A 72,089-nucleotide genomic window follows, 5' to 3' on the forward strand; every position below is an offset into this window, starting at 1 on the left:
TTTAACGATCGTATTTATCTATATTTTTTACAGTTATGCATCCTGTACAAATACTGATCCTTCATTCCTTTGTTTACTAAAGAGACATATTTATCAGTTATGATTATCCTATTTATTATAAATTATGAGATGACTAAAATAAGAAAAAGGCCAGTGGAAATTTTGTACCTAGGATGCATGATGATTGTCAGTTTGGAGTAAGTGCTTCGTCTGAAAATTCAGCTTTTGCAGAAGCAGTGGTTTTTGTTGGGGTTGTTTTTTTTGGTTTGTTTTTTTTTTTTCCCTTTTTTACTTTGCACTAGCATGGCCTCAGATGTGCCCATGACATTGTTGCTGATGACATTGCTTCTGCTAAATTAAATAGAAACTTCAGGAAAGTGAAAAGAAAAAAGAACAAAAACACAACGGTGAGCTACTGCTATTCTGAGCATCAGAATTTCATCTGATCTTGGAGTCTCTAGACTGAATCAGCAAAGTTTGGAATTTGCTTGCGAATGTATAGATTTGGTATTCTATTACTGTTTGGCATTCATGACTCCTCTTAAAGGTATGGCACACCTAACTATTTAATCTCCTTTCCTACTCCCAATCTTAGAAAACTGATTCCACCCCATGCCGGTGCAGTTGATTTTGATGGCTGCATTCATTTTATCACCAGCATATTGTGTTCTGAGAGATTCCACTGTCTGTCTGTTGGATGCTTGCTTGATTTTTTGGCTTCTTATTTCTCAGTAGATAGATAGCAATAAAAATAAAAAAGAAAAAGGAAAAAAAAAAAAAGAGAAAAGAAAAGAACTTTTTCAGAGGTTCTGTGTTACAACTGTAACGTTCTTTAATCTGCATAATTCTCGTTGTTGCTCTGTAGGTTAAAAATGCAGGTATTTTAACTTTGTGTGAATGCCAAACTAAAAGTTTACAGTTTTCCTTTCTGGATTTTGAGTATCTTCTGTTGTAAAGAAAAATATTAAAAGCAATAAATTATTTTTAAGAAATCAATATTTAGTAGATTATATTATGTGTTCAAGGACCAGATGCATTACCTATTTTGCCTTTAAATTTATGTGATTACATTTTAAATACATTCTCTTTTGCCCTATATTGCTGACATGAATAAATTGGTGTGGATTTTTTTTTTCTTGGGAGGGAGGGGGGAGGGATTATTTGTTTGTTCTTTTGCCAAGAAGGCAGAATGTCAGAGGTCAATTTTATTTTTTTTTTCACTGGCCTGGCAAGCATTCCTATGTTGAAGATGGCTTTCCTCTGTGGATTTACAGGTTACATACAGAAAATAGCATAGAGCTAGGATTGCTGAATAAAGCGATTTGTATCCTTTGTAGGCACTGTAGTAGACAACCCATCCAAATATAAACTCCATTTTTTTTTCCTTCGTTTTTTTTTCCCTTCCCAAGAACATTTCAAATTATCACATGTGCCACATTGTCACTGGCAGCAAATTGCAGCACAGCTCTGTATGTCTTTGAGATGAAGATTGTGCCATTTCTTTCATGCTGTGGTAAGTACCACATCTGCAGTACAGGTAACGGAATTGCTACTTAGAAACTATGATCTCTTCTGGAGCTATAACAAAGTAATTCCTACATAAGGTAAAATGATCCAAATCCAAACAGAGGGAGCCTAAAAATGTGGAAAAAATATTCATACTGATCTGCTCTGAAAATCAGTTGGGCTGCCATCACCAGGAGCAGCACTGAGAAGAACGTTTGTGCCTCTGGGGTGTAATACTTGGGTCAGCTGAAAAAAAAACAACAACAAAACACCAACAAAATACATACTTTCTTAACCCTTTAGATATAAGCTTACAGTAGGTAATGATTATGTGTCCTTTTTGATGGCTGTAATGAGAACTTCAATCACTGTAGTATAAGATCTGATCTATAAATGATCTAGAATAGCCATGTAATATAATGTGATGATACTAAATTTGTACCTATGTGACAGACATTTTCAATCATGTGAACCACTGACCTGATGGAGGTGGTTTGTACAGTACATTTGTACTGTAGGTGAACATGTAACTACATTTGTACAGTAGGTGAACATGTAAAGCTGTTGGTTGGACTATGCTGAACAGGGAAAGCAAGCTATTAGTTAAGCCCACACTGGGCTGTTTTTCACCTGCCAATTCTACATGTACTTTTGTGGTTTAATTCATTGTATGAAAACTCCTGTGATTTTTTTTTCATTATTTTTTATTTTTTAATGTGCAGTACACATCAGCCTCACTGAGCAAATAAAGGGAAACGAATGTTTCAAATCCACTTCTGTTTCTCTTTTTTATCAAAAGTGACAGATTTCTCTCCCAGCTGGTCATTGACTGGGTTTTCTATCGCTTTTCTTAATACTCACAGCTGATTTCAAATAGCCCAGATTACACCTGCACTTTGGGCAGGGGGTACAACCACTGGTTTTAGTAATTGAGTAGCAGAAAGGTGATACTGCTTTTTCCCCATAAATGCTTGAGGCTGTAGAAGGGCTAACAAACCTTCTGGGAAGACTTTTGAAAAATGTTCAGTGGAGAGTTAAGAGTTACTGGCTCAGTTTACGAGAGGGTGGGCAATGAAAGGCCATGCCTGGATCCAGGTTGTGCAGGAAGGAGGGACCAACAAATCCAAAATGGTTGGTGTCTTCCATTCTGAGATGACAAATACCTTTGCTAGGAAATAGCATCCTGACATTCATTTGACATCACCTTTCTCACATACAGGCTAGGAGGATCAGACAAGTAGATGGGATGACAATCAAAGCTTTGCAGAATCCTTCCTGAACAACACAGAGTGCAGCATGGTGGCCTTCCATACCAGCATTGTCACTGGGATGGCAACAACTCTGTGGAGAAGTGCAGTTAGTACATATATCCCTTTCAGCTAAGCGTGGATGAAAAGGAGAGGCGTTTGGTTTGGTTTAGTGTGGTTTGGTTTCGGCAGGTTCGTTTGCAGGTAGCCAACATACCACTGGAGGCCTGTTCCAGAGGCTGTCAGACAAAAACAGTACATCAACAATACAATAGTATGACAAAGCTGACCATGCCATGCTTTGTCTATGAGTACCCTCACCTTTGACAGCACATCCCAGAAGGTACCTGTGCGCTGATCTGAGACACAGTCTAGCACAGCTGGCACAGCTGGTGGTCTTTAGCTGAAAGGTTTGCTTGTACTCTACAGCAAAGCATACAATTGATTGCCAAGTGCGATCTTGATGCAAGCAGCCCCTCGTGTTTGGACAGAAGACTGGGACAATGTTTCTGTAGGGAGAGCAAGCCTTCCCTGCCGTGCTTTGCTGCTGACCCTCAGCTCTCTTCTGCTGTGTCTTCCCTTCCCGTCTGTTGCATTGTTTCCCCCATGCTTCACTACCTCTTCCTTTAAGTCTACAGGAGGAGTAAACCTCTCTTCCACCTCCTCGAGGTTCACTGATACCCACTGTAGAGACTGTAGAGTGGGAACTGTGATGCTTACTGCTGGCATTTTCACCATTTCCAGATTTGAAATATTGTGCTTGGTGCTCACAGTGCTATCACAGTGATGTTCTTTGCTGCATGTGATTTGCATTGTTGCCTTGCTGTTTCTGATAAAATTAATGCTCAAAATATAGCAGGACAAAATCTGTTGCTGATGTACTTCATCAGTGCTGCTGCAATTGCGCAAGGAATGAATTCAGCCCGCTATTTCTTGGATTTTTAATTGGATTTGTTTATTCATTTCCTGTTTTTGCAAAGCACTTTGACGCTTACAAAAACCACTCAGTCAGATTTCCAGAAAAGTAATCCTTTTTGCCTCATCCCTCATTTTATATTACTTTTTTTTTCTCTTTTCTCCCCCATAAAATCAAGATCTCATTTATTAAGAAATCATGCCTTCCATCGCCTGTTCTCCTGGGTTAACATTTTCTCCTACAGTGAACGCTCTGAGCTGAGCACCTGAAATCAACCTCAGGCACCTCAGTGAGTGGCCTGATTTTCAAAAATGCTGAGCATCTCACAGCTCCCATTGACTTCAATTAGACCTGCCGGCTCTCAGCACTTTTAAAATCAAGCCACATATTTAGAGCCCCAATTCAGCACGGCATTTACATTTGTGCTTAAGTCCATCCTGATTCAGCAAAGCACTTAAGCACGAGTGTTTTTAGATCCATTGAAGTCAAGTGCTCTGCTGCTTTGAATAAAAATAGACTCCTGGACTGGGGCCTAAGAATCCAAAAACAGACACCAAAGCCTAATTTTAGGCTCTATTTGGAAAACTTCGGCCTTCTGTACCACCTTTAACCTTTAATGTGTACAGAAAACACAAGAACACCCAACAGGTCATAATCGGGGTGAAGGGAAGGAAAACAGAATCTATGGAGAGTTCGTTCATGGAGAGAAGCTTTTGCGAAGTGTAAATACAATGCCAGCATTCCCCCTCCAGAATCTCATTCAGGATTAACATCCAGTTATTCCATTGTCCTTCACCATTAATTAATAATCTGTTATATTAAACTTTAACCAATACAACTTCCTTCTCTTTTTTATAAATCCTACTGTCACCATTGATATTCCATGTTCACAAGCAAACTAAACTATAAATCAATTTTCTCTACTTTATCAAACAGCAGAAAGTAATAAAGAAGGTCACAAATAGTACAGTAGTTCCTTGGAGGTTTGTAACATCATAATTTAAAGCTCAGGAAGATTGAATCAAAAGTTGAATTAATCCCTAAGGGAAAAGATTCTATATAGATTCTATTGATAGACACAGGGCAGCTTGTCTACGCTGGGAATTGGTATATTTGTTCATATTGTGGGACAAAGGAAACCAGGCTTCTCAGGAAAGAAAATGAAATCCTCAGAAAGAGGAAGTGGGTATATCCTCTGCACTTCCTGTCGCTTTGCTCTCCTCGTACAGTTCTGCTGAGAAACCAAACAAATCTTTTTATGCATGATGTGCTCTTCTGAGTGGCTGCTGTCTGCATAATGCAATTATGGAAACTGCATCTGAATGGAATACATATATAAATTGTAAATGTTGCATTTCATCAATGTTTATTCCTAGACCGATGCCTTTTCAGATGAGCAACTTCAACCCAAAATCAGCACAGTCTGTGAGCCCAAAGCAAAATGAAAGGGGTTTTTTTTTTTAGTGACAAATTTTGGTGAAGTTGCAAATATTTCTTTTGAAGCTGGGAATGTATTTCTCGGTGCATGTTTAGCCTTTGAGTGTCCTTTGAATGATTGCAGCTTCCCTTCAACATGTTTCTGAAATCATACTTTTACAAAGGGATTTCTGAGTCTGTGCTTAAAATACGTTAAGAACCTTCATGACATGACTGGACCTGATGCATTGAGCTCTCCTCCCAAATTTAAGTTGTGTTTCTGGGGAAATCAGACTCCCATAGAAAGAAAAGCTATTAAAAAGAAATTTCACTCGTCTCTTTGGTTGGAATAATTGTACCTATAGCTTGTGTAGATTGAAAGACCTGACTTGAAATGTATCTTTTTGGAAGGCATAGATGGTAAGGTACTGAATCTACTTGAAGGGAGGTTGCAATGGGCTGGGGGTCAGCCTCTTCTCTTGTGTAACTAGTGATAGGACTAGAGGGAATGGCCTCAAGTTGTGCCAGGGGAGATTCAGGCTGGACGTTAGGAAATACTACTTTTCCAAAAGGGTGGTCAGACAGTGGAATGGGCTGCCCGGGGAGATGGTGGAGTCAATATAATGTTCATAGAACATTTAGATCATTTAGTTGTTGTGTTGAGGGACACAGTTTAGTGAGAACTACTGGTGATAGGTGGACAGTTGGACTGGATGATCTTGGAGGTCTTTTCCAACCTTGGTGATCCTGTGATATTATGAGTCTATGATAGAGGTATTTACTTATATCAACTTTTTTGTTACTGTACTTGCAGGTAGAGAGGAACTGCAAAGCACCATGATAAAGGCAGGTAAGCAGAAAGCTAGGGTACAATTCCAGCCTCTGCAAAATCAGATTGAACTCCAACCCTTGTCAGCTTCTTGCTTTAACCCCACTTTGTGTAAATAGTGGACAGTGATCAAATGCAAATAATCATGTGTGTGTAATTTGCGTCATGATAGATGTGGTGTAAATGAAAGCCTAGAGTGAGCACAAGGAAATCCATGTCCTAACAAGCACAATACGCAAATTACTATTAGGACTGTTAATCGAATAAAATATTTGCTACAATTTATTTTTGACAATGTGCATTTCATTCTCTATTAAATTAGTGCTTGATAAAGTAATAAAATTATTATGGCCATAAAGTCACTGTGCTATACCTTCAAGGGAAGGCATTTGAGAGATCCTCTCTTGTCCTCAGATTATTGATTTAGGCATTATGAAAAACGCAGATTGGTGCCTTACGCTAATTCTTTCCTACAGCGTTTGGAGCTCAGGCCATTGCTTATTCGTGCAATGTGTTGGCAGTAACTTAAAAAACCCAACGCATATCTAACACCAGGACCATGCTTGAAAACTAACAGTGTTTTTTGTTTTCTTTTAACCATTTATTGTAGCAACACCACAAACAACTGTAGTTTTCTGTTGCATGAATAATGTATTGTAGCATCTAGGCATGCCCTCAGTAATACACTCCTGCCAGCAAGAAGTGGAGTGCTGAGCGCTACTGCTGAATAATGATTAATTACTCGCCCTTCTGAAGGAGCCTGGTTTTGTAAACTGGTCACACAGCATGTTACATGGATTGTGTCTGCTACACAAAAGGTTACTTGCAATCACATAATGAGACATAATGATGCACATCACAACAATTCTTTGGTACAAATCTGCACACAATAGAATTTAGATAGAAACTCATTTATTTATGTATCAAGTTTGCCAGAGGGTACGAAACGTCACTGCATTGCTGCAGTGCTGCCACTGCTCCTTCTGCAATGCTGACATTTTGAATGAATGGCTGTGCAGCAATGCCCATTGCAGACTGCTGGCAGGCTCCAGGAGGGACTCGACTCCCACTGTGTGATGGCTGTGTGAGTGGCATACTTGGCTGAAATGTGCCCAGACTCTTTTTGGGAAGCTGGGAGGCATCTCTTTGCTGTGAGGTGAGTTCACCTGCAGGACACCCTGAGCATACCAGCATGTATATACCTGGCTGACCTGGGAGGGTGAGCAGGGAATCCAGCTCCCAGCTCCCAGGGCATGTTGTACTTCATGGTGTGATCAAAGGAAGAAGGGCATTTAGCAGTACTGTTCTAAAACGTTTCTGGATGTCAGGGAAAAGATCTAGTTATTCTTTGCTCCTGCATAGCTTGGTCAAGATCGTCTCAATGCTGGTGGGACCACTGCTGGCAGCACTGATGGCAGAACAGCAATGCCTAGCCCTACACAGGCAGGATCTGTGTGCTACTGTACACTTGTGTGCCACTGAGCCCCTGATAACTGAGCTCTTGGACCTCTGAGCTGCTGAAATTAAAACTGCTGGAGATGCGTCCTGGGGCTGGGGAGGTGATGGGCCTTCTCTTGCTATGCAGAGGGCAGGAAAGGGCAGGACGTGTATGGCTTGAGAACCTCATTTTGGACTATAGTATACTGTCACATCTCAGTATCTGGAAACTTCTTGGTCTCTTATATTCAACTATTTATTTAGTTCATTTTTGCCTTAAGTACAAAACATTTTGGTCAGATGTGCCCTCTAGCACATGGCAGTTATGCAAGCCACAACAGAGTGCTATGTACATTTTCAGTGAGCACATGGCAACCATGGGATGCTCTGTGCCTTGCCAGGGGCCTGGTGCAGCGGGGAGCACCACAATGGGAGGGCAGACATAGAGAAAGAGGCACAGCCACTGCCAGGGGATGCCACCAGCCTAATGGCTGAGTCAACAGCTGGCATAATTCTGCAGCTAACAAATATAATTTTTCTTCCACAAATAGCTTCTTGAACAGTAGATCATACCCAAGCTGATTTACTGCCGCACTCTCCCATGTGGCTCCTCTGATTTGTAATAATCTCATTGAGGCGGCTCTGCAGCCTTCCTCTCCACAGCAGCAGTAACAGAGAGTGTCTCTGCCTCTGTCCCTTCCCTGTTCTCATAAAAAGATAAAAAGAGGTGTGTTAGGCTGCAGTGTGCTGACAGCTTCTGCCCCTCTTTCATGTTTAGCTGAAGTGGGCCAATGTGGTCAGAAGTTACCAGGGAAGGAGAGCAGGAGGAAAGCTGACCTGATTGAGACAACGTGGGGAGGAGACCCTCTGGAAATGAGGCAGAAAACCAGCAGCAGTGGAATCCTCCATTTTGACAGCTGAGTATTTTTTGTACTATCATCTTCCAGCCATCCAGAAGTTGTCCATCTAACTAATGAGGTGTCAGTAGGCTGAGATTTGGACCTTCACATATTTTCAGCAAGGCAGCAGTAGCGAGATTTTTCTGGAAGCCCTAATGGAAATGGACAGGGAATGGTCATGAAGCACTGAGCACGAAGCCTCATAGCTCTGAAGCTGCACAGGGAGGCTTATCTGGCATATATCACAATCCCATCAGCTCTTGCTTGCACTATTACTAAATCGTTGACACTGTATGAAAGCTGGTAAGTAACTAAAGAACCTATGTGTTAATTCAACAATGGGAAAGGCATAGCAGTAACAGGACAATTCCACAGTGAGCCTCTAGAATGCCTGTTCCTAGCAGAAGAAGCACTGCAGGTAGCTATTTATGCTTCTGCTCTGAGTCTCATGGCACTGGTCTTGTTCTACAGTGTTGGGTTTGATGAGATCGGATGAGGTTAAGCTGCCACGAATAGCTGCTGACTGGCAGTTTATTCCCTTGCTTGCTCAACAATGCCAGACTCAGTACATGTCTGAGAGGCAAAGAATACAGTTAGGCTAGACAAATGGAATAGGAACCAACAACAAAGTGAATCCTGTGCTGTCATACATTTTTTATTCACATTGCACATAAATCTCATCCAAGCTCATGGGAGAACTTTAGCATCCCCTTAAACTCCCATTTATTCTCTATCCTTCTCATTCTTTGCACTATTAAGAAACAGATTTATTTTCTGAAAACTACTCTTAATCATTGTGCAAATAGCAATGGAACATTTATACTCAAAGTAATAAATAGACGATTCGCATCTTAATACGAGACTGGAGATTATTCTGATGTATTTGTGTTTATTGCATAGATGCCATTCTCAGTCTCTGATAGAAATGTTAATTATGAGATTGCGTTATTCTTATTTAGATTTAAGGTTTGGGGTTTTTTTTTTGGTGCCACATCGCTCTGCATGATGTGAAATGAAGACATTCAATGCTCCAAAATGCTACAGGCAGAAAAAACAACCCACTAGGTTTAACTAGAAAAGGCAATAATATAAAGATATGTGCAACATATAAAACAATAGAGAATGTGGAAATTTGTCTGTTTTTGTGCTGGTTAGTGGTCAGAAGGATCAGTCACAGCTTTTGATGATAATGAGAACACAGTGAAAAGAACGTATGGTCAGTTCCAGAGTTAAGTCCTTCGCTTCAGAACTATTGTCAATTCCAGTACCTCTGAATGTGGGAAAGTGGATTGTCACGTCTTGTTAGAGTGGCTCTACTTGGATGAATAGGAAATGTTTTTTCTTTCTCCTGGTTCTGTCTGCCTTTATTGCTTTATACTGCCAACGGCAGTATCTGGCCCTTGGAACTATTTATTTCTTACATGCAGAGGGAAACACGGTGCAATCTTTTCATTGCTTGGTTTTAGTGACACAGGTTCAAGCAGAACCAAGGAAACCATTCCTCCAGTCCAAGAGACAGTCGTATGGATCCTTGGTTCCCCTCACAGTGCTTGTTCAACATTAAACTTTTTGAGGTATGCTTAATCTTAATAACCTGCTGGCACGCCCGTCCTTCAGCCAGGAAAAGCACACACCTGCACATATACCAGATAAGCATGTTCATATGTGTGCTTATTGGGAGATATCAATAACCCTTATAGACAAATAAACAGATACGTACATATGTGCATGCAGATTTCTCATCTGGGGTTTGTCATTCAGAAAATGATAAAATAAAACATACACTAAAATTATAGTTTCCATTAAAAGAACGTTGTAGACTGTATCCACCTGCTTACATACCAGAAGAATTACTTCCTACAGCCCAGCAAGAAACCCTGGTTCTACTTGCACCCTTGCTGACATTACTGGGATGAGCCATCCTGCCTGGTTCTCCATCACAAATGGAGTCAAAAGAATGCCTTTTTGCAATTGTCGTGGGCATTCATGGCAGCAGGAGATACCCAGTACCTGCTTAACTCATGGCAACTGCATCATTCTAATCATTTTCAGAAGCCTGCTTTCTTTACTTTCCCAGTCGTGGTAGCTGAATTCAGGGCTGCTTAAAATAGAAATAATTATTTCTCAAGCTGTTAATTATAAAAGTGTAATATAATTATTATTTATGTCATTTGTGTGCTCTACGAGCTGTTGGTCATGAGCAAACTCAAATGCTCTGAAATCAGCCCAATAAGCTCATGAACAGAGTAAAACCATGACACATATAAAGCAGTATTATTGTTTTTTGGTCATTCTGAAGCAGTATGAAGCATACTGAACGTTGTAGACTGTATCCACCTCCTTACACACCGTATGAAGCATACTGAAGTTGCTCTGCAGGTGCCCTGTGTACCTGGTGTCTCAAGACTACAGGCACCAAAGTGCTTCCAGTCCACCTTGGGTCCTCCCCGAAACACAGTGTGGGAACAGCCGCAGTGTTCTAGAGTCCCCCAGGCCTGGCAGTTTGCTGGTGCAGTCAGGGAGCACTTGGACTGGAAGGAAACTGTCACTTTGTTAAATCTGGGAGATATATTGACTACTCCATTATAGGAGAAATGGCAATAGATATTTTTAGCTAATTAATTGCTGTTAACTCCTTCCTTCATTTTTTCAGGACCATATCTGGCAACTGAATGGAGATTACCTGAGCAGAGGCTTGTTATTTTTCTTCCTGTTTTCATATGTTTGTTCTGTGATTAAATTTGTGCTTGGCTGCAGTATTTTGTATGTCATTTCCAGTCTGTGGTCATAAACCAAGAAACAGTCTCTTTCAACACATTCCAGTCACAGTGATGGCACTGTAAGGATTTGTTCCAGCTCCTATATTTAATTTTTGTTATTTATTATGATCTGTTTATTTGTTGCAGCACTTTTTGTTGGTAGTTACCAGGAGAATCTCTAAACCAAAACTGTTTGTCAGGCACACCAGCAGCAGGTGGTTTCTCAGTGCAGCTTTCCCAGATCATCTCAAATCACCACAGCTTTGTAGGAAATGGTGGAGCACTTCAGCTTCTGCAGTAGTGCCCAGGATGCCTGTACAGTGGCCATAAAGTCTGTGCTCTGTAGTACATCTCATACAGGCCTGGCATTAGATAGTTTACCTTTATTTTTGAGTGCTACTTCTGTGGCTGTTGAGGAGAAAGTAGGAAACATCATTTCTTTTGATCATATCTGGCTTTATACGTGGCACGATCCTATTTATTTAATAAGATCTATCTTCCTCTCCCATTTAACAAATCTTTCTATTCAGATCTGTAAAGGGAAATAATTGTCCACTGCTACTGAATGCCTGTTATTGAGGAAAAAAGTATTTAAAGATTGAGAGATACCCCTACTGCACCCTTCAATGGCTTTACAATCTCTTCCTTGTGTTTTTATCACTTCAGTATTGCACTAGCTATCCTTTAGCTTTTGATGAAATCACCTCCTTGATGAAATCACTGGAAAAACAGGCTCTGGGAAAGTGCTTTATCTGAGATCCCAAAGAAGAGTTTGTTCCAAAGACATTCATGCTTCACAGTCTATGTATTTTAGACCTTTCTGGTGATGCTACAAAGTCTTTGCAAATGCTCGTATTCTTTCTCCAGGATTCTGGTTACTTTGCAAGAGTGATATTCTTTTGTGTGTTAAGTGCTCTTTGAGGATGAAGTGTTCATCAAAAGTCTTCAGTGTTACATTCTCATTTTCATCATATTTCTTTGAAATACGAAAAGACGTATTTGTTTTCCCTGTTTTCCCAGGGCATATGTAACAGAGCTCTTTTCCTGTTTCCTCAGTGAACTTTATAGCAATCGTAATGGGGCAGAGCAGAGTCTCCAGCCATTCCATTCAGCTGGATATCTGAAATTAAAACCCTCCAGTAGATTAATTTCTTGCACTTCATTGGATTAATTTTTTGCATCCTTTCATGGTCACCTATTGCTTTCCTTTCCCTGTCTTTGTACTTCTCCTTGTTACACTCTGATTGCTTCCAAAAGTATGCAGATAAGATGTGGATATACGAATGAAGGCAATTAACAAAGTAATCAAAAATAAAACTACTGTTGTCTGATGGAATAGACCAGTGGGATATATATAAGCATGTGTTTATACAAGCATTCACATGTATGTCTATGTGTGTTTATATATCTGTGGACTGAAAATGTTTTAAGAACATACTCTGGAAGGAGCTGCCCAACAGCTTTCCCAGGAACAGCCCCAGCTGACCCTTAAGGATGGGCTGGTTGATATGAATTGCTACTGGCATTCTGCAATTGGAAAATAGGGTGACTTTGCCAAAAAATGCAGCCATTTAGTCATAAACGCTGCAGCTAAGTTGATTCAGGGTTTATCTAAAAAAGCCCAGCCGGTTTGGTGTAAAATGAGAGGCAGAAAGCTAATTTGGATGACAATTGTTTTTCAGTAATGCTAATTTGCACTAAACATCCTCATTTACATAAACAAAAAAGGGCCAAATATTAGGCTGAGGAACATAATCAAAACTAGGGTTGGGTTAAGGGGAAAGGAAGCTTTTGGAAGCGCAGTTGACTACAGACAGCTTTGTCAGTTTTTGTAAACTCTAAGTCCCCATGTCCCTTCCCTCAAGTGGAGGTGTGGACACCTCTGTCATTGAAGTTAAAACAGTACAAGTCCACTTATTCTTTTTAAGTGTCCTTCACAGATCCTTTGAAAGAAATCTGAGGGGTTTCCAAACCATGGGTTGAAAATGTCTGCAGTGTTCCCTCCGCTTGTTTCTCCCTGACTTTCTCCTTGGTTTTCCTATTTCTGTGAAACTCATCTGCTTCTCCGGTGCCCTAAGATATCATGCACAGTTCACTTTATTCTTCTCTTTTTACCCATCTCATAAAGCAGTCTCTTGATTGAGCAGGCGTGGTTCTTTCTTCTGAAAAATGTGCAGAAGATTTTACAATCTCATCAAACTTAGAGCATTGCTTCTGCCTCAGACTCCTGGATTCATTTTGTGCCTTAAAATGGGAACTGAACCAATGTTCTGATGGATAAAAATTTGCACTGAGCTTGTGCGTTTTGGGTATATCTGTGCTGTCAGTTCTGTGAAGGTCTGTCCATGAGAAGCCTGGCTTCTCTAACTCGCCTGGTCAAAACAGATGGATAAAGGCTGTCCATCAACTGATTTCTCAAGTCTGTCTTTTGGTTAAAAAATGGACATTTTTTTTTCATTTAAAAAAAATTCACAACAATTTTTTAGCTGCTTTTGGTAAAAAGAAAAATAAAAAATGGAAATATTGAAGCGGGAAATTGAAAATCAACCTTGATCTCAGTGAAATGTTTTTCTTCATAGAATCATACAACCATTTGAGTTGGAAGGGACCCTTAAATGTCATCTTGCCCGGCTCCCCTGCAATGAACTGGGACACTTACATCAGGGTACTCAGAGCCCCATCCAGCCTGACCTTGAGTGCCTCCAAGGACAGAGACTCCACCAATCCATCTTTAATCGGTGTTTTTAAAGCAATGGCTAATACTTATTCAAAATGAAGTTTCTTCATTCAGTTTCTAGAATTAAGAAACTGTAATTCCCATGTATCAAATTTATTAGCATCAATAGGGAATTAAGGATATGTTTGATATACTCCTGTATTTTCACACCAATTTTATAGAAATCTGAGTTTACCCTTTATCTTTCTTTTATTATTAGAAATCAAATCTTTCTACCTTTATGTAATTGCCAACTGTTAAAATACTATCTGAAAGCCTGGGGTGTACAAAACTTTTGATTATAATGACATTATTGTTTCCTTATTTATCCAAGTGTATTTGAAGGAGTTTGAAGGAAACAACAGGTATACACCTCCAGGGATGTGGCTTCATTTTATCCATCCTTACCTGCCCAGTCTGAGCACCCTGACTTCCCCCTGGTCTGTGGAGTTCTTGCACTGCTTCCCATCCTCCTTGCCCCATGCAGCTTTTGCAGTCATCAGGAGGGAGTGGTTGCCACTTGAGGGGCCAATTTCACTTCATTAACTATGTAGGAAACAGGGAACCTAATGTAAAGACCTAAAATGTGAATGGATTAGGGTAGGTGCAATGAGAACTGCTCTTTGGGTGCAACACTTCAGTCTCTAACAGTAGGGATGTTTGTCATTACCCTAGGTGAACTCTTGCCTCATTTATTTCATAAATATTTGTACAAGTTTTCTATGTGCTGAATAAATTATGCTTAATAGTTTGTTCCTTCCTAAGGAAGCAGAGGAAGTTTAGTTTCAATAAGCAGAGAACCAGTGAAAGTAAGTGTTAATCTCCTCAAATTTCCTTCCCTGTGTTTCTAGCTCCTTCCTCCTACCTTCAGCATTCAGCAGTGTTTAGACTGAGCTGCAGCTGTAGTATTGCAGCAAAAGCATTTGTGCCCTAGAATGTTCTGAATATGTAACTACAGCACCATGTCCTCTCCAGCTCACTCTGCTACAATGGAGATTGTGAAAGAAAGCTACCTAAAATAAAAAAGATCTCACCAATCTTCCAGATATTCGTTTCCAGTCATATAGAGGTGCAAAAATCCATGCAAAATTTTTCCTCATTCATCTGTGACAGAACAGAATTAAGGTGCGTGATAATTTACTATCTCAAAAGAGACACGTCCTTTTTATTTTAAGACTAAGCTCAAAGTAAAAATGTGCAAAAAAAAAAATAAAAATAAAAAACCTGTCTCAACCAAACTAAAAGTCACTTTCAAAAGAAACACAGGTATTTCCTTAACTTAATTAGGCAGACACTTCTATCGTCACATGTTAACATCCTATAAATCACTCCTATATTATTTTACCTTATTTTTGTACCTACTGTTCAGATCAAGCTTTAAATGTATAAAGCACCATTAAGATTTTCTAACCTTGTTGTGCTCTACCATTCCTGCTTCTTGAGCGGCAATAAAATTAGACAAAGGGAACTGGAGGTTTCACTCGACAAAGAAAAGCAGTTGTGCATTCCATTTCTCATTCGGGATACGTGTCCTTCCACTGGCAGTCATACACCATATTGTGACCCAAAGGTTGCTGCCTGCCTCTTTCTGTTTTCACACGTGCCTATGCAGGAGCATGGATTCTTTGGAGTGGGCTTTAGTTTGCCCCTGGCCCTTCAGGCATTCTTTCAAAGTGTGTTCTCGCAATAGTAACCAATTAAACTAGTTACCAAGAAAGAAGCATGTTTCAGCACTTAAGTTAATTGAACTGTTACAAACTAAATATGATTCCAAATTGTTTCTGTATTCCAAATCACTTCATGCATGCAGATAAAATGAAAAAATTACTAAATCGTTTTGAAATGTGCAAATCAGGCATACAATACTGACATTTAGATCTGTGACCTGATCACAATGTAGTAAGTACCTTTAAAAACTTTGTGGATTTTAAGGCTGTCATATGAAACCCTTGAACCACTGCTTGATGTGATATTCAATAAGTGGAAGTCAGGCTGCAATCAAATTGTGGAACTGTCTGCATCAGGGTTTTACTACCAATTTACCCAGAAAATAATCTTTCCCTGATTCATTTCACGGGCCAAGTAAGAAAGGAGGAATGACTTAATGTATAAAACACCATGCTTTATTCTTAAGGACCTTGGTTTGAGTTCAATTTGTGGTCCTAACTGAAATGAGCAGCTCAATCCCCAATGAACAGTAGTCCACATCGTTGAACTACCACACACAATTAGGCACAATTGGCTGTCTCTGCTTAGAAGTTGAAGACTGATTTAGCACAGAGACTAAATCACTTCTTTCAGCGGTAAAGTGGGATGGCCCTTCCTGGAACTTGGTGACAAAAAAGAGCTGCCACCATATTGTTTCTTTATTTCAGCATTTCTCTAGCACAAGAAAAATAAAGGATAGGAAATGCATCATTCTCTCATAATAAAAGCCAGATGGCAGCCCTAATTCTCAGCAATTTTGTTTTATTAAGGAGATAGTAACTACTGTAACTGGCAGAGTGATGGCAAAAATCCTAGTGCAGGGAACAAATGGACACTGCTGAAAAGAGAAAGGAAAAAAGATGGAGAAGAAGAAAAGAAATTATGCTGGGAGGTGGAAAAAACTTTTCTCTCTGAGTTCTGGAGCAGGAGAAACGCTTGCTGGGTAATGCATCTATCTAGTTACATGTCGTACATGGCCACAGTATTGAAGGCTTTAGCTGTCCTGGGATTTAAACGTGTCACTATGGGATAAGCTGCACTCGTACAGAACAGAGTAGTGTAAACTATTTTGACAGTGGAATGAGTGCCTTAGTGGCGAAGCTGTAGCAGAGAGGCGATTTGAGAATATCAAGGTTTGCACGGTAGCAAGAGGAGAGGGTGAAGGCTGGATGGGCTGCACGAGCTGCAGAGAGCTCAGCGAGGGGTGACGGAGCTGCAGAGCTGCTAAGCAGGGGATTATAGGGAAGCTGAAGGAAAAAATGAGCTACATCAGTGTGGTGTAAAGACAAAATTAAACTGAGTCACTGGATCTCTTTCACAATATACCAGCAGAGGATATTGGCTAGTACCATGGAAAAGAGAGATTTAGCATCTGCACCTAGAGCCTTCCTAAAATGTAAGGATCAGCTCATATCTTTGCTATCTTACTAGGTATAAACAGGCTCTGCCAAGAACTAGAAGACTGTTAGTTTGTTGCTCCACAGACTGTGGCAGCCTGGCAGTGGGCAAGGCTGTGTGCTGAATGCGGGGGGATCCTGAGCTCCAAGTGGCTGTTCCTCTCTGTGTGGCACTGCACAGTGACACATGGGCATGGTGAGTGGATGGAGAAAGCCATCAGGCCTCACCCTGTGGACTTCTGTCCGAGTTGGTATGCTGACATTAGACCTCAGAGGAAATTGGCAAGCTTTAATTTTTGACAGTGGCTGTTTTAGTTCTTCTTGGGGAATCTATTAATTTTCATTATGAACTATGCTTGCCTCTTTCATCTTAGGAAGAAAGGACTGCAACTGGAAGTACACTGCAGCTCTCCTTTCTTTGCTGCTGGAAAGAAGTTAATAAATGCAGTCACAATACAAGGTATACCATTCTCATTCCTTATTGATACTAACTATACTGTGACAATGAATTTCAAAGTACTCCTGATGTAAACTCTACCTGAAGCCTGTTTGATCTCAGATAAGCATCTTCATCCCATTCTTCATTTCAAGAAAAGAAAATCTTACTGCACAGAAACATATTCATTCACTTTGGGTTCAGTTCAAGATAAGCTGTGCTTTGCAGAAAACCTAATTAATATCAATCACAGGGAAAACAAGAATTGGAAGGAAATGTGCTTTCATTTCTGATAAACAGATCACCCATGATACATACACAAATGGACATACCAATCTGCTTTATTATAGAGGTAGCAGAAAAGAAACAGTTCCTGTAGGGAGGATGATTTTAAAGAGTAAAGCTGCACTCTCACTCCGATGTAAATAATTGAGTAATGTCATGGTGCTAGGCAGGAGTCCAATGGTAAGGCTTCAGAGGAGAAGTAGGTCCTGCACTGGCAGGCTTAGTGTCCTTTTTTAGGTGTTTACTCCCAACACTCAAAATAATAATTATTAGTGATAGTTCATATACATGTTTTTAATAGTTTCTTTAATGTATTTCAGGCATTATTTTTATCCTTTCTCCTCCCTCCTGCTAAAAGAGAGGCCATGACTTACGACCTAAGAGACTTTATGGGCTTAGTATAGAACATTTAGGGATAAATTAGAGCAAGCATCTTCTGTCACAAGTCCACATCACAGCATTTCAGATGAACTTTAAAGAGTTTTTCTGTTGACCGTTGCACTTTCCCATCCATAGATTTTAGCCTTGTATCTGGTTATATAACCACCAGCTATATAACAGCTTCCAATCCATATAACTCCTGCTTTAGATCTGATTCTCAAAATTTTCTTGCACAAAGCAGAGTTATGCTCTTATTTGTGCTCTAGGTCATACTGAAAAAGAGAGGGCTTGACAGAAAGGTCACTAATTCTTAGAGAGGTCTATGCCTTGGCCATTCGTCCACCTTTAAAGTCCTTGATGTTAACATTTCAACCAACAGTATGGTATACAAAAAGCTTGGGAAGAAATACAAGAGTCATGTTGTTCATGTTTATTAAGGTATTGGCTCAAGAAAGAATTTTTCTGTGCAAAATATCATTCTATTTGGTCACATGTCAATATATATGCACATACATACATATATATGTAATATAAATATTCATTTGCATTATTTCCTTTGAGCTTGCCAGTATTCCTGTTTTGTTCTAGGTGTGCTCTCAGCTGTCTTCATTTGATAGAACTCTTCTAGCTGCAATAACACAAGGCTTAGCCTAAAAAGCCGACCAAACGAACAAACAAAAAGCCCCAACAACCAAAGAAAAAACATTCAGAGGACCAATCTCTTAACATGCAAAATATATAGAAGTCCAAGCACTGAATCCTTGGCATGGCTCCTACATGATAGCTGAGGAGGCATCTTGTTCCTTTTTCTCCTTCTTCCTCTTAATGCTACTTGATACAACATAATTTATTTCAGGTGATGTCTCCTCACAGCCCCTTCTTTCTCCTATCTAGTGGTACATTTGTCTTTCAGAATAGTTTTCTTTCAGGATCTTTTGGCATTACATAGGAAGCTCTGGTGCAGTGTGTTGCTCCAAGGACACAGGAACCTTCTACCTGAACTGAAAGTACTGATTCTGTTATTCCAATAAGAAATTGAGGAAAGAAAAGAGCTGGAAAAGATGCCTCTATGAGCTTTGGAGATGATACAGACATTAAGAATGGGAAGCATTGGCTAAAGATGAAGCTCTGGCCCTTGGGCTGATTCAGTGAGCAAGCCATTAGAATGTTATTTAGCCAGTGGTCCATATGAGTCATTTCTGCCAGTGCTTGTTGAAAGATATCATTAGTGGACTTCCAGCCAGTCCTTAGCTCTTTCTGAAAATCAATGCCTTTCCAAACAAAAAAATAATAGAAGACAAGACTAGGGGAAAAAAAAAAAAAAAAGATTAAGCACTGCCACACAAGCTAATGTTTCTTACTCCTCTTTTTTTTTCCTCATTCATTTCTTAGTGCTTATCTGCACCGACACTAAGATGAGTCTGTCTAGCAGTCGGCTGCAGTCTAGCTGTGTCAGTGCCAGCTTACTGCCAAAATACATCACCAGATTCTGTTTTCTTGAACCCTTGAACACATATTTTCCACTGGCTGGAAGATAGATAGGCTGTATCTGTATGCTATGTCTGTAGTAATAAAATGTACCTACTTCATGGACCATCTTCACAAAATACATCTGAGCATTGTATTAAGATTTAAATATTGTGCAAAGTATGCAGATAAATGGATTTATGTTGCTACTTTTCAAGTAAACGTGGATTTGAGGCATAGTGCATGTATCTGTCAAAATAACACACACAGCTCTGCAATTAACTATTTACAAATGATTAAAGTTTAGCTTCTAATAAGATCTTCTATGTGATGCTTTTGCATTTGCTGCCTAATACCAAGAGAAAAGTCTGTACAAATTATGAAGAGAATGGAGGAATTCATGCAGATCTGAAATATTTTGTTCAAAGGTGGATATCTGGAATAGAAAAACAGTCCAGACAAAAGCAGTTCTTGCACATTGTAAGTAGTAAAATAAATAGAATCAAACCTTTATTGAAGTTCAGGAATGATATAAACTCATGTCTTTTTTTCAGTTGGGTTTTAGTGAGTCAAGAACACCAGAAAGCTGTGATATTACAGCTCACATTTCTCCCAGAGTTTCGGATGAAAGACTCTCCCATAAAAAAGAAAAGAAAAAGAAAAAAAAGGTCAAATATCTAAGAGAAAACTCCTTGAAAGGTTTTGACTACTTAAAAGCTACAAAGATTTTGTTTGAAGTTTACCAGTAAATATGGCCTATTTGTTTTCTGTTGTTTTTTTCTGTCTCTCCGTCATTTTGAAATTCTCTTTTCCATAGCCCCTTTTCGGAGCATACGACTCTTTGCGAGAAGGAGAGCAGAGAGTACATGGCTACTCCTCTGCAGCTGTGTTTCTAAGTCAGCTGGTGCTTATTTTCTAATTGGGAACCACAACGGCATATGGGCTCACCTTTGGTAAGTGATACTGTCATTCTGCATATATCCACTGAATAACTGGAATTTGAGAAGCAATAATGACTATCTTAAAAATAATAATAATAATAATTGAAACAGAAAAAAAAAATAAGAACATTACAGGAGAGCTTTTAAAATAAAGATTAAATGAATGCCAAAATCCATAGAATGTAAGTTTCAGGGTGATATATTCCTCCAGCTGAAATCATAGATATGCTGTATTCTGAAAGATAGAAGAGATTAGACACAACTTTAAGTATGTTAGAGTGAGCAAATTAGTTTCTATTTAAACAGAACACAGAAATGTGGCAACTGGATTAAGTATTGGTACTGCTTTAGAAATTCTAGATGTCTAAAAAATATGTTAGGAAAATAGGTGAGGTAGATAGGTGCATGTGGGTATAAAGGAGTTGTCATATCACAGACTTGGTGGAGTAAAGATAATCAGTCAGAACATATAATACTAGAGGACAAACTCTGGGAAGGTAAAGCATTTCACAGAGAGGAAGTAATTGTGCAACATGTAACAGTATTCTGAGTATTAAATTTTATGAATGATATGAACATATCAGCAGATACTATGGGTTTTATGCAGTCAGTAATTCTATACCTACATATAAAGATGACAGTTGTCTGTTGCTGTCAGCCATCCGCTCAGATAGGTTCCAGTGCCTCATGGTGATACATAGTAAGATCAACAAGTCTATTAAAATAGAATACTTGAATTGTAAATTAGAATGTAAATTAAGATGTCACAGACACAATATGATGCGATGGTTAAGTTTTTTTGTTGTAATGAATGATTGCTTAATGGAGAAGACAGCCTGGAGTCCCAGAGGAGAAGAGCATCTCTTTGCTTCTGAATGATCAGGTTCAAAATTTGGTATCAGTAATCTAGTCTGGCAGCATCTATGATGTACCTATATTAAGAAACCTGACTTAAACAAAAAAAAAACAAAAAACAAAAAAAATCAGAAAATGAAAATTAAAAGTGAGTATTTCAAAAAAGAATTTTTTTTTTAAATTTTTTTATTTTTTTCATATTTTACCTCTTACTATTTTAACTACAAACAGGAACTCTTTCCTACTTCTTTAACTGCAACAGGAACTCTTCTTGTTGCTCTTCATTGACTCCAGAAGTTGATGTTCCTAATACCATCTTTACATGAATAGGACTTTCCAGAGACTAAGAAACAAAGGAAATTCACTAGGGAGTCTGGCAAAAATGGGAAAATTCCTAAGGCTTATGAAGCATAGAGATGCATAAAAGACCTAGAACATTTTCCTGAATTTGCTGAAGATTATCAGCTGTTCAGCTCAAAGAAGCCCAAAACAACTGCAGGCTGTTGCCAAAGGATTCTGCAAAGCCAAGCTACTGAGCAATAAAGAGGCAGATATATTTGAAGTTGATAAATACAATTTGACGTGTGTTTGGAAAAAAGATCTACACATTATACTCATAATGTGTGCTCAAAACTCTGCGCTGGTCAAGTGAATAAGATGAATGGTAGGAAGCTCTAGGAGGAAGATAGCAGCAGCAAACTTCATTATATCATTATTTAAACCTTTTGTGACCATAACTTCAATGCATGAACTTCTATCTCTTTGGTTTTGAAAAGTATTTTGGAGCACTGAAAATGTCTGGAAAGATGATTGGAAGACCAGCTTCTCTATGAAAAATGACTAGAGAGGAGCAGTTCAGCTTGGAAAAACAAAACTGAGGGACAGATGTAATAAACATAATGAAAACATGCATGGAAACAAGAGACAGAAAATTATTGTTCACTGGGTCTCATAATATCAGAAGTAAAGGACAACAAATCTACCTGTCAGATGTCTCAAACAGAAAAAGAAGAGGAATTTCAATATGCTATGAATAGTTAAACCCCACACTTAATTGTCAAAGGAAGCTCATGTAGTAGATGCCACATTTTACATGTGTTCAGAAAGTAGGCTTGACTAATCTATGGAAAAAAACCAAGATCATCCATAATTATTAACAGGACCAGTTCAAACTGCAGATCAGAGGAATGTGGAAGATTTTACCAAAGGAAATAGCACTGTCTAGATATCTCTAGCCATCTGCCCCTGCCCTGACACTCCTCACTAGCCTTGAAATCGTATGTTATATACAAGACATGCAGACACACACAAAGTACAATCATTTGTATGTTTGTGTATGATGCCCTTATTCAGTAGAACAAGAACAATGCTCAGTCTTTCCGGTTGTCCCAGCTACCCCAGTGTGATGTAAAAGTAACCTCTACTGAAGCCGAATCAGGCTCTAGGATGAAAGATACGTTCTTAATGGCCATTGGTCTATGCAACTTGATAACAGCCCAGGAGTGCTGGGGAGAAACGGAAATAAAAAACAGAGAGAAATTAGTTTTCAATCACTCATTTAGAATTGCTGGTTTCAATCAATGACAATTTTAAAGCATTAAACACACTTTGGAGTAACGTGTCAAAAATAAAAAAAACCCCAACACTGCAATTGCTGACATTCTCAGAGTTTTTTTAATAAGATCAGGGTCAGTGATGGGAAATAAGCAGGAAGATGAATAGGATGTCAAAATTAAATTGAGTTCCAGAAGAGTTATCTTAAGTTACCGGAGAAACAGAAACTCATGAAACTTTGTCTCAAACTAAATGGAAAATGAGTGTTTTTGCTTAGAAGGTAGTGGGAGGGCTCATGACTGTCTTTAGAGGTATTAACAAGCCATGCTATCTTTACAGACTGATAAACACCTTCATCCTTTTGATTCTGGAACAGAGAGGGTTCTATTTATTTTAAATCCTAATGATTTCTGCTGCACCAAGCTCTTTCATTTTTATACGGGAAACCCAGATTAATTGTTTCAACCATCTGACTATCCATTACAATCAGAGGATGCACTTCTTGTTAAAGTTTCAGAATTGTTGAATAAAATACCATTTTAACAACCCATATGTCCATGTTTTTGTTTTGTTCTGCTTTGCTTAATGTTGTAGCACTTTGTTTTCTGGAGTGTAAATACACTATTGGCCAGGCTGTCATTAATCATCATTGTTGTCAATGAACAAAAATTGAGTGAAAGAAAACAATTGGTGGCAGAACAGTTCACATTTCTGAATGGCCATTCTGATTAATAATTCTATATTCATTTGGGAATTTGTCTGTGCACCATTTAGGAATTCTATTCAGGTTTGTGATCTCACTATATGTTAATGCCATTGTTTAAGATCCTCAGTCTACCTACTCCTTAGGCTCAGGAGGCAGCATACTGGGTCTGAATTAGAGACTCATTAAAAACAGTTAGCTCTTCTCCAATCAAATTCATGCAGTGTCTTCATCACAGGAAAATAAACTTTCTCCATCTTGCCCATGGATGTAAACCTGGAGTTTTAAGGATTAGAAAACCCTTGGAAGAAAACAAAAAGACCAAGAATTGTACAATTGCAGGGCTAAATAAAGAAAGATTGACAAGCAAGAAGTCACACAGGAAGAGACTTTGCAGTGTAGTTAAAGACTGACAATAAAACAGGACCATTGGAGAAAGTGGGATTAAAAAAAAAACGTCATTTCAAGGACTTCCCTTTGTCTGGTTAATGCAGCGGTTTAGGAAGGACCTGGAAATTAAAATGTCACCACGATCTCTGAGACACTGTGGAGAGGATGAAGATGGAGATGTTTCATGTGTTTTACAAAACTGTAGAACTCTTGGTCTGTGTGAAGTAAGTAAAGAGCAGGTAGTAAGCCCTGCCCATCTGCTTTGAGCAGTGAGACTACTAGTGAAACTGCCCTCAGGAGTGAAGGTCTGATAAAGGATTATATTAAACATTTTAGGAGCTCTGTTTTGGAAGTGACTGTCTTCTATTCATTTGTTGTCAGTGAAGAAGAAAGAAATGTGATGCTGCATTTAAGAAAGCACTGAAGGAGGTAGACCTGGAAATGATGGTTAGAGGCAACCCTGGAACAAAGGACAGCTTAAAAGACTAGTTACCCACTTTGTAGGTTCAGGGAATACCAGGAAGTGACCGGACAGGGTGAATAGAAAATGTGCAAACTCATTTCTTAACAACGCTTGCAGTATAAGTCTTGGGTCTTTTCTGTATATTGTGCCATATTCCAACTAGTGGGTTAACTGTTGCTGTAAGTACCCAGTAGATTGATTTTATTGTTGTACTTACCCATATCAAACTAGAGCTGTTTTCTCCCCTAAACCTTGGGATTTTGGTTTAAGTTCTACTTTTAGCTAGAAACCAGCATTTTATGTCTCTTTAATCTACAATACAGTCTCTTAACCAAATGTCATTTCACACCTTCTTGGTTCTCCAATAAGGTGTTCTCGCCTTACTACTCTCTAAAAAGCACTGTTGTAGGGACTTAGAGCATCATTAGTTTCTATGCTTAAACATGGAAAATGATATATAAGAACTAAGCTTTATTATTCTTAATGTTTTCATATGCTTACAGGGAACTGAAAGTCCACAGGGGACAGAAATATAAGTGGAAATATAGTAACATTTTACTAATATAGGAGTGGCTGTGAAAGAATGAATGTTATGCTCTTGATCTCAGGGAACACCCATGCAATAAAAGACTCTCTTGTCTGAAATCAGAGACTGGAGTGTACCTTCATGTGCTGTCTGGACTTGTGGGAAGATACTGGACTCTCTCACTCATGCCTTCTCACATCTCTCAAGGACATGAAATTGCCTCTTGGACAATGAGAAAATGATTATCTCTGACGTAGCAGGTTCTTATGTGTTTTGGGAGTAGTTGTGTATTGGTTGTGAGTCCTCATGGAGAGGTGCTCCAGCCCTTGGATCATATCTGTTGCCCTCCTCTGGACTCTCTCTGAAGCTTCACATCTTTCCTGTTCTGGGGGCCTCAGACTTGGATGCAGTACTCCAAATGGGGCCTCATGAGGGCAGAATAGAGGGGGATAATCACCTTCCTTACCCTGCTGGGTACCTGTGTCATGGTTTCTTCTGATGGAACCCAGGATACCACTGGCTTCCTGGACTGCAAGCATGCACTGCTGGCTCATGTTAAGTTTTTCATCCATCAGGACCACTAAGTCCTTCCCAGCAGGGCTACTCTTGAGAAGTTCTTCCAGTGCACCACTGTGAAAATGAACAGTGACTGCTGCTCCGTCAGGCTCAGGGACAGTCTGATGGCTCCTCCTTGTTCCCCTGGAATGGGCTCCTAGTCTTCTCCAGACTGAATGCCATGACATGGTGGTACTTGTGCATGTATATGTGTGAGTGTCTGAATCACAGATATAGACATGTGTTTTGCACTTAGTTACTTATTCTAAGCCTGATGAAAGAAGTATTAAAATTGCTGATAAGTTTTCTATGTTAACGGTTTTTAAAGAAAGTCAGATAGTCTGGGTTACTGTGTGGGATGTTTATTTACTTCAGTAATTTAAAATCTAATGACTTTTATGGTTAATCCTGTTTCTGTTGCAGCTGCTTTATCTTTTTTGATAATGAAGTAAGCTTGGATGTAAGTGTGAAGGACATAGGTTTATACATGGAAAATCACTAAGGTCCTCTATTCGATCATGTAGATCTGTCACACAATGACCTGAAATCTCACGAGGGACTATGTGCTACATTTATTTCAGTGACAATGTCCATTTCTTTCTGGATGCTTTCACTGAAAATGTCCTAGAATAATATCCTATATATTTTTTCCTCTCACTTATTTCAGTCCCTCTTCTAATCTAGTTCAGCATTATATGTATCAGCACTGGTGACAATTGAAGGAAGTGAATTTAGAGTGGTTTGGTTCACTGAAGGTTTGACTCCTGTCCTGTTGTCATCAGGGTAAAATTCAATGATTTCATTAATGTGCATAATCTTCTATAAATACTTAAAGTCAGAATTCAGAGAATGAGAATGGTCAAACTGATGGAAGAAATAGTCCAGGATATCTGAACACAAACTTAATAGAAATCCCAAGAGGAACAGAGAACCCTGGAGTAAAATGAAGTTATTCAGTTTAGTCATACACTGATTTTTTGGGAAGTGTTCTCAGTGAAACGTTGGTGAGATAAAGGGCTTCTCCATATTTTGCTATTCACTTTAGCTCACGAATGTCAAGGGCAGTTTGTGTTTCTTTCTGGAGATGAGATGTCCTCAGAAATAGCTGAGCCATATGACACAACCATGACTCATTTCTTGACTCAACAGAGTACAGAAAAAATAATGGAGGAGAATAGATAAAGCTATAGGGCAAAAAATAGAGTACCATTTCAGTCAGTTTGTTTGCTTTCTAAATGAAATGGGCAAAATTCTGAACCTCAAAGAGAAAGTAGATTATGGTAGCAAATGACATAAAATGCAAAATCAAAATTTCTCTGTAAAACTGCAAAATAAAGGGGAAAAAAAAGAATATTTTTTCACCCACTTAATTACTTGCATGAAAATGAATAGAATTCCATGAAAATGAATAGAATTCCATTTTTTTTTTTGTATTATATTCCTTCTCTATTGAATTAAGTCTTTGTCCCATTTAAAAGCCCCATCTTGTTCTGTCAATCTCTGAAGCAGCTATTCAGCAGCCAACCAACACAACAGAACTTCTCTATGCTGAATGCTCTTTTTCATTTTTGCATTGTGTCCTAGCCTCTTATTATAATGATGCTGCTAGCAGAACTATAGACAAGCATATGTCAATATTTCTATGCCAAACCCAGTTTTATTAGTAGATGTTTGTAACAAGCCCATTCTAATTTGTATAATCAAGATGAAGTTAAATACAATTATTCTCCATCCTGACACTAATTTCCTCTGAAAATATGTTTTATTTTCTCAGTCATTTTTGAAAGATTGTCAAACAAGTGCTGAGGTTTCAAAACTCCATTTTGCTGGCGACTCTTCCTCAGGCAAAAGGGGAGCAGAAAGTGCATAAGATACCATGTAGACATTTGTCATGAGTGTTTTGAAACAAAACACTGGAGGCCAGGGAATTCCTTGTCATGGCTGAAGGATATTTTTGCCTTCAGAATGTTTATTTTGACCTTGTTCTGCCAAGTAAGAGACTATCTGTAGCTGCAGATGTTTTATCTTTCATTTAAATATATACACGTACATTGTATATAATATATATATATATTATATAATATATATATATTTATATATGTATATAATTTTTATATATATATATATATTTCTCCTTGCAAAAGCAGAGAACATAAATGACATTTATGTCTATGCCATGTCTATTTTCAGGAAAAACATTTTTTACTGACCATGGCAATGAGTGTGAAGGGAGAAGATAAGCTTGTAGAAACTATGGCCTCATTTACATACTATTTTTAGTAAAAACCAATTCTTTCATCTTTGTAATGACTTCACTGCTTGCACAAGGTGAACTAAAAATAGAGTTTGTTTCTCCCTTGGTAGTGTACAGCAATGAACTGTACTGCAGCTGTCCAGCTTGCAAATCTGCTGAGTTTGATGTCCAGTGTTCTTGACACAAGCAGACTTTATAGGCTCTTTTGAAATAATCCTGAAAGTTCAACCAATGACCAAAAGCTTGCTTGAATTCCATATATTATTGAGCTAGATTTTCAGAGAACCGGGCATCTTTTTCAACACTGAAATCAGTAGTCTAAAGTAAATTAGTAGCATGTTTTCAACTGACAACAATGCTTACAAATAGAGTCTTGCTTGGTGCAGCAAAGGAGCTCTCCCCTGTCCTCTCTTATATCTCCCTATTCCTTTCATGCACCTATCTGCATTTGTCTTGCCCTCTTCCTTGCACTAGTTCAGGTGTTTTTTGAGCATTACTGTGGGCTGATTTATCCACTAACTAAGCAGGCAGCTACCTGCATTTTGCTGACTTTGTTTCCTTTTGAGCCAGTGAGCTGAGTCGGTTCAGACAGGCTCTGATAGTAAATGGTGTGGGAACACAAAACCAGGTGCACTGAGACAGAAGAAGGGATCTGCTGCTAATGAACTGCTAGGTCACCTCACTCTGTTTCAATGAGCTGCACCCTATCTTATCTGCAGTATTTCAAAAGTATGACTACTGCCATTTCCTCAACACACCTGCCATGATTGAGGCTCATATGAGGCAGGTCCTCATATAAAAGACATTTGAGACACTTCATCGCTCAACACTATTGTTCAAGTTCATAGCCTTAAGGAAGTGGCTTATTGGTTGGACCTGCCCCTCAGAGGAGTGCATAGCACCCTGCTGTGCAGCCTGGGTGATAAGGCTTGTGGTGGTGCTCCTAGGCCTGTGCATCTGAGCATCATGTGCTACAATGGCAAATCTGAGGCAGCCTGTTATTAAAAAAGTCAAGTAATTGCTCAAACCCTTGAGCTGGAGAAGCACATTAGGCCTGCCAGCCTAAACTTCATATATTTTTTTCAGTGGGTGGAAGAGGAGAGGGCTCCTGCTTGAAGTTTCAACCCTGGATAAACATACACCAGGTGAAATTTGCATTTGTTCCTAATTTTTGCCTGAACTTTGCACTAAAAATCCCCAAATGAATATGAATATCATCCTCTGTTCACAGATTCCTCTTTATGCTTCCCTGTGGTAGTAAATTTGGCTCCTACTAATGGCAGGTGAAACTTCACAGAATAAAAGAGACTGCATAAAGCATTTAACTCTTTCATGATGGATTGGTGCAACTATGTGTAAATGCCTGTGTTTAAAGCTTCATCTGTAGTTTTAATTAAGAATTCCATGCTCTTTTTTTAGTGTATGCCTTTGCTTTACCACAAAATAAAGCTCTCTCTTTGGTAGGCTGAAGAAGATGAACTCTCCCAGTCTTCTCCCTCTCACTCTATGATACTGGGCATCCCCTGTGCATGTGTTGTCGTATAACTTCATTTTCTTTGCCATGGCTGTCCACAACTTTACTTAAATTCTGGATGACAATTTCCCAGAATTACAGCATGAACAGATTTTTTACCCTGAGATGAAACAATGGAAGTAGAAAAAAAAATAACAAATTGTAGGGCAGGAAAGCTTTCTTATTTTGACTATATTTCCTTGAGGTTTTCATAGGACCACATAAGGATGTATGTTCAGCATACTGGATAGGGTCTTATCTTGCCTTTTTTGCTCCTTCTATTTCCACGGGACAAACTTGGAATTTATGCATAAATTCATACAGCAGAGCATTGCTTTGTGTTAGCTGGTGATTTTAGCTTGTTTATTCCACCCAGAGACCACCAGTCTGTCTCTGAGTTCATGTGGTTCAAGAAACTATCATGTTCCTCCTATGAAGACAGATGAAAGTGCAGAGTGAGGTATGCGTAGTGTGACTGAACATCCAGAATGTACTGTATGTGCTTGACAGTAGAAATTGTTACCAAAATACCAAAGGGAATTGGATAATACTTTACCTTCTACACTGAAGTGTTTGTTTATTTTTGTATTTATCAATACTTCCAGTTGTGTCACATAATCTTTTTTTATGCTTAATGTCTCAGTAAATATGATTTTCTTTCAAGGAGTTATGGTCCTCTCTTTTAAGTTAGCATTCACTGCTATATTGCATTAAATGTTCATTGCTGCTTGGCAATTCCAATCAATCAAGCACTGTCTCTCTATTCTGTTGTACTTTCTACTAGTGGAAAAGTTTAAGTGCCCATTATTCTGGATTGAAAAATTGAGAGTATAAACCCTGCAGAAACCACTAATTGATTGACGCGGTGGAATGCTCTGTAATATAACCATTTTTCCCAGGAAAAAAAAGGATATTGCTAATCCTAAAATTGCAAAATATGTAAATTTTCAAAAATAATATTAAAAAGGAGAATTAGAGGAGTTAATTATTATACGATTTTAGTAATGGAAAAAGAGAAACAAACAACAATCAAACATAAACAGTTTGTATAACCATTAACCAAGCTATAGTAAACCATTACTTAACTCTGACTTAAGAGATCCATCATGGGATTCATGGCAGTCAGATAACTAATGCTTAAACAATTCCACAGTAATTTAAAGCTGTGGTAAATGGCATCACTCAACCAAGCAGTCTTAGTCTCTGCAATTATTTTTAACTGGTATGAAGTTATGCTAACTCCCTTCTCCCTCTCCCTGCCTACATAGCAAATGCTAACAGGTCTTTCCTGGCTGTATGACACAGTATGAAGACCTTTTCTGAAGTCCAGGCAGATTATATTAATTTTATTTATTTTTGCTGAAAAAAAATATTCCTTGACTCAAGAGTGCAATGAATCAGGTGCAATCTACCTTGGCTGAAACTGCATTTAATCTTTTAATAAAGATAAAAAATATTTATATTTATCTCCTCATTTTTAATTGTATTTTACATTTAAAATTGTGTTAAAAATGTTACAGTATTAGGATCAATTTATCAGCTGCGGACTATCTAATTTTTCTTTCCCATACACTCACTGATTAATACGCAGTTAGATGAGAGGATGAGATGGGTGATTGATAAGAGTTTATATGATATAATGAGTTGCACGAGGAGGGCAGAAGTTGACTGAAGTGGACATGACCTTGATGGCCCCAGTGAATGTGGAACAGGAAAGCAACTGACAGAAACTTATTTAGTATTTTTACTTCTAACCTGAGGATCGAGAGTGGAAGCGAACTGATAAATTACACTAGTGACACAAAGCTGAGAGGCATTGCCTTTGCAGGGGAGGATCAAAATATCATGCAGGACCAGCTGGATCACTGAGGCCAGAAGAAAAAAAAGGATGAAATTTAATAGCACAAAGTTCAAGGTCACATAGTCTCTGACTGGCAAGAATTTCTGCCAAGAACTGGCAACCTGTGTCTTGGAAACAGCTGAAGAGAAGGAAAAAGACTTGAGGCTACTCTCTGATCACAGGTGAGTATGAAAATTAAATTCCTTCTGTGTTTTGTTTGGCAGTAAAATCACTTCTGTGCCTTTCTTCCCACACCTCACAGGGCACTCATTCTTTTCCCCGTGCCACAGATTGCTGCCTCCTCGCCTGTGCCAGTGCAATGGGATCACCCTGTAAATTAGACAGTGTGAAAAAATAAGTTGGAAGCTGTTGCAGGTGCAGTAATTCCAAAAGTCACTGTGAAGTAGAAGTGCATGTGTGGGGGCTGTATCATACATAGGGAGAACTGCGTGGGCAGATGTGCAAGTGAAAAATGATGCGACATGATGGAGTTGCATGAGTGGACTGTGAGGCAGATTAGGGGCCACAAAGAACTTATGTGATTACAGGACACAACTTCCCGGATAGTTTTGCTTAGAAAAATGAAGTATTACAAAGGACATGATTCCTGCAGGTGTAGGGAGGCAAAGGGCAGAAAATAGTCAACAAACAAGGGAGGGAAAAACTTGAACTGTTAGAAAATGTTACTCTGACAAGTAGGTCCGAAGCAGAATTTGTTTAACACAGGTATATTTTGCCCTCTAGGCTGAATTGGGTTTCTGATCACCAGCTCAGCAAACTGGGGAGCTCTGGTCCAGAACCATTTGCCTTGTGTAACAGAAATCTATTAATGTCAGACTGCAGTTGATTTGTTATGAAAAAGTATTTGATACGGTGTCTGTGATGGCACATGGACACAAACTGTGTCTAAGGAGGCTCTCAACCCTATGTTCCCAGGCTGTAGAAAGCATCTAATGGAGACAGCACACAGAGGACTGATGTATAACAGGTATCTGATAAGAGTTTGTTGTGTTGAGATTCATACTTCAGAAGAGGCTTTTGCTTTCAAATACATACATTTTCCAGCGGGCACTGTTTTATACAGCCCAGAGAACTACTTCAGTGAGAACCAACTGAAGTGTTTAATATAGGGGTGGCTGTAGGTGACATTAGTAAATAACAACACAATAATTTTCTGCATTCTGTGCATTTTTAAAAATTATTATTTGCTTTTTGCTAGAGCAGCAGGTACTTAGAGCAGTCACTTTAAACAAACGCTCTTACATGGCCAGCAAAGCAGCACAAAAGAGCTTACACAGAAAAGATGAGATCTCTTACACTGCCTCAGATATCCTGCTGTCTTCCTCCAAGCCCTAGCCAGAGACCATGTCAGCATCAATGAAGGGAATGGCAGCACTCCACTGTTATAGCTGCTTGATCTTGTGACTCCACTGATGGCCTCCCCAGAGCTCATCTCTGAATGAGCAAGCTGTTAGTCAGGAAGGATCCATCTCATGTAGCCACTGTGGGGATTGAGTTTTGCCTTCCCACAAACACCAGTGCTTTTGCTAACGAGGAAGAAAGTGGCTTAGCTGGCTGGGCTGCCACAAGGAAAAGGGAGGGCTGGGAAGGCAGAGATGGAGAGAAAGATGACAGCTTGGTGTTATTACAGAAGGGAGGGGACATTAAGGGTCAGCATTTATAATTGTCATGTTACATCTCAAGATTAAAGTGTTTGAAAATTAGTTTAAGATCAGTTATTGAATAGAAAGGGCTGCAAGGGAAAGAGTGTCATTCTTCATTACGCAGGCCTGAGATGAGATCCACATCAGACCTACCACATAAATTCTCCCAGCTGCACATGCTCACAGCCAGGAGAATGACAGCTTGATACCTACCTACATGTCAGTCAGTCCCTTTACCCCAGATAAACTCTTGCTTCTATGGTATCCTTTGCTTCAAAGCAATGCTGACAAGGATTTATTGAATTAACCTAAATGGCTTTAAGCCCCAATTCATGCTGGTGCAGCATGTCTCTATCAGGGGTTTGCACTGGTATAACTAATTGATTTAGTTACAGATGGGAAAAATTTCTTAACAAGAGAAGGCCTAAACTGCTGGCCAGGCTGCCTTTGTTGTTTGCAAGTAATCTCCCTCAGCCTGTTGTTAGCATAAATCTGTTCTATTTTGGATTCCCAGAGAGCTAATTTGTGAAAGAGTCACACAATAGCATGGTTTACATTTCCAGCTCCTTTTCAAAATGGGACTGTAGGATTTTTTTTAAAAAAAAAGGAAAAAAAAAAAAGACATTTCAGGAGTTGTCTGCATTTCTGCAAATATTTCATTGCCTTCGTCTCAGCCCTCATGTATATTGTGGGAGAGCAATTCATTTGTTAAATGAGCTTTCTCTAATTGGGCATACAGGGCAGAGTGTGCAGACCTGTTCCCCAAGTGGCTGGGCTGGAAGTACAGCACCCTTTGAATCGCCGTCCTGATACAAAGAGTTATATTAACAAATCTAACAGCTGCTTCCTTTGGTTTTCTTCCATATATCTAGTATGGATTTTCTCTTGTTCTCAGTTCTTATCTGCTACAGTGCCCATGTAAGCACAGCTGAAAGCCTCTGCACGTATTTGAAACCAACGGGATGAAATCCAGGGTGGTATTGCTAAACAACATGCTTGTGCTCACCTGAATGGAATTAAATGGAAAAATAAAACATCTCTTTGTGGGGGACTTAGATATGAGGTCCATGTTTATGTCGGTCAGTAATGAAAGTTTGTTAGCTATGGTTTAAGAACCCAGGACATTGAGATCTTGGTCCTTTTTGTTTTATACGCACAGCTGCAATCATAATTAGTTACTGAATTTTCCTTTTCTAAAAGGACACTGAACTGTGGGCCCATTTATTAATTTTTATATCTATTTATCTGTCTAGGAGAAGAGTGCTGAAATCTGGAGACAGTGACACAACTTGCAGTAACCAAGCAGCAGTCATTTTTTCACTCCTCAGTGTTGTAGGACAGCTTTTATGGAAGATACTGTGGGGCATTAAGAGTTATTTTAGACTTTGTTACCTCTCCAGAAGTTGTTTCATTTCATTATCAGCATGATTATCCTTCAGTTCTAGTCTACTGCATTGTTCCAGCAATTATGAAATAAAGGTGGTATGACTGAATAGGCCCAAATGGTTCGTCTTATTTTAGGGAGTATATAATAGTCTCTCATAAAGGTCTGTGCCACAGTGAGAAGTCTGTTTTCTTTGAGATCATTTATGCTCTTCTTGGTGTATTTGAACAATATCAATTTTGCAGCCTAATCCAAAGAAGAAGTGGGAAAATGCAGTATTGCAGAAGCCGTTATAGAGAGATTTTAAGGTGAGTACATGATGGTATTTTTTCTTTGTCTAGATCGTTAACCTATGTGTCCAAAATAGTTTTCAGCCATCAAGAGAATTGAAGTATAAAGGATTTTCAAAAGGACATAAACAGGGGTAAGGGATTTTTCACAATGCTAAGTGGTCTCATTGCTGCCTTTTTGCTAAAGCTAATTCAAAAGAAAATAGTGTTTTCACATTGAGAACAAACAATTCCATTCTCTGAGATGTATTATTATGACCACACACTTTTTTTCTTAGTTACTTATTGTAAAAAGTCAGACGTGAATAAGAAATGCAGTTCTCAAGGAAAAAAAAAAAAAAGTCACTGCAGCTCAGCAATGTGAACTTTTATCATAGTTTTCTGTGTTGCAAAGACTTGGAAAATTAGCTCTCATAGTGCTTGATAGCTGGTGAAGGAATCAGCACTCACTCTGGCCTATTTACTAGATTGTGGCTGAAAGCCCACACGTACCCTTTTCAGACAGATTTCACATTGTTGTTCAATTTGTATCCCACTTCTCCAAATTTTATCAGTATACTATGCAACAACTTCAAAATTTATTTATTTGTCAATGGAAATCTTTATATTTGTAGCTCAGAATTAAATTCTCTCTGCAAAATCAGTCAAAAATGGCAGAAACTACTCACTTATATGATCTGGATATAAATATTGATTTTGTTTTTCATTGCAGGAAATGTCCTACCATTTCTAATGATGCTGACAATTTTTCAGTGCTTGTGTGGTTTGTACCACAGTTTTTTTCTCTGCATTAGAAGGGTCTCTGGCAACCCAACCAAGTGTGGTGCTTAGCTGTGCAACAGCCAAAAGTCAGGCACTTGTTGAAGAAACAGAATTCACAGTCATAGGCATCGATATTCCTTATACGCTGAAAAATGCAAAGAACACACAGCTGTGTTTTTGTTTTGATAAAGCATTTTTAAATAGGTTTCAAGATTGGGAAAAAAAAAAAAAAAATCAATGTATGTTTGTGACACCATTTTCCGTAGAGAAATATCCTTCACTTCACAGTCACACCTCAATCATGTCATCAGTTTTTGGCAGTACATCTATGAACAACAGTCAAGGGAGAAGCATAGGAAGAGTAAAATTTCCTCAAAAGTCTCTGATGAACCCCTTGAGACCTCACTAGGAGTTGCATCCGCTGCCATTGAACCAGTTGATATGTCAGTTGCACAAAAACAGGGTCAAATATCTCACTAGTCTTTTGGGTTTGTTTTTTTTTTTGTTTGTTTGTTTTTTACATTCTAAGAAAAGTATTAGGAATTACAATGTCTTATTAATTATATATCTTATTTATATTGTCTATTTTACAAGGGCCGCTCCTCTCTTATGATGATGTCTCACAACATCAGAGGCATATACTATTGGTATGGCTGCAGAGGTGGAACCTTCCCAGACCATTATGTTCTGTTGCAATGTGAGAGATGGAGGCAGAGGGGCAGTCTGACAAAATGGTGTCTGACATGGAAATGTACATGAAGCAAAGATGTGTCATTGAATACCCCCATGCAGAAAAAATGGCAACCAATGACATTCACTGACACTTGCTGAACGTTTATGTTGACCAAACAGTGGGTGTGAGCACAGTGATGATTTGAGTGGTGCGTTTCAGCTGTAGCAGCAGTGGGTCACTTCTGCTGGTGCAAATTTTTATGAGCATGGCATGCAGGCTGTTCATTGCTGGTGAAAATACATAGCTAATAGTGGTGACTATGTTGAAAAATAGTGCTTTGTAGCTGAGAATTTGCTCTATCAAATAGTGTTATTGTGCTCTTTTTAAAATATATTTTTCTGTTGTAGTTTTCATGGATGTAATTAGGAGTTTACTTTCAGAGCAACTTATGTATATGCTCTTCACTCAATGCAGCCAAAAAGGTTGGACACCTGTGAGCCAGAACAAGTCTTCCCTTTCTCTGATGGATCACCTTTTGATGATACAAACACTCTTCCTGTGCCAGGGAAGCACAGAGGTTGACTTCTCAAGTCAGTGAGGGCTTCTTTACTGGGATATTAAGTCATGTTTTCTGAAGCCCACTGTAAGCGTCTGCTTCATCAAGCACATCAAGATCCTTATTCCTAACCTATGGACTATAAATCTCCTAAGCTATGTCTCTGGGTACCTGCAAAATTGCTGAGTAAATAAGGAACAGAATCATCATCAGAATAACAACAATAACATATTTTGACTGCATAACTCAGCTACCTGCTATGTGTGTTTACTAAGGAGAGAAACTATTGCTACCTTCCTTTCTGCCACGCAGACTTCACATCTCAATTGCATTGCCTGTAACTGCTGTATTAATACATACTGTGTATTTTAATACATACTGTATGATATCTTAGGCAATAACATATTGATGTGGTGTTCTATAAAATACATTGTAAGATTCTTTTTGAAACAAACAAGGTAAATTGACACTAAAATAAAAATGAAGGATTTATACTTGTTTGAACACTTGTTTCACACAGTGGTTGTGTGAAATTGAGAAGCCAATAGTGATTATGTTGAAAAAGGTTTATCTATAAATAATATTTCAAGAATACAGATACATAAAGCACAGAGGATAGAGAGTGGTTCTCTGGAGTCTATATGTACCTGCCACTTTCTTATTTCTGATCTCAGTTAACATGAATAAATTTGGTTGCTGCTTTTCATCATCTGTTCTCAGATTGGTGTCAAGGTCTACTTTAGTGTCTCAGAAAATGTTTTATGTTAGGAATAAATGATCAATGTGAAAGTGAAAGAGGACCCTGTTGGCACCTCAGGCATGTCTGGGGGGAGAGGGCAAGAGATTTTAGAGTGAACTGAGCAGACCAGCTGGTCAGTTAAACAGCTGACATTGAGAAGAGGCCATCACATGATTAAGGATAGGTTCCGTATGCCCGTGGAATGAGATGAGGAAATAATTTTGTTCAAATATATACTCTCATCCTATGAAGGTTTGTTTATATATTTACTCTCATGATAATGAGTAGTTCCATGACTTCATTGGGATGATTATTTAAGATTATCACATGCTTTTCATCTTTTCTTTTGCTGAAGACAGGTTCACAGAAAAAAAAACTGTTCTCGGGACACTTTTCATCTTACAGTCAGGTACTGCCTCAGTTATGAAATTGAGAACATCGCCTATCAGTTTACACTGGATACTGGATCTTCTTCATGGGAACCAAGTCAGCACTTGGCTGTACATGTAGGAGGGCAAACAGAAGCTAAGAAACAGCATGGGATGAAGGTAAAATAGCAGGACACTGGGAAAGGAGCAGTGGGAAGTTTCTCAGAAATGCTACTGGGGGCAACAAGTGCTGAAAACGGAGAAATGCAGCAAGGCAAATGCATGCCTTACATTCAATACCGGCCTTTTTAATGGGTGAATAAATAACTCTAGTCTAATATTGAAGTCATGTTATATTTTTATCTTCTGGATCAAAACATGAGATATCTAATTGCACAGCGTAGTAACACAGAAACCTTTGTTACAAAAACAAAAATCCCAAACAAACAGAACGGCTGTTTGAATCAGTAAACTTTTGTTTCTTTTTAATAAGATAATTATCTATAGTTACTGAGTGTCTAATCTCCATTTACCTGAGTTCTGTGTATAACACCCACACCTCCATACCTCTACTCCACCCATAACAAACTGAATTATTGTTGGTGTTAAACACATCAAACTGCATCAGGGAAGCAGTAACACCTTAAATCATGATCCTTTTCCTCCTCTGATACTTGCAGCTTCATTCCAGGCCAGGTGTAAATACTTTCCTCCAATAGGGTTCACAAACCAAGGCTGCTTTCCTGGTGACAGTAACCATTTCTTCAAAGGTTTGATCCCAGTTCTCTCTATTCTTTTAACAGTTAGGCAGGGAGGGGTGTTTTTCTCAGTTCTTACTAGTGATCAGAGCAGTCACTGAGGCAGTGAGACAGCCAGGCTCAACATCTGCAGTCTGAAATGGTTCAAACACATTAATTAGTTGGGTATGGCCTCCTGAAGCTATTTCAGAACTGCCATGCTACTCTGGAGGAGCCATGATGCAGTTACTGGAGGTGGTGCGCAGGAGTGCCCCTCAGCACAGGGACTCAGGACTCCTGTATCCTGGCTGAGAGCTTTAGCCAGCAAGAGGATGAAGAAGACTTTTAGCAAAGGTGGAGTGTAGCTGGAATGCAGTGGAGTGTTTAGTGGAATGTAAGCATTCATTGCCTCAGGACAGCCACCTATAGGCATATGTGGGAAAACAAGTGTCTCAAGAAATTTCAGATAAAGTAGGATTATTCCTGGTAGATCTTGGTCTTGTGCTGATTTTGATCCCCTAAATAAGCTATAACATATTTCTGAAATTGATCTTCCTAATGCTAAGCTCAGATGGTCAGAAAAACTGACAAAAGGAATTTAAGGGAAAAACTAAAATGAAAATATTTTTAATTCATTCCCTCTTTCTTTCCTTTTTATGGCCTCTTATGAATTTGAGCTCTTTCTCAGAATTTCTCTCTGGAGGTCTCCTCTATCTCTCTCCTTGGGTTTCTCAGATTTAGAGAGAAATATAAAGACTATTTTTACCTCTAACCAGGGATTAATAGAATCCTGCCTGTCTAGCTGCAGGGTAAATCAGCACAATTTCCCTGTATGCCAAATGCCAGGAGTTTGTCATAGATGTGCTTAAGCCCTACCATTAAATGTGGTTTGCAGTACATGCTGTGTACTATTAGTGGTTAGCTAGGGGAGAATGATACAAATGATGACCAAAAGACTAACTAAGACCCACTTCCAAATGTCCTGTGACCGCATCCCCAGATTGGCAGCAGATCTGCTTTGCTGATCATAAATGTTATATTATTTGGATGGACTTTTTAAACCCTGCCATTTTTGGCATTTAAAAATAAAAGGATAAATAAAACCACATCTGGTCTACAAATGTGCATGTCATGTTTGAGCTTGATGCAGTTTTGAATTAGTTGTTAAACACTGAAAAGCAGGGTTCATAAGGGAGATGCCTACTCAGCTGATTGTAGTGCAACTGGTGCAGCTATAATAGAAGCCAGACACTCCTTGGAATAGCAGACAACTGTGTATGGCTATAGAGGCATAGAAGGAAAGAAAAGCCAGATGGTGTACTTAGCTGCACTTAAAATCTGATTGTGTGTGTCAATAATGAATGCCCAAATAAGATTCTTCCATTAAAAACAAAAACAAAAGCAAAAACAACAAAAAAAGCAACAACAGCAAAGAAACAAATATATTTGCATACTAGTAGAACAAATGCAACCCTATCAAAAAAATATGTGGATTCGATTGCTGCAATGATATTTATTGTAATGGCCAGTTAACCTGCATTTGCTGCAGTTTTCTGAATTCTTAAACATTAAATGTGTTACAACACAGTAGCAAAATAATGAAATCATAGGACTGATCCTGACAAATAGAGAACTTATAGCCTATTTTCTTAAAAATACAAATGGTCATTTTTGCTTAGATTGCTGGAAAAAGTTGCTTACTGGATGCCACAGTCTTAAAAAACCTTCCCTTATTTGTGTGTTTTTGAGTGAAATTCTGGCAGGGTCATCTGAGTTCTTCATCATTTCAAGGTAGATTAAATGGTTTATTAAGGGTGAAACTTGAGCCTTGTGGTAATCAATGGAAGTCTTACTATCAGCCACAGCATCACACCTATAAATAAACATTTCATGCAAGACTTTAAAATAAAGAATTTCTGCTGTGAATGGAAATCAAGGTTTCCTACAGTTACCCAGTCTTACAGAAGAAATTTACTTGGCTGAATTATGTATGAATAATTAAAGAATAAATATCTCTATAATTCCTCTATATCTCTCCTCTCCTCTCCTCTCCTCTCCTCTCCTCTCCTCCCTCCCTCTCCGCTCCTCTCCTTCCTCTCTCCTCTCCTCTCTCTCCTCTCTCTCCTTCCTCTCCTCTCTTCTCCTCTCCTCTCCTCTCCTCTCTCTCTCTCTCTCCTCTCCTCTCCTCTCCTTCCTCTCCTCTCCTTCCTCTCCTCTCCTCTCCTCTCCTCTTGCTGATGTTAATCATTTTAAGTAAAGTCAGCAAAAGGTGGCCATAAATAAGCATCAAATGCTGTGAAACTTAATCATATTAATCAGATTCTTCTCCATGTCTTATCTGTATGTGTTCAGATGGCACTATATAAAGCTGTGCAGTGATACTATCCCAGATACACTGGCTAAAGCAAATTTAGCAACTGTTTCTTCTCACAGTGCTTCCTCTCTTCATAGTGCTTCCACTTCTGGAACTAGAAGAGTTTCGTCTAGCTAGAGAAACAGCAGCTTTGGTTGCAGTGACACTCGTAGAGTTTGGGCTTTCAAATCTCTGAAGTACTTTTGAAATTTGTATTTAATATTTATTACCCCTTCAAAGTGCAATTCAGTGGAGTAGCAGAGGAGAATTGGATTGCCTTTCATTAGTTTCCTGACCCCTTATCTAATGTAAAAACCTATTTTAATTGCTCGTATCTTTGCCAAATCTTAAAAATCGCCATGTATAGCATTAAATGAGCCCCAATGGGTGTGAGCATTACGACATTGTCTAATTACATGATCACATTTGAATTTTGTTTTAAACTATTTGTGCTCTAGTCTGTGCACAGGGCAGAAGGAGCTTAGCTCAAAAGCAAATATTCAATTTTAGTTCTCTTCCCATTGCTCAATATGTCCCCCATGCCTTATTTACTGCACAGTATCCAAACCCTGCTATGAAGATAATTACTATGTCCCTTCCAGGTTTTTTTATGGTTCTTGTTGCTATAGTACCTGAGCATTTTACAAACTTTAATGAATTTATATGCACAAAACCTCTGAGGTGGGGAGCAGTATTATTCCATTTTACGTATACAGAACTGAGACACCGAGAGATGATGGAAAAAAAACCCCAAAACCAAAAAAACCCAACTCACAAACCTTCAAATATGTCAGTTCTGAAATGTGGTCTGAGTTTTTGGTGTGCTACTTTACATACTCAAAATATTGTATACTTTGTATTCCAGAGGTATCAAATTAGTCATCCAGAAAATCAGAAGTGAACAAATAGGCAAACAGAAGACTAATTTAAGTCACCTGCCCAGTACCTATAGGAGTGACATAAATCCAGAGTTCCAGACCTTTGCTCAGATATCTTGCCTTGAGACCATTTTTCTCTTTCAGAAATTCTTGCCGGAGCAATCCAGCTCTATAGCAAATGAGGACTGGGTCTATACAGCAGGGCAGGTCTAAATCCTTTTCCCAACACACTAAAAGGACTCTGCCTGTTCTTGTAGGTCACCTGATGATGGGGTGAGAGCTCAGAAAGGGCAAGGTTGCGGTAAAGATGACAAAAAAGTTTTCTGCTCTGATGGTCACTGTAGAGAGTCTGGGAGGAGACCCAAACCCTTTGAGTGGACTCAGCAAGAGATGTCTGAAACAAAAGGTTTTGAGGAAGAAGTAGTTGAATAAAGAAACCGAATAAAATATATTAAGATATCGCTGGGACTGTATGGTATTCACTCAAGGGTCTTACAGAACTAAAGGATGGTAGCATCAGATTATTGGCAGTAGTGTGTAATATTTCTCTTAAAATTTCACTCATTTGTGAAGATGGGAGAATGGTGAATGCAGCACAGATTTTTAGAAATGGTGCTAGGGATAATGTCCAGAATTACAAACCTTAATTTACCGTCTGGTAAATTAACATCAGCCATGATAAATGGCCTCAGAATTAGTGGAAATATGTATAAAGCTGGCTGAGAAAAAGATAAAATGCAGTTTGTCTATGGAAATCCTATTCTTCAAAAACAGTGGACGTCTCTGAGAGGGATAACAAGTATATCACTATCAATGATCCTGCTGATAACCTGCCTGGATTTCCAAAAGAGGAATTTAAAAAAAATTACAATAAATCTTTCACTAAAGGATTTTTGGGAAATAAAGCAGCCATGGCAGAAAACAGAAACTCCTAGCTAGGTTTAAAAGGCTGAGAAACAGGAAAAGAGGGTAGGAAAAAAATACTTGAATTTCAATATAAAAGGAGGAACTGAAACACTCCTCTAGTACCTGTGCTGTGAAATATGCCTATGGGCGATCTGAAAAGCCCAACAAGCACCAAGGTGACAAAACTGGCCCTAGGCTGGCTGTAGAGAATTGCAGAGAAGGATTAAAAGACAGGAAAGTAAAATGGCAGGTAAAATTCTATGTAGATTAAGTGTTGTAGGTAGGAAATAGTGATAAAAAATTTACATACTAATTGTCTCTGACCAAGATTGAGACCATGGATTTTGTTATAGAGAGTTCCAGAAAAGTATCATTTCAGGGCTCAGCAACAATCAGAAAAACAAACTGGATATTAGGGGAAAATTAGGAAAGGAATCGAACACAAAACCTGGAAATAACACTACAGCTCTTTAGCCCTGTTCTGACTGCACCCTGGATATTGTGTCATTATTTTCCTTCTGTTTCAGAACTGTACCGTAGGACATAAAAGGATATGAAGAAGGGAATCAGGGCTAATCAGAGTATGTACCTGTTTCTGTATTAGAAATCATGAAATAGAGTGGTATACTTCCACTTGTAAAATTGGTGGAGAATGGGAAGCAGATGTCTTTGAGGCCATGAATGCTGTAGGTAAGGTATGGCCGGGAACTGACAGTATTTCTTCCACAGAGGAACCAAGGGGTCTTCACAGATCTTCACCTACAAGGCAATAGACCTGAAGAACTGCTCACTGATGAATGCTGAGTGCCTAAGAAGAGAGAAGACTGGGGAAGGGCCTGGAAGAAGGATGCGCTGTAGATGACAAAACAGAAACAGCTCAGGACTTCTCCTGGCTGAAAAGCATCACCAGTGAAAGACTGCTGGGGGAAACAGTGGATGCGCTCACTCTGCATGACACTTTGACCTGGGTGCCCACCTATAACACAGCTGCAGGGGAAGCACCAGGCTGCCAGGAGCCTGCTTCTGAACCAGCATGACTGCTCTTATATCTTATCCTGCTGTGAAGAAGGCAACAGTCTCAGGTATGTGGTTAGATAACAAAATGCATAATGCAAAGAAGCTGAATTAGGTCATATCCTGTTCTCTGATTATAGGATAGAAGAATGCCTGATTATGGTGTCCTGGGACTTCTACATAACAGGTTTAAAAAATCAATGCCTTTTTATGTTTTGAAAATGAACTGAAATTGAGAAATGAAACCCGCACATTTAAAGGTACTGAGACTGATTAGAATATTTTCAGTTTCTCAGTTTGCAACACATACCACGGAAGCTCAGAATCTGTTTTGGGATACCACTGTATCTGAGAAATGCTCTTACCCACACTACACACAGGATGTTGTGGGAATAGACGAGGAGCAATCCAAAGCTGATTCAAGTCAAGGGAGAAAGTAGACATCAATCAATAGCTGTAAGTAAATTGGACCTGGCACCTTAAGTGCCTTAAATGTTAGAAGTTAAACCTGAAATGGTATCCTGATTCTTAAAGGAAGGTGGTAAACGACTTTCTGAACAAATGGGTGACATAATCAAAATGAGTAACACTGCCGAACCTTGAACAGAGTGCAGAATCTGAGTGTAAGGAGTTAGGAGACAAGGCAGGAATGGATTGTGAGCTTCCAAGTACACATCACAGAAAACACATATTGTGTAAGAGTTGCAGTAAGGAGACCTATTTTGGGACAATCTTAACTGGGCACAGTAAATAAAATTACAGTTAATATGCATTTTTTTTTTCTGCTATCATTTGTATATACAACAAAGAACATGAACCTAAATAACTACATAATACAAAACAACTGTCTCCTCAAAAATGGAGGAAGAAACAATATAGATTTATTTTCCTTTAAAAGAATCTCTCATTATTATCTTCAGAGTGTTTTTCTGATAGTGAAATGAATGATAAGATGGTTCTAGATGAAAAGGAAAGCCTTTTAATTTACTAAGGAAAAACCCCAGAAGGCTGCTGTGACTGGCATTATTAAAACTTACTCCTCTGTAATTGACTTGCATCTAGTCTAACTTTTAATCTCAGCATTAGTGTTGGTCACGACTGTAAAACAATATTAATAGCTCTAAGAAATAACAAAGATTTGATTTTTTTTTCCCCCCAGAAAATAAAATAGATGGACAGGAGTCAAAGATCCCACCATCAGAGAGGAATTAACTCCTACTAGTAAATCAGCATGGATATTTTATGGTTGCTTTTGAGAATGACCTTAGGTTGTCCCACAGGTGTGCAATTGACCTTAAATTTGGGGTTGGCTTCAGGTTGCCCTCCTGTCCTTCATAACAGTATGTAGTTGTACCAAAGCTATTCATTGCCAATATGGGAATTTTAATATGAACCGTATTGCAGGACCCGTATCTTTTCTTCTTGGGAACATTCCTTCCTTTTTCAATAAGAAGTGGAAAGATAAAGAAGAAGGAAAAAAAAAAAAAAGAGTTGTTGTTAAACAGCTCTTATAGTTGTAGGGGAACTGTTATGTCACAGCCTAAACTGACAATTGAGCACCTGGTGAAGAGGGTGTCTGGGCTAGAAATCATGGGTGTAAGCAATTCTCTTCTGGTTGGAAGGGGCAGACCCTGGGTTCATTAAAGGGCTGGCTTCCAAAAGGTGAATGTTTTTTGAATGAGGGTTTGCTGAGAAGTTGTACTCTATAGTTAGATAGACTATCACCAGTTGGTGAGTTAAGATTTTTTTGTGTATGATTATTGGTATCTCCAGCAATGCTTTGAAGGTATTGCAAGGACCTTATTGGAGGCAAGCACTAATTTTTGCTTAGTTTTCATTAAACTTCTGAGACCAAGAGTTGTTAGACCTACACTAATGATATCTTATTGCTGTTAATAGAGGGACTTCAAGTGAGACAATTCTGTGCTATGTTTACTGACCTTACCTTGGTTCATGGAGGCTAAGGTACCTTTGTACCAGTTTAGTCACAATAGGCTGCTTTCCACCATTTGTTGGGTTTTAGTAGAGTAGGGGTGGAAGGTGCTGTGCAGAATGGACATGAGATGAAGAAAGCTGAGATTATGCTATGGCCAGTTGTATTGTCTATACAGGCTGCTTTCTTTTGTACCCACCATTGTGGTATTCAGTCAGGCCTGTTGGAATTAAATTTCCTGTCATGTTGATTTATTTTGCATTCATCAAAGGGGGCTGAGATTTTTAGGTAACGAAAATTGGAGATATATTTTAATTTCACACTTGAAGCATGGGAATTGCATCTTTCGTGAAGCTGGAAATTTACTGCTATCAAAATTTCAGTTTCCTACTGACAATATCATTAGCTCATATTAATACCCTTTCTTCTCTCAGTGAGGAATATGTACACTAAAGCCTGTGAATTCGCATTGCTTTATGATGTAGATGAACAGAAGCAGAACTGTAAACAGAGCATCAATTCTCACTGCAGTGGCTTCTGATACAGGACTATTTTAAAGTTTTTAAAGCATTTCTGTTTCTTTTACCTATGGCATTTATGAAGTGAATGTACACGTGCAGCAATCTTTAGTTTTTATTATTTCTCCTTGTCAATGTTATTTTATATCAAGATTATAAATAGTCTCTTTAATATATATTGTAAAGTCAAGTATAAAGCTTATGCATTATATATATTTATGCTAAGTGAAAGTTATTTTGGTCTACCACTTACCACAATGCAAACTATTATCCTAATAACTTTTATTTCTCTTGTTGTTGGTTCTTTAAATAAGTTGTATCTTGATTAAAGTTTACCCAATTTTCTTATACAATACTATTCTATTTTTCTGGAGGGGTTTGTTTGTTTGTTTGTTTTCTAACCTAAAATAATAATCCTCTGGGATCAAAAGTTATAATATATTAATGAGGATTAGGTTGTTTCAGAGCTTGTATGGAAACCTTCAAATACCTTTAAAGTGTTATGGGAAGAATGTGGCTTTTATTTAATCAATGAATAGTTCTTATTCAACTTCTTCATGATGTTTTTGCAAGATATTATGGTATTCATACAGGACAAACCCCAAAAGTAAGCTCTTAATACACTTAGTCAAAACATCAATATTTGAATGCCTTAATCCAGGTTAGTCCGAAAATTTGAAGTTATTTAGATGTGAAAGAACTTTGTGTAATTAGTCTCTGCTAGCTTATCCTGTCATTCTTTCTCCATTTGTTTGTAACTATTGTAACATCTGCAATGTGTTCCATGAGTGAGAGAAAGAAAATGAAGAAGCTGTGAGGTTGTCTTTTTGTACTATTGGTGGAGCTGCAAAACGGGTGTTCTGAATTTGCAGAGAATTATTATCTACTTCTAATCTGAGAGGCTGGGTCTTCTGGATCTGAGATTTGGAAGCAGAGACAATTGCCACTCATCCAGAACTGGATGCCAAGATACTCTTGCATCTAGACCTTAGCTTTTCTCTCTCCTTAACACAAAGGATGGCTTAGACAGCTTGTTGGCACTGAGAAGGCACTCAGCATTATATCCTTCACATTTTTCAAGGAGCCAAGAGGTTGCATCTCTGTAACTTTTAGGTTACAGCACCTGTTCTAGAGGAAGTCCCACATAATCTGTGAGCTTGTGAAGTCACTTCTGAAGTGACCTGAGCGCCATGAGTAAGATCCACAGGGATTTAAATGTTGAAAATGTCAAGGTTTTCTAATGACTAAGCATTAAAAAAAAAAAAAAAAAAAATTTAAAAAAATCGGTATCTTCGGCTACTAAATACTATGTGTGCCCCGGTGGCGCAGTGGTAGGAATGCCACACTGCAACACTGGAGGCCTGGGTTTGAATCCCCTGTGGCGCAAGTGGTAGAAGTGACACTCTGCTACACAGGAGGCTCGAATCCCGGGGGCTGGACTCGATGATCTCTAAGGTCCCTTCCAACCCACACAAGACTATGATACTATGATACTATGATACTATGATATAGATTAAACAGTAGATAAGAGGTCTATGTTCAGAAACTTAATTCTCTTTTGAAGGTGGACCTCAGATTCCTAATTCACTCAATTTTGAATTGTGATTTTTTTTTCTTTCCTTCCTATGTTTCTCTATAAATAAACTTTAAACTGAAATAATTTATAGCACGGTTATATCACAAGTGCAACTGGTTTGATTTCTAGCCTACATGTAAAAGCTGAGTAACACTTCTAACATTTTGAGGTTGGGATAGGGAATCTGACTTTATTTATCTACCTGTACTTTTTGAAGACCAGTTCTTATTGAAATACATAATCTTGGTATGCTGTATATCAGTGCTATGAAACATCACCTGCACCTACATTAAAGAGAAGTAGTGGTTAAAAGATAAAGAATAAATTGTAAATTACTTAGCTGTATATGTGGGTCTGATTCTCATTCTTACTGTGATCCATTTATACAAGTAGTAAAACATGGTTCTCATGTTTTATGAGTTTTAAACAAATTAAATAAATTATTTATGGATGCAAATCTATTCTGCAAGAAGTTCTACTTCTCACTAAACTTGTACTCCTTGAGAGCATAGGCTGTTCATATAAGAATCATTAATTGTTACACAGGTATGTATATGGAATAGTAATTGTTTACAGTAATGGAAGAGTGCTCATAAACATAAAAAGGGATGTGAGACTTATCTGTCTCAAAACAGTTTGTGATATTTGTAGGCAGGTAAAAGCTTTCATACTTTGTTCATTGTGTTTATCCTCCAGGCTATCTGGGAGCAGTGTGAGTCTGATTTGTAGAATACGAAGAAAAAGCTACTTAGCTGTAGTCAGAAGCAAGTTGTGTAAGGTTGAGTTTGGAGGTCTCCTAGCTATATTCAGTAGCTCCTAGACAAACCAGCAGAAGCCAATAAAAGTTCTGGGCAAACTACTAAATGCAAACCCTGGGAGTGAAAACAAGTCATGTTTTACCTGCAGACGAGCATGCTTCATGTGTTGTTCATTGTTTTTATTTTTTTTTTAAGATTACTTTTAGTGAATCTGACTCTTTAACTATTCACTGTGATATATGTGGCTGAGCTTAATTTTATTACACAAATACAAGATTTCTGTGAATGGGTAAACTGGGACCTACGTGTTCAAAGCAGTGTTCTTCAATTCATTGCATTGATTCATCAATTGAATACAAGCCAAATGCCATTACAGTGGGAGGAGGAGGAGTTGTTTATAACTTTATCTGGGCCTGTACCTGTTATGTGGGAGGTTCCTACAAGCCCTTTTAAGTCGTATCCTTCTTGTATTGACATCCTCCCTTTCCATATGTTTTTAGACACTGCAATATGAATTATGCTTATTATGGAAATGACAGCCAAATCTATTTTACTCTTACAAGTGATGTGCCAAGACAGCCTCTGTTCTGTCAGCAAGCACTGCCAAAGTACAAATGCATATGGCAGCAAACCTTTTTCAAGTTAAAACAGAAATGCTGAAAACTGACTTGACTAATTTATCAAAATTGCTTCCTGAATCTCCTGGGTTTTCTTCTGGCTGCTACAAGACATCCTTCTACAATGCAACTGGAAACTCTTTGGAGCTAAGTCAATATTTACATTCACATTTCATGTTAACACTGGACCTGAACATTGTAAGGTGCTAAATCTTTTGAAAGGGTGACAACCAGTGCTTTCCAACAAAGAGATTGTGGTCTAGTGGTGTGCTACCGTGGTTTTGGATTTTGTGCAACTACTTATAAAATTAGTTTGGAGTACTACTATTAACACAATATTGACAGTTTTCACAGAAGCTCAGTTGCCAGATGTAAGCAGGCCTGGGGTGTTGTTTGCTCTATCTCTAACCATGCAGCAGAAATGCTTTGCTTAATTTCTCTTTAACACTCATGTTTATTCCTGTTTTTATTCTGAGAACCAGGAGGCCCAATGCTGTTGTCCTCCAGACACTGGGGAAATATTATTTTATTGTATATACAATAATATACAAATATTATTTTATTGTATATACAATATTATTATATTGTGCTGCTCTGCTACACAGAGGCTCGAATCCCAGGGGCTGGACTCGATGATCTCTAAGGTCCCTTCCAACCCACACGAAACTATGAAAACTATGAAAACTATGAAATATTACTTAGCAGTTTTGTATGCTTTATGAGGCTGACTTGTAAAGTGTTCTTCTTCAGAATTGTTTGCTATGTTGCTTTCTAACTGGATTCACTGATAAAGCTCTTCAGTGCCTTTAGATACTCGTGAATGCAGCTGTCGTGTTTCTTACCTTCACTAGCTCTATTTAGTATACAAAGGTCTCCTTTTTATAATCATCTTATAGGTTTCTTTTGTATAGCGAATCTATTATTTAAACACACTTTCACTTTGTATAGTATAGGAATCCTGCTAGGGAATGGCTGTTTTTGAATGTGAGTGGATCCTGAATTTCTGTAGTGGTGTAGCAGTGAAGTTTCTGGTAGGCAGTGACACTGTGATATCATGCAACTGGTACCTTAACAAAGGCTTAAGTTACTGTTCTTATCCTGAAGTTTCTTGTGCAAGAATGAAAAAGCCAGGTTTCTCTGGCATGTGTGTTTGGAGATTTTGAAATGAATGTTTTTAGGTACTGCTGTCTGCAACCCAAATGCTTAGCTGTTACAAATCATTATAGGATCTATTTGTTTCTCAAATATAATACTGATTTACACTAGTTAAGGGCACAGCCAGGATCTGTATAGAGTAACCACTACAAAGCAGTGAATTTCAGACTTTTGTTAATTCAGGTCATGATTCAGCAGCATTTCTTGTAACCATTACCTAAAAAAACTTACTGAGATCTAGAAAATAGAAGACAAAATGTACTTGATCTCTGCATGGGAATCCCTTGAGTGGACAATCCCACATATTTTTTATCTCAATAGCAGTATGAGATTGCATGAGTAATTAAGTGCTTACTGTAGGGTTTTCTTGCTTGGCATTTTAGATAGATAACAAGATAATGGATCTGGGGTGAGAACAGAATACCCTTCATTGTTTCTCAGAAAATTCAACCTTGGTTATCTTTACCTCAAATGTTCAACTTCAGGCATGTGCCCTCTGAAATCATTGTCAAAACTCTCCTTGGCATCAAGCAGGAGCAGGACTAAGTCAGCTGATGGCACTGCTCCTGCGGTAGGGTTGTGCCACTAGATTAGAGAATCCCTAAATTGGACAAGTCTGCCCTGTGTCTGGCTGTCACTTGGCAGACACCAGAGTGCTAAGTTTAGCTTTGTATTGATTGTAATTTGCTGTGGGATGCTGGGCAGGGAGGAAGATCTAGAAATGGAAGATTATAATGTATTATTGCATTTACAGTATTGATAGTATTGCAAATCGTTCTCTTATCTTCTACAAGAATATTTTGGGCACAGACATAAAAATACCCAAAATAACAGCCTTGTTCATCATTTAGAGAGCCAGAAAAAGTGTTCTAAGATATGTTGTGTAATGAAGTTATTTTTTTTCATAAGCTGGGAGTAGTTTAAGGCCTCTCTGAACTCTTTTTTTTTTTTTCCCTAACTGCATTTCACATGAACCAAATTCTACAAATTTGCATTAATAAATTTTTGAAAGCAACTGTTGGTAAGTGATGAAGAATTACAAAGCACCCACTTGAAGGAGCATCTGAAAATGCCAGAGTACTTAACTTTGCTTGAATAAAGAACGTGTTTCCGAAGAGCAGTAGAAAACAACCTTGTAAGTTTCCAGAAGACTTTCCGGCAGCTCTACAGCTGTGCACAGACAAGGAAGGGCAGTTATACCACTAGGGTATGAATGAGGAACTAGAGATTCTTGGTAAGGCATGATTCAGGTGAAATTGTGTAGGCTTTCCCTTCAATTGAAGCGTAGAAGCTGGTGTTCTGTTAAGGGGATGATAAGGCTGGGGATAACCACTTCAACTGGATTGCATAAATAATAATCTAAGTATGGGTATAAATCTTAATATCTGCATTGGAGGTGAGGTGACAACAGAAACCATTAGCTATGTAGTTCAGTAGAGGAATAAGCAAATTGCATAGATGTTCCTTTGCTTAGGTACTTCACTTCACCAAGACTGAAGTCATTTGCTGAAGATGCAGAACTGCTTTACAATTATATCTGAAAGAAAATCTAAGAAGTTAAACTAAGCACAGCCAAGTACAAACCCTATTATCTGTAAGGGTTTCAACTGTTCCAACCCTGAGTACAAAGCAATATGATTATATCTGAACACTACTGCAAACAGCATCTTTTCCAGCTGAACTGATCAGGCATGAGTTACCCTTAGTAAACCTGTGTTGGTTGTTCCCATTCAATTTCCAGTCCTTCATGTGTGTGGATGTGGCTTTTAGGAGATTTTGCTCTTCTGTTTTCCTGGAAACTGAGGTTAGGGTGACTACTCTGTTCTTCAGATCTTTGTTTTTGCCCTTATGAAAGAATGGTGTTATGTTTGCCCCATTCCAGATGTCAGGAACTGCCTTTGGTTGTTGTGACCTTTTGAAGATGACAGAGGCTGGCCTTGTGATGACTTTGGCCAGCTCACACAGCATCACTTATTCCCACAGCATTCTATCCTATAAATGTCCAATTTACTGAAGATGTCATTAAGTCCATTTCTCTTTGTATGTAATAACTCCCTCCTCCAGAGTCTTACAGGTCAAATTGTATATGTATATATATACATACACACATATATACATATACATAAAACACACACACATATATATACATACACACACATATATCTTATATATATATATATAGCCTTTGTCAGTAAAGGCAGAAGCACTGAAAGTGCTGAGTACCTCATCCTATTCCCTGTCACTCTGTCCTCTGCCCCTTGACTCTGTTTATGTTTTCCTTTGCTTTAAATTGCTGATGATTTCCTCTAGAAGACTTTATTCTTGTCTTTCAGCTCACTTACTAGTTTCCACATCAGCTGAGCTTTGGAGTTCCTAATTGCATCCCTGCTGACTTGGGCAACACCTTGATGTCCACTTGGTTTGCTCATTCATGCTTCCACACTACAGAGCTCCAAGGACTTGTATAGCTAATAAAATGTATTGTTGTGTACTGTAAAAGCTTTCTTTTTGCTACCGGTACCATTTTCTAGGATTGACTCCAGTAATTTCTGGTCATCCTGTAAATGAGTCTAGGTGCTGCTGTCATGTAATCATTGCTACCTTGTGTACAGCCCCTATAGAATCCCCAAATTTAACCTTAAATTCTAGTCTAAAATCCAGGACGTGGTGCCAAACTGTTGTTTTCCTTATGGTGAACATGAAGTGACTAATTAGCAAATAATTGATTGCTAGAAAAATCATACTGAACAAATGTTAGTTTTATGTGTGAGTTATTGACTTTTTATCTGGACAGCTCTTCCTAGATGCTTGGGTCAAATTATGTTCTTTGCTTGTAAGATTGATAGATTGGCAGTTTCGAAGAAAGAAAGTATGAAGGTATACATCAAGCGCGTGTACATCATGTTATGTAGAATGACACTGGTGGAGTGTACAGTATTCACATGCCAGATGTTAACTATGCACTATACATAATGAGGCTCTCTTTCCTTGCAGTGGTATTCAACAATAAGTAAGATTCTTAAGTATTTCCATGCTACAGTAACAGAAGCCCACTGTGCTATTTCAGAAGGGAAGAATGTATGGCTGTATATGAAGTAGAGAGTGAAGAAACCTTCAGATATATAAAGGAACTAAGAGCTGCCAAATGTGGTTTTGAAATAAAACATTTCTACCCTCCCCCAAATTTTTACAGGGTTTTTCCACTCAGATAATGTAGATGCTTAAGGTACAATAATAACATCTTTAGAAGATTGTTAGATTATATGAAAGAGGAAATAGTAATATACGTACAGAGAGATACTGAGAAAGAGGGTATGTGGTTTGAGTCAGAAATCCTCTGATCTCAAAAGAAGCAGATGATGCAGATAAAACACAGGCTTCACTGGCACAGCTAGCAGGGAACTTTTATGCGTACATAAAGCAATTATAAAAGGTGTTTGATTTTGCATTAAAGGAGCCAATTAGTTCCTTTCTTTTTCTTTTTTTTTTTTTTTTTTTTTGACTAAAAATATATATTTCTCCTTTTTGTATTTTCAGCAGACAACAAACCAAAATGAAGCCTGGTAGAAGTCATTGACTAGAAAAAGCTTTTAATACGCTTTAGTGCAGTAATTTCAGTGTGAAAATTCCCCTGACACTGAGATCCATTTCCAAGAAAAAGTCGTAGGTACTAGCTTTAGAAAGTTCCCCTGATTCTGGAGTAGAATTGGTCATTAAAAAGCAAACTGGAGGCACAGATTGCTGGACACCCCATATGAGTGACACATTGGCTGTAGCTGTGGTGAACCTTTGCTGTGGGGTTATCCCATGCAGGACTGTTTGTTGGTTTTGCAAGCATATTTCCCTTGAAAACAGGAAGAGGTCAAGAAATGCCAGCAACAAGTAACTGACCATGACACGGAACAAAGAGCACTGGGTCTGTGATACACAGGAGAGCGCTGAAGTCTCTGTTTGTTTTTCTCTGTTGTAATTGCACTGTTGTATTACACAACATATTTAGCTTTTGGTCTCACATGGGAGCAGCTTTCAGGAAGGTTTCTGCAGCATAACAGCTTCCCATGAGGAATGATTTCAAAGGGCAACTCCAGGATATAGATATAAGAGAGTTGCTGATCTTAACATGTTTTTCTAGTGATTATTTCTGAATAACCACGTTTTAGAGTACTAGGACTCATTTAACAAAGAATGTTTACTTAGAGGTAAACACTACAATCTGTCTAATATTCCTTAATTTCTTGTAATCTCTCAAAAATAATCAGCATTACTTCCAGATGTTATTTAACCATTTTAAATAAAAATTATTACTGATAAAGCACGGTGGTTGAGATATGATTAAAATGACTGGTGGGGAGTGAGGAAATTTGGCATGTAGAAGGTCTTGGAGGCTGTTTCATGAAACCTAGTGTTCAAGGTAATTGTCCTGGCACAGACTGAAAAGGGCATGCCCTGCCATAGGTATGTTTGGCAGCATTTTAAAGTTTTGAGAATACTTCATTTGAGAGCATGGAAGTAGGTCAATCACCACAGTGTGTGCTCTCATGGAATACATCACTAACTCCATGATTTTTCAACCTCTCAGATATTGTATATCTATCCACATGCACTAAGGGAGATGCCCAAGAACTGACTTGTGATTCCAATACCAAGAAATGCTGACTCTGTTATATGATTTTGAATAAAATTTAGCACCAAGCTTCTAAGCCTCAAGAACATCCTCAGCAGACTTTGGTAATACTTCCTTCATTATTCTATAATGTACTTTGAACTGTTATCTGTGGTTATTTTCTTGGACAAGTTCCAGAAATCAAAGGACAATAGGACATGTTCTGATAGGCCTTGATAATTACCAAGGCAAAAAGCTCATTTATTCTGAGCTTACAGCTTTCTTAACGCTTTCACGTGTACTCTTCTGAGGGGAGAAGATAAAAATAAAAAAAAGCTCTTGGATTGAAACACAGACCTTGCCCTTTCCACACTAAACATAAGCTGCTAAATTGAATATATCTCTTGAAAGTATCAATTCAAGAATTTTTATGTATGCTGTTAACATGAACAGCCTTGATAGTTTGTTACTCAGCTGTTCTGGAGCATTTCAGGTAGAAACAGCTCTGCAAAAAAAAAAAAAAAAAAAAAAAAAAAAAAAAAAAAATTAAAATAATAAATCCAGAAGATTTCTGCTGTAGTTCATCCTGTAAAAAGATATTTCAAAAATCATGTTCTCCAGAAATTCATAAGTAAAATATGCCTTTATTATTGGCAAACAGTACCGCAGATAGATGCTTTACTAGTATTTGGCATATCTCCCTTTCCTTACTCTTTCCTTTTACTTTATTTTCTTTTTTTTTTGCCAAGACTGATTCTTTAATTCCAAAAAAAGAAGTGGTATCTTGTAGAAGCAGAGAAGATTAATTTGTTTAGACAGACAACAAGGAAATTCTCTCCAAAGAAACAGTGTATGTTGAAGAGCGTATTAAGAAACTGAACTCTTCAGAAAGCAGGAAACTCTCCAAATTCATGATAAAGGGTGAAATGTACTCCTTTGCATGGAAACAAGAAGTCAGTTCTGAGCCATCCAGCTCACTATATTTCTCTGACTTTTCTTTCTACTAATAGTAATCAGAAACAAAGCTACACAAAGGCTGGTGCAGACTTTGGGAGGTTATTGCGCGGATGCTTGAGTTAAGGAGGTTTTTTGCTCATGCAAAACATGCCTCTCTATGATAGATAACACAGAATGGCAACGCTGTAACCAGAAGCATTTTTTACCACCACTCCAAAGCATGGAGAAGCTTTTCAGCTGCTGTGAAATCACAAATTTCAGTTGCTGAGATTACGATCTGTGGGATGCACTAAATGGGATGTAAACCACAATGCTGATGCTAGCTGGCTGCTTGGCTGAAGTGCCTTACGCAGTGGCTAATCACCTGCTTCTGAGAAGAGAGGAGGTATGTGGAGAATTTGTTTTTCCTATAAATTGATCTCTGATCCTTTCATCCCTCAGTATAACTGTGCTTGTTTAGTCTACTGAGGCCTCTCAGGGCTAACACATAATGAAGTGCAATTGCACAAGGGTGTTCATAGCCACAGCAGTGTTGTTAGATGTGTTCTTTAATGGATTTGGATAAAACTTCTCTCAGCAAATAGTTCATTGAAAACAAATATTCTCTTTGTTGTCTTAGGATATACTGTCTGCATCACTGTAATGCATTTGTTTTCAAAACAGACCCACTCACAGTCGCATTTTGGTCTTTGAACTTTGAGCTGACAGTTGTCAGATACCAGTGCTTCAGTGTGAACCTTAGCACAGAAACAGGCCAATAGATTTGAAATACAGAGTAGGTGAGCTGCACTGGCAGGCAAACCATGTGGTTGCTTTTTAATTTATTTGTAATTTTACTAAAGGGACAGGTTGGGTGGAAAATAGATTAAGGAAATACTGACAGAATGCAGTATTTTTGAATTGCTCCGTGTTGAGCAGCTAGCCATGTAGGGGGTGAAAATATAGTCTTAGGCCAGCAAAGGTGGCTCTGAAAGCTCAAGGATGAACAAAACACCCAGAACATTCTTGGGCACTTTGTAAAGATGGCAGAAATCATTAAATCCATTCCACTACTGCTCACCAGATGTCACTGTAGAAATGAATTAATTGTGCACAGGGAGCCAGTTTCCTTTTATGACCCATGGCTACACCCTGACTCAGAATATGCAAGAGGACAATGCAGATCGTCATCTTATGTGATCCTGTCTTTGAATATTATGGTTTTTACACCAATAGACATCACCAGAAATGGAAACAATCCATTTGAAATCAATGACAAACACAAAATGCACAGTCTGCATGTAGGTAAAATATCAGCTACGTTCACCTTACTGTTCCCTGTAGAAGAGGAGGTGGACAGGATGTGGGTTTGTCCTAATTGCTGCTGGAAGCTAAGGCACTGGGGTTTAGAAATCCCAGCGTCCCCTGTCCCCTGAAATCCATGAATTGGGATGAAGCATGGTTCAGCCTATGAGGCACACTGCTCCCAGGCAGCCAGTGGGAAAGCATGGGCCAGGCGGTGCCCTTTGCTCTGTGCCTGAGGCCACAGTTTCACTGCCTGGAAACTCTTGCCCAGAGTGTTTGCTCCCATGGTTGGCAAACACGTTTAGGAACAGGCAGCAGAAGGGTGTGTTCATTCAGCAGGTGTGCCTTTGGTTTACCAGGTCACAGACTAAAAAGGCATGGATGAGGAAATAGGTGCTTTGGTATTTCACAAAAATTTCAGACCTTGGAAGTCCTCTTAGAACAACTGAAATGCATGACTGTAAAATTCTTCAGGCTTTAATAGTGATGTGGTTGTTGGAGTAGTTATTCACTGTAGATACGGTTAATGGTATGCAGGCAGCATCGGGTTTTAGTTCTGTGGCATTTTGCTGACCTAACAGTAAAATGGTCTTCCTTTCTCAGATTTTAATGTGCTATGTCAGGAGTAAATTACATAATGGATGCCTGGGACTTTCTGTCTTGTGATCTGATTCTATAGCAGATTTCACCCTTCTTTCCCTCAGAGAAGGTAATTAATGGAGTGTACTATGATTTCCATATGAGATATTCTGAGAACTTTTAGTAATTGTGTGTGTTGCCTTGTGAATCGTTTGGCTTTAAAAGAGACTTTACTGTGCAAAGTTTAAGGTGTACTGGTGATCCTTTTTTTTTTTTATCTTCTTCTTCTTTTCTTCTTCTTCTTTTTTTTTTTTTTTTTTTTTTTCTTTTTTCTCCCCTTCCTGCATAGAATCTCTTTAATGTATTCAGGTTTCTGTTTTTCACTGAGGTAAAGATTTGTGCATTCTTCTAGCATTTGCCTAGCTTTACAGAGGCATGCATGGATCTTTACAGCAATAAATGTTTTAACAGTTACTTGGTTTCAATGAGCTAAGAACCTTTCCCATTGGCAGTAGTTGTAGGATCACATCAGTTAACTTTGTGGTTAATTTACTATTAAAAAGTGCATGCTTCCATTCCAGGGTGCAGGTCAATAGAGAGGCAGGTGTTCGTAAAGAAAAGATTTCATTTTTACACCGAGAAAACCTGATGATCCTGTTCTTGGCAAGGTGGATTAAGTCACAGTAGTCCTAAACCTTTTTTTTCCAACTGAAAGACAACATGGAGAATAGATCCAAGACAAGGGGAAACATGAAAAAGAGAAATGAGAATTCTCTGTGGCTTTATTGTCTTTGTTCATCTGCAGTAGTAAAAGTTTCCTAGCCGAGTATGTGGTAAAATAATCATTTGTCAAAGAGGTAAACTTACTGTACACCAATGTTCTGCATTTAAAAGATCCCTAGTGTGCTATGAACTATATAGTGTTCATAAAAACTCGTACTCAAGAGTCAGATATTCTTCCTTCTTCAATTACTGTAGTTACTGTCTCTAAGGATGGGTTATTAAACACTCAGTGTCAAGACACACTACAGTGTACTTTGTATGATATATGGTATATTCCTTTTTTTTTTCTGATTATGTGTATAATTATCATAGATTTCAAGTAAAAATATATATATATATTTTAAATTTTAAAAAGAGAAAAAGAGGAATAAAAAGGAGAGGAGTGTCCTAAAAACCAGTAGGCAGAGTGATTCTGAGGATACTGTGCTTTAGTCCATGGAAGCCTGAGGTCATTTTTCGCCTGGACATTGCATAAAGTGTGCCTGCCAGGTTCAATATAAATAATCTGGTGCCAAGTGACTGAAATTAGGGTTTTACTGTTTGATCTTTCAGGCAAGTAAGCAAATTGTCACTTTCATTTCCCGGTAATTGGTGGGATAACAGATCTAGCTGTTCTTTTTTTCCAGTGTACACTATTAACCAAGGTATGGAGGAAAGAGTCTGATCAAAGGTAATTAACGAATCTGAACAAGATTTCATTGGGGTATTGGATCACATTTCCTTTACACATGTCAAGGGGAGTATATCTGAAAAAAGGACAAGGTTGGCTAAATGGAAATGAAGCTTCCAGAGGAAGTTATGTTCTTTTAGAAGTAATATGCTAAAAGGCTGAGATTACAGAACTGTTGCTGAAGGAGCAGCATGGTCTTACATGTTGCTAAGTGCCCCCAGGCTGACACCATCATTAGTTATTTGTAGCATACTAATATCTGAAGATCCTAGACAGAGTTAAGGCCTCCTGATATCATCCTCTCTCCAAAGTGGAAGAATGTCCTTGGTCCCCAAAAGCTCAGAGTATCATCTAATCTCATTTGGTGTTGAAAACAATCAGACCATTTAAAAAGGGGTCTTCAAACTCATGGAATAAAGAAATAGTTTTTTGCAGTGACAGCAGCTCAAATAAACATTTTTTTAATGGGTGGTTTAGCAGTTTAGTAGTTCTTTAAGGAAATATTTCAATTATTTTTTGGACTGGAATAGAATGGGAAAAAAACAAAAAAGAATTAATATACCTCATTCTTTAAAGATACATATATATGTATTTTAAATGTCTTTCATGATCTGATGGAGTACACAACCACATAGCCAAGGGAAGAAATAGGAGAGGTGCAGGGTGCAGGAACATATGTATTTGCATGTTGCAATTGCTGTCAGGTGACTGTGGAGTGAACAAATCTGAGAATTCAGTGTGCTGTAGCTGAATTCAAAATTGGAGGTCCTGACAAAACATGTTTGAAGGTTGCCTATTTTACCCAGCATTTAAGTCGATACAGATGCTGTGCCAGCCTTGCAAGAAATACATCATTTCTTACCAGAGAGTGAAGAAGTTCTGTTTTGTAGAGAGCATTTTCTGAAATCTTGCTAATCTGTATTCAGCAAACTCACTACTAATGGCAGGTTTGTTGGAGTGTAAACCACTCTCTACTTTGCCTTGGGCTGTCTGGTTTGTTCAAGTTACCCTGGAACAGAAATAGCTATAGTTTTGGCAGAATCAGTTCTGTTTTACTATAGGGAATACATTACTATTTAGCAGTGAGCATTTCCAAATGCAAATGACCCTCCAAATTAGGGATGTCCTGCCTCTTAGAACCACTACTAAACGACCACCTGCATGTGTTCATATTCAAAGCTGATCTACTCACCCCATATGCATCTCCTCCAGTATTTTATTTGTCAATCTGTTTCAGCTTCGCAAGGGAGCTAGCAAATTATGTATTGCTCATTTTGTCAAAGTCATCATTGATGACAATTCCGGCATCAAGAGGCTCATTTTGTTCTGCAGATGCTTTTTTTTTTTTTTTTTCCAAATAGAAGATAAATCATGGTTTTCAATCTTTTTCTTTCTTTCTGTCATTTTTTCTTTCTTCTTCTTTTCTTTCTGCATTACTTTATTCTGAGAGTGGGTAATACACACTGAGCTGCTAGGAATAAGGGTGGGAACACAAAAAATAAATTAATTCAAAAAATACTGAACCTCAAGAGGAAATCCACTGCAAGCCTACAGAAGCCTGTGCATGTTATATTTAGTACCAGCATAATGGACAGGAAAAAATATCAAGTTGTTTATATAAAGAGAATGGTCTCATTCATTTTGGATTGCATCCCAAATTCCAAACCACAATTTACAGTTTCTAGCCAACTCACAGCTATTTTGTAACATAGGATTCCCCAGGCCTGTAGGGTGATATCCTCAGATGAAAAGAGTAAGTGACCTCAGAGGTAAGTTGCGGTAGGAAGCTCTTTTCACATTCTCTCAAATTGCGTCTTGTCCAAGGGCTATATTTTACACTGTGAAAGGAACACACTTTCCTGCCAATCTCTTGAAGTTGACAGCGTTCTTAATTTCAGAGCATCACCTTCAGAGTGACTTCATTTTTTTTTAAATTTTTTTTTTAAAAGCTCTCACTGTTCATTGACAAGTGAGGTGATCCCATTTGCTAGGAAAATGCATTTATCCATGCTTTCACTGTTTTCAGAAGCCTCAAAATTCCCAAAAACTTGTTGAAATGTCCTTCATGGATCATCTTAACTTTTTTGTTGTCCAATTCCCTCAAATGATTTAGAGATACTTTTCATCCTGTTGAGAAGAAGTCATGGTATTCTTTGTATGTAATTAGAAATGACAAGTCAAAAGTGTCTCAAGGGTTGAGTCTATCAAGGGTTGAGTATATCAGAAAACTAGAGTTATAAGGGCTGGTTAGATCTCACAGGGAAGGGTAGATAGATATTTAGCATATGTCTTGCAATTACCTTAAGGAAGAGGCATATGGAAAACACTGTTCGAGTGCATTTTTACTGAGCCAACTACCGTAAAGGAATCTGGCAATGGACATGAGAGGCAACAAGAAACACTTCTACACATTTGTCAACAACCAAAAAAGAAAGATTAAGTACCACTTGGGCCTGTTGTTGTAGGAGGCAGGGAACCTCATGAAATAGGACAAAGAGGAGGCTGAAGTACTCAGTGCCTTCCTAGTCTTTATCTTTCCTGATAAGCATGGCTTTCAGAAATCCCATGGCTGGAGCTAGGATGAAATATCCTGGTGGTGGAGGGTTAGGTTAAGGAATTTAAATGTAGTGAACATACAGATATCCATGGCTTTGATGGGTCCAGAGAAACATGAGAAACAATGTTTTACTGTAAGGGTGGTCAGAGACTGGATAAGGGTGCCCAGGAAGGCTTGGAGTCTCCATTAAGGAGCAAACCAGAACTTAAGAGGGCATAGGTCTAAGGAGATCCCTCTGAGTTGGGTAGTTTGACTAGATTACTTCCACAGGTGCCTTCCCATCCCAACCATTCTGTGATTCTGTGTGACTTTTTACTAGATTATTTGACAGAAATAGATGTGATTTAAGCAATGCTTCAGTTCCTTCATTGCTGTGGGAATTATATTAAAATTTTGAAGTACAGTATTTGAGATACATGTAGCACTCCTACAGAAAAATATATTTAATGGAAAGCACAGATTACCAATAAAAAACACTGCTGAACAGTCTCAATGAATGCTTCTGGAAAATGTAACTAATTCATTTAAGATCATCAGAGAGTCATAGAATCAGAATCATAGAGAAGCTTCGGTTAGAAGGGACCTTAATGACCATCCAGTTCTGACCCCCTGCCATAGGCAGGGACACTACTCCAGGTGAAGCCTCACAAGGGCCACCCCTTTTTTGATGCAGCCCAGGATTCAGTTGACCTTTTGGGCTACAAGAGCATGAGCTTCTCATCCACAAAAATCCCCAAGTCCTTCTCTGGAAAACTGTAGTCATAGAAGCATATAATCATAGAGTTACCCAGGTTGGAAAAGACCTCAAAGATCATCAAGTCCAACCACAGCCATAGGTACCATAGTACCCTAGTCATTTCTTCTCCTAGTCATTTCCACTTTTTTGAAAATCTGTCTTTTAAAAAAAACACCCTCAGATGCAGTATCATCTGCTAACTTAAGTGTGCTCATGATGTTTCAAAAATTAAAACATCCTGGCAAAAACTTGTGATGCTTGTACCAGGTAGTCGGAATTACTTGTAACTCTTCTTAAATGGAGAAAACTTTAATTTGTGTTTCAAAGCTAGTAAACCATATGAGTAGGAAATGCCTGCCACACGGCATGCTACACAGCTTTACTAACAGCTTTTGGATGTCTCTGGTGATGTCTATTGAAGGTTCAGTGTTATATTTTGGATGAATGTTACAAGAAAATGATCAATATGTAGTTAGTAGATTATCTGTCCAGAGCAGTCTTGCAGAACAGAGAACACAAGAATCTTGACCTCACAGCAATTCAGAAGTGACAGGCAACCAGAATCAACCAGGATATCTCTACGCTAGTTCAAGAGTAGAGGCTAAAAAGGACCAGTGATTAAATAATAGAAGACTCATAAGAAATTCAGAAAATCAGATGGTCATGCATGTCCTTGTGGAAGGACAGTCAATTCACTTGCCTCCAAAGAACTCCATAACTACTTCGTTGGAGACATCGGATAATGTCACATATAAAGATATCCATGTCATATTTTCAGACTGTACAATTCTGGAATGCTGTGAAGCTAGTATGGAAAAAGCTAAGACTGTTTGATATAATGGCCAAGCACGACAAAGCTTTAGTGAATGATTATGAAATGAATTAACAGTGATTTCCACTTCTCAACCCCTGCCAACACCAGAAATTTTAATGTGAATCTACAGAGTTCCTGAAAGTTTGTGAAGGAAAGCTGAGACGTGCCTTTTTATCATGATAACATCATTTAGCATGTTCAGCATGTGAAGAACAGCATGTAGTTGTGGCAAAGAATTTCTTGCTCAAGCTCCCTACTGTAAACAAACCAAATTTTCATGGATATATTTCCTGATTTCAAAGTGTGTAGATGGAAGAAAGTTACTTGTGCTGAACTGATGTGTCTCATTCAGGTTATAGAGAATGGACAAACAGATATTTCATGAAACGCTTTAATACATTTACTTACGGTATTTGCAACACAACACATATGGACTTCCAGGATAATGATATATATGTTCTATTGAGATTTGATAAAACTGAAAACAACAAAGTTTCACAAGTAACTGAGTTGTATGGGAATAATTAATAAATAATAATAAATATATAGATATAAATAATTAATAAAAATGACTTATCTTCTAAGGAATCCAAATGCAAAGCAGACTTCTCAGGCTGGAATGTAAGTAGAGTCCTGTTTCTTCTGGAGAAGCCATCTGAAGATTCAAGAGAGAAAATTAGCTTTATTCCCAAATCATTTTCTTAGCAAGTCTTAATGAAAACAAAATATATTGCTAAAACTTGGGCTACCATTCCAACTTCTGCATGAGGGTTTTAAAAATTTCCTTTACTTTTATGTGATTCAAAGTAAAGTATTAGGCAAAAAATCAAAGAATGGCTTAACAAGCTTCTACCAGGTTGATGTAAAAAGATGGAAAACTGGAATTTTTAAAATAATGAACAAAACAAAAATCTCCAGATGTCAACAAATACAACCTTCAGAATGGCCTAAAATACAAATCTATCTTTCAAAAATTAATTTCAGTTTTTTTATATTACTGATTTTACTTCTTGTGAATGGAAAATGAGTCAGGTTTTATTAACCTTCTGCAGACTTTTTATATCTTCCCATGTGACCCTCTTTTATTCCCTTACTTTAAAATGTGTTTTACATACTGATTTTCAGTCACAGTTTACTGCTTCTTGCAGAAAGTTGAACTCACAGAACTAGCTGCTGGAGTCATTGTTAACACACAAATAAGATTGTTAAGTCCCTGGTGATCCAGGAAGTATAAAATGTTGACTAGCTTCAGCAGTGCCAGCCAAAATTTCATAAGGCAGTGCTTGTATTTCAGCAAGATCATTCCCTCCAGTTCTTTCTGCCTGAGCACCAATTCCAGACTGACCTTATCATAGCCATAAACATTACACTCTTCTCAACCTGAAAGGAATGCCTAGGAGTTCACTGGCAAGTTGTTTCTGCCAAATCATTTCCCAGATTCTGGCTGAGGTGGTGGGGGTGGTCAACTCCAAATGCTTCAGGATGCATCTGCTGCTTTTGGATCCCTGGGAACCCAGTGTTTGGGTAGCTTACTTTTCAGATGGGCAAGAGATGTGCACACTGCAGCTCTGCAGAGAAATAGCTGCCGAGGCTGAGTAATTGATAGTGGAAAAGTGTGTCTGAGAAAGAAGAGTTACATGAGGAGCTGCTCCAGATGCTTCACATTTCTGTTTGACTTCACCCTGGCACGGCTCACAGGCAGAGACTAGCCCTTGTACACCAGGCACAAAAAGTAACAGAGGCACTAATGCTATGAAGCAATGAGTGCTTCCAAGTGCTAAACATGCCTGGCACCTGGAAATCTGGAGAACAAAGTCACCTTCTTCTTTTTTAGAATTACTGCAAATAGGAATTAAGTGTAAAAGTGCTTCAGCCCTATCTTGCTGCTGTTCAGTCTGAGATCAGGGCTCATTGTGTGCTTTTTCCCGCTGGCCCCACGTTATGTTGCAGTGTATCTGGCTTCTTTTCCATTCTTGAGGAGTCAACATAGAAATTCTGCAACTACTTCCCCTGCATTAAAGAAAGACTTCTTTCCTGATTTAAGTATGAACACAAACAACAAAATCAAGGCAGAAGCCCCTGTTTTAATATATTATAAATTTTATTTTTTAATGCTTTTCCCAAATTTTGTCTTCATCTTTAATATGCTATAGGTTCTTGTTCTGATTGTAAATAATCTTATTTTGGTTACTTCAGAGAGGAGAAAACTAGTTAGTCCGGGATATTCAGTCAACCTGAAGAAGGTAGGTTTGGGGCTTAATAGCATTAGTGAGCTTTTTCACTCTAAATGATCAGCAATAAAATAGTTAATCAAACTGAAGTTGAAGCTATCTTCAGAGTTAAAATCAATTGGGATGAATAAAACAGTTCACACCTCTCAGAACTAATCTCTTGGTTTTGTTCACTGTTCTGGAAGGTCACTTAATTACCATGAGAAGTACAGACTTAATAATACGATGAAGGTTAAGTATGTTATTCTGAGGCAAGATATGGAAAATCAAAGCAGATTCAGCAGCATTGTGGGAATGAAATATGTGGTTTCTCCTCATAGCTGTTCTGACCAAGTTTCATTCCTCAAAATAGACAGTAGAAATCTTATCACCAAGTATTCTTTGAGGTGAAAGAACACGTTTTTTTGTTTGTTTGTTTGTTTGTTTGTTTTATTACATATGTTCAATTATCAGGTGGATTCCAAATGAGTCACTGATAATTATTATCTACTATAAGAACTAGCAGGAGAGTAACCTTTTCCAGAGACTAGTGTCCTATGAAAAGATGGATAGACCTAGGTAAGAAAGACCGGGATGTCCTGGTAGACAACGGGTTGGCCATGAGCTAGCAATGTGCCCTTGTGGCCAAGAAGGCCAGTGCTATCTTGGCATGCATTAAAAAAAAGCATGACCAGCAGGTTGAGGGAGGTGTTCCTCCCTCTCTAGTCTGCACTGGTGACGCCACATCCGGAGTACTGTGTCCAGTTTTGGGCTCCCCAGTTCAAGGAAGATGGGGAATTACTGGAGAGAGTCCAGAGGAGGGCTTCAAAAATGAGAGGCCTGCAGCATCTCTCTTGTGAAAGAAAGCTGGAGATTTGTTGATTAGCCTGAAGAAGAGAAGAATGAGGGGGGATCTTGTCAATACTTATCAAATGGGCAGGAGCCAAGTGGGAGTCTCTTTTTCAGCGGTGCCCAGTGACAGAAGAAGGGACAATGGCATAAACTGGAACATAAGGTGATCCATAAAAACATGGGGAAATTTTTCTTTCTTTTGAGGGTGACAGAGCACTGGAACAGGCTACTCCTAGATGTTGTGGAGTCTCCTTCTCTGAAGATAATCAAAACCCACCTGGGAGCTTTCCTGTGTAACCTACTGTAAAGAACTTGCTTTAGCAGGAGATTGGACTTGATGATCTCCAGAGGTCCCTTCCAACACCTATGATTCTGTAATTCTGTTATATTATGCTGTTATTAAGCATGGTTGAGCAGCCTGAATAGTCAAAAAGTCCTTGGCTTAAATAAAACTCCTTCGATTTTTTGTCAGTTAGTTATGACCAGTAGAAATAGGTGTATAAAAGCTCTGAAAAGATCTTCTGTGTCACTGTGTCTTATGTCTGTTACTCAATGAGACAACATGAATCCTTTTCCAGATGCTCTAAGGTGACCCAAAGACTACTGACACAATGCAGCATTCCTAGCTGTACTGTACATTAGTTTTTACATACTCCAGTGGTGGCAGTTGTCTCTGCTACATCATTAGCAGTTGTGTAAGATCACTAATATGTTACCTTGTCCAACTGTCCACAATTCCCCCATGCAGATAAAGCTGAAAAGTGCACTGAAGTAAAGAGTACAAAACACAACAATATTTCAGAGAATATTGAACTAAGCAGCCTGTTTTTCCATCAGTACTCATCTTCCCTTAATGATATATTTGTAAATGTAATCTGTGTCTTTGGCTTTGTCAATTGCTAGGGCACATAAAGGATATATTCACATTGCAATATTTTTTTGTCTTGAATGGCACAGTTATTTCTGTGTGTGAATATGGTTACATAAGATCATAAAATGTACAGATTTATTAATTCATTAATTACCACTTAATGATATTAATTATTAATAAAATGCAGAATCAATTATTTTTGAGAATGAAGGGTAAAGGAACCCTTCAGTCAATTTGGCTGAAATCAACTAATGAGGTCAGAAGTTATTAGCAGAGTGATACAAACTGATAGACACAAATATGCATTCACTGCAACATCCTTAGGAGCATGACTAAATCAGTCTCTTTTCATCTTCATTTTAGAGAAACTAGGATTGTAGAGGAGATTTCTACTCTCTCCCCTCTGGTGTCTGTGTTTTGATACAATTGGATCTTTCTGGCCAAATAGCTCTGTATTACTCATCTCCTGATTAAGATAACTATATTTGGAGAAGCACTATGGACAAATTTGCTTGTCAGCATCTGCGTGTGGTAAATGTGATGGTCCTTGGAGGAAAGACTTCAGCTGTGGCGCGAAGAATTGTGGGGAGTGGCCAGGAAGAAGGCCTGGAGCTCTGGCTGCCTCAGCATCATCTCTGTGGACATGAGTCATCACAGCGAGGCAGGAGAGCTTCCCAACATGGAGACCTCTCATGTTCCGGCTCAGCATGTGAGACATTTTGGCAACAGTCAGGCTACTGAGTCTCACAGCAAGAAACTGCCTGGATAACAGGCAAATGACAGCTAAAAGCAAACCAGAGAGGCAGCAGGAAAGTAGCACTAGAAATGTCCAACAAAATCACTGCCTTCTACCAAAAAATCTTGCATTAGAGACAAAATGTTGGAAATGAGAACTGCCCAGAGCAGTGTCTTACTGTAAACCAAAATCACAGAACAAACATTTTAAGTAAATAAGTGGTAAATTTTGCTAGGTAATGAGTTTCCTATATAGAATGACATTACAGGGGAATTTCTTTTTCATCTGAGTACAAGAAGTGGTGAGGAAGGTAAACATTTATATAACAAAGATAGGAACTCTGGTTTTCCAATTGAGAACCGTGCATGTAATGGAAGGAACAGCAAATCCTCCTGCTGCAGACTAACGCCTTGGGAGGCAGTGGTGTGAGAACAAGATCTGAATCCTAGAGGACATTTTCAAGGAACATGGATGGCTGAAGTGCTCAGCTTCAAAATAGTGACAGATGGTTGTACTGAGCAAACATTCAGGTTCAAATAACTCCAGACGCAGAACATAGTGTGCAGGGGTCTAGAAGCAGCAAAAATTGAGCTCAAAGCAATTCAGATAAACAAAAAACAAATAAAAATGCTCAGCCTCAAGAGCAGTCATTCAATACAAGCTCAAAAAGAACCCTACATAGTAATCTCACTGTTACTGGAGAAAACGTAAATGGCAATGCATGCAGCGACTGAGAACAATGATTTCCAATACAGAGGAAACTGTCTGCAAAGTGACTTCTGCAAATTCAAAGATACATGCTTATTCAAATATATAAATATACTGCAGAAGGAGTGGCCAACTGAAAGCTGTCATTTAAGTTGAAGACTAAACAATCACCAGCCCATTGCTGTTCAGTTGCGTAGCTGAACTGTGGAGCCAACTGCAACATAGCTCCAGCATCACATGAAAGGGCTAACATCAGACTTTAGAAATGTGACAAAAGACTAAGGATTTTTGGAAAGGCTACCTAGAACTGCTAGACACATACAGGCTGTCAGTAAGAAAATTCCTGAAACAAGAACTTTTTTATTTTATTTATTTATTTATTTATTTTGCTTGGAGCATAGGACTGTTGTCACAAAGGAGCCTCAGTGACTATAAGCAACTAGGTAGAGCAAGTCATGGGGTCCATCACAGTACAGACAATTTTCTTGCCCAGAGAAAAAAGCAGAGCTAGTCATTTTAGGGTCTGTGATGAAGTGAAACACAAGGACTGTTTCAAGTACTGAATACTCCAAAAGCAATATAAAAGTAGAAATTTATCCCTATTTGCAGATGCAGGAACTACTGAAATGCAAAGACCATTAGCTGTGATGAGACCACGGAAGGAAGAACTGACAAGACTGCAGACAAGAGGAATTACTGTGTTCACTGAAATTAGCACAGAGTGAATCAGCAGCTAAAATGTAGTTAGAAAATCTTCAGGTAAACCAAGGATCTACTCCAAGCCAAAAACACTGAGGAGAGCACTTGGAAGAAGTCAGTATCCATTGCCACCAACTGGAGACATGTTACTGTGATTTATTTATAGTCAAACTACTTGTGACCTCAAGAATGAATTCTGGCATGTTATGCTAGTGAGACTTCTGTCTTCTTGACAGTCTATGCCACAGCTATTGACAGGCATTTGGGGCATGCAGGCATCAACCTAAGCATGATATAGACTGAAACTGGACTTTGGGATGTATAGAGTATAGCTTATGACATGACTGTCATAGGAGATGGTGTTGTTTAGGCAGTCTGGGAAGATGAAGTCACACTGAAACAACTTCTCAGGAAATGCTGATGAGAGAATATCAAACAACAAACAGACAGACTAGGTCTGAGAAGAGCTGAGTTTGCCTTATACCATATGTTTCCTGATTATCTTTGTAAGGGTTGTGAGAACTATGAAAGTGAGATAATGCTCAGGTTGGCAAACAGGATAATGAAACTGTCTCATTTTTTAGTATTTTTTCAGATTCTTCACTTTCCCTTCATATATCTCTTGAGACCGCCTACAGTGACCAAACGTGGAACTTGTCAGAAAACCTGAAATGAGTATTTAAAAGGGTAAATAAAATTATAAGTGATCACCAGGCTGAAGGTGCTAAGGTATTTATGCAACAGCTAAAGCTACAGCATGATACCTGAGGAGGAGGCAAAGTGCCTTTTTGATAAGCATCTTGTAGCAGGGCCCTGATGGACACATTCTGTGTAATAGGCCAAGAGGGAACGGCTTCAAGTTGTGCCAGGAGAGATTTAGACTGCATATCATGAAGAATGTCATCGCAGAAAGTGTGGGTAGGCATTGGAACAGGCTGCCCAGAGAGGCAGTGAAGTCACCATCCCTGGAGGTGTTTAAGGAAATTGTAGATGTGGTACTTAGGGACAAGGTTTCATGGGCAATATTGGTGGTAGGTGGATGATTCAATGAGATGATCTTAGAGCTCTTTTCCAACAATAATGATGCTATGATTTCATGATTCTAAGTACACATCAGATTTTAAGAGGTTGTCTGAGCACAAGGTAGCCTTCTGTGTAGACATTAGATAACACTATAAAAAGACAATGCTGAAAGCAGCCAAATGACTGACTGGTGCACATCTGTGAGGCTCCATAGACAAAAGCTGAAGAAGAGGTGATGCCCGAAAAGCAGTTCTCAAGGCAAGTATGTTGACTGAAGCATACATTTAAACCCACTTAACAGAAAGATGTTTCAGATAATCTTAAAGCCAAGGTTGACTTGGTGGTTTTTTGTTTGTTCTTTGATTGTTTGCTTTTTTGTTCTCACAGTTCTTCTATCATTTTGAATACAATGATTTTTAGAACAGCTAAAAATTACACTGTGTGAGTAATTTGTAGATTTGGAAATATTACAGTTTAGTGAAAAATCCTGGATGTTTACTAGTCTGAGGGGTTTTTAAGAAGACCAGAACTTCTGCTAGAGACCCAGGAGAACTAGCTTCAGTTTGCTGCTCCATCACAGACTTCCTGTGTGAACTTCAGTTCCTTGTACACTGCATCATTTCTAGTTGTTAAAGTGTGTGCTTGTGTGTGTGTGTAGAACTGAACTTACCTATCATTGGGACACATGTTGCACCTTTGTGATTGAAGAGTAGTTTGAAATGTGATAAGGTTGAACATATATACACTGTACCTGTACATACCTACTGACAGTTTCTTTCGTGTGTGTGTGTGTGAACATACCTAGATGTTTGTTCATGACTAAACAGCATCCAATTAACTACATAATACTACTTACATTAACAGAGTTTAATCACATTCTCATTAGCAGATTATTATGATCATTAACTCATCGCTTGTCTGCAAAGCAGATGAATTAGCATTTTATGTTCATTAAGGATATGACCACCTATATATTTACAACCTGTCTTTTATATTACAAACTACTAGGACTTTTTTAAAAAAGCTCATTTTTTTCTCTTCTGCAAATTTTTGTGTTATAGCCAGTAAGTTAATTTGGGGCAATATTTAGTAAAATTCCATTGGCCAAATCCAAAGCTACATCCTTCTTGCAACAGCTTTCAGAGACGTCCAAGTAACAGATCTTTCTCTTTTATATGACAGAAACATACCTCTCACTGTTATTCATTAGAAGTAATAGCAGCACTGATTTGCTAACTTCTTTACAACAATTATTTAAAAATTAAATGTTAATGTTACTTTGCAAGTAAAACACTCTCCCATTATACTTCAAGTTTCATTTCTAGTGCTGAAGCTAATTTGAGACTAGAATGAGTCGAAAGTAAAAGACTTTAACTGTAATTTAAGGAAAGATAAAGAATTATTTAAGAAAAGTTGGACAAAATGAAAGGCAAATTAAAAAATCCAGTTCTCCATTCTAATCCAATGGCACTGTACAAATCTGCATGTTCTTTTACTGAAGTCACTTAACAATGTCAATAAGGACACTTCTTCTAGTTTCCTCCTGTGCATTTAATGCACCAACCCAAAATGACTGCAGCACTACTTCTTCACTTGAAGCTTTGCCTCTCCTATCCAAGCTGTTTCCTTGGAGAACAAAGAAGACAGGAGAACAGTGTTGCTGCCAGCCAGGCTTTCTTTTCAAAACCATGGCAGAAAAATCTAGGCCACATGAAGGAAAGAGAAAAAGAAGGATCATCATTTTTTGTGGCACTCTCCCAAAGCCCCAGGAGAGTCACATGTGCCAGGCCTTCTTTGTCTGACTGAGAGCTCAGGGTTGCTTTCCAGATATACCTGTTGCTTCTCCATTCTTCTCCAAGGTGACAGTGGAGGCAGGCAGACAAAGCATTTGACACTAGTTTCAAATCCACATTTGGCAGGACCACACTCGAATACATTTTTTCTTAAGTGTGAAATTGCATTAGATTTCAAATCACTTAACCAGTAAAATGCCAGCATGCAAGCATAGAAAGAGGAATTTGTTGTGACGTAAGGAGTTCGATTTGCAAAAGATTCAGCTCTTAGATAAAAAGCAGATAAGAAGTACCATTTTCCTAGAGCAAGGACTACTCTGGTCAGTGTAATGAGTAAAGAT

At 38.5% G+C, this 72,089-nt stretch overlaps 1 long non-coding RNA gene across 1 annotated transcript; it reads left to right on the top strand.

Annotated features, from left to right (window-relative positions):
- The first annotated feature begins 30,687 nt into the window (after positions 1–30,687).
- LOC107313882 lies at positions 30,688–37,697 on the top strand. The gene is made up of 3 exons (XR_001555239.2): positions 30,688–31,174; positions 34,286–34,348; positions 36,240–37,697. It is a non-coding gene; the product is annotated as an uncharacterized LOC107313882 (long non-coding RNA).
- The last annotated feature ends 34,392 nt before the right edge of the window (positions 37,698–72,089 follow it).

This window comes from Coturnix japonica, chromosome 4, assembly GCF_001577835.2.
Source record: "Coturnix japonica isolate 7356 chromosome 4, Coturnix japonica 2.1, whole genome shotgun sequence".
NCBI classification, from domain to species: Eukaryota; Metazoa; Chordata; class Aves; order Galliformes; family Phasianidae; genus Coturnix; species Coturnix japonica.